The 71,387-nt window shown below is 41.1% G+C and overlaps 3 protein-coding genes across 4 annotated transcripts in view; 2 read left to right on the top strand and 1 right to left on the bottom strand.

The window, feature by feature from the left end:
• Positions 1-15,721: 15,721 nt before the first annotated feature.
• Positions 15,722-32,851, bottom strand: XPNPEP3 (X-prolyl aminopeptidase 3). The gene is made up of 10 exons (XM_030960796.1): positions 32,752-32,851; positions 31,127-31,243; positions 28,255-28,662; positions 26,323-26,525; positions 25,419-25,481; positions 23,957-24,070; positions 21,562-21,647; positions 20,886-21,069; positions 19,286-19,406; positions 15,722-18,468 (listed from the first exon to the last, which is right to left on the bottom strand). The coding sequence occupies exons 1-10, from the start codon at positions 32,810-32,812 to the stop codon at positions 18,302-18,304; spliced, it is 1,524 nt and encodes a 507-aa protein (XP_030816656.1). The 5' UTR covers positions 32,813-32,851; the 3' UTR covers positions 15,722-18,301.
• Positions 32,852-33,273: 422 nt separating this feature from the next.
• ST13 (ST13 Hsp70 interacting protein) lies at positions 33,274-58,499 on the top strand. Of its 2 annotated transcripts, none has more exons than XM_030960112.1 (12): positions 33,274-33,442; positions 38,049-38,106; positions 39,344-39,413; positions 39,518-39,588; positions 40,106-40,172; positions 40,746-40,830; positions 42,875-42,985; positions 44,213-44,315; positions 47,909-48,025; positions 48,709-48,760; positions 49,912-50,006; positions 54,143-58,499. In XM_030960112.1, exons 1-12 carry the CDS (start codon positions 33,333-33,335, stop codon positions 54,269-54,271), a joined length of 1,068 nt encoding a protein of 355 aa, XP_030815972.1. In that variant the 5' UTR covers positions 33,274-33,332; the 3' UTR covers positions 54,272-58,499. The 2 variants fall into 2 exon arrangements, with proteins under 2 accessions (XP_030815972.1, XP_030815971.1); XM_030960111.1 differs by having other exon boundaries at positions 48,709-48,772.
• Positions 58,500-64,229: 5,730 nt separating this feature from the next.
• Positions 64,230-71,387, top strand: part of SLC25A17 (solute carrier family 25 member 17) — a 16,629-nt gene continuing 9,471 nt past the window's right edge. Inside the window, exons 1-4 of the mRNA XM_030960666.1 lie at positions 64,230-64,404; positions 67,790-67,850; positions 68,817-68,883; positions 71,297-71,387. The exon at positions 71,297-71,387 is cut by the window's right edge and continues 61 nt beyond it. Coding sequence (XP_030816526.1) covers positions 64,243-64,404; positions 67,790-67,850; positions 68,817-68,883; positions 71,297-71,387 — 381 coding nt within the window. The 5' untranslated portion in view covers positions 64,230-64,242. The remainder of the gene's footprint in view (positions 64,405-67,789; positions 67,851-68,816; positions 68,884-71,296) is intronic.

The following is a 71,387-nucleotide window of genomic DNA, read 5'->3' as shown; positions in this document are numbered from 1 at the left end:
TTTTGGTGATTTGTTTATTTTTCTACAGTCACCAACATTATCCTATGTGGGATTTATCCCTCAAATGCTTCCCTCTTCCATACATGCACTCTCTGGATGTGTGTTCCTGACTGGACTGCTGTGGGACTGCTCCTCGAGGGGTGGCTGCCTGCAGCCCTGGCTCTGCACCTGCACAGGCAGCAGGCAGAAGGCCTGGTGGGGCCATGCTGACACAACTTGTCCCAGCAGGGCAGAGGGATCCATCCCTCCAGATGGCTGTGGGAGGATCCCCCAGAACTGAGTTAGAAGGAAAATGCAGACAGAAAATGTGATTTGCTTAGTCCTCACTGCCTGAGCTGTTTGCATTCTGTTTCCCAGCCCCAGAGAAGATGAGCAGTTATCATGACTAGTCCTCCAGTGTGACAGGATCTTTCTGGGGCACTTGGGTCACTTAAGAAAAGAACTGGTGTTACGGACATATTTTATGAAAAATCCTTTTGCTACAATTTTTTCTCCTGAGAAGCTGAGAGGCCTCAGAAACGAAATGTAAACAATAATTATCTGCTGCTGTGGAATGCAACAGGTGCCTCTTCGATTGGTCTCATGTGGTTGTTTCTAATTAATGGCCAATCACAGTCCAGCTGTCTCGGACTCTCTGGTCAGTCACAAGATTTTATTATCATTCCTTTCTATTCCTTGCTAGCCTTCTGATGAAATCCTTTCTTCTATTCTTTTAGTATAGTTTTAATATAGCATTTTCTTGTTATATAATATAGATCATAAAATAATAAATCAACCTTCTGAAACATGGAGTCAAGATTCTCATATCTTCCCTCATCCTGGGGCCCCTGCAAACACTGCTACAAACTGGTCTGAAAGAGAATTGCAGCACTTTCCAACACTCTTCAGAGTGAGAGTGTCATGAGAGTAAGAATGGGCCTTCCAAGACTGCCAGGAGCAAAGAGGGGGGAGAAAAGGGAGGTGGTCCTTTTCTAAGTGCTTAAAAACCTCAGGTTTTCTCTTGCCTTTCTCTGCTTCACCCTCTCAGTGCTGCCTGGTTAAGGTGGTTTCAGTGGTACCCTAAACTGCAACAAGCAAGAATTACCTAGTATACGGGACCAGTTGCCAGCCAGTGGTTGCCATCCAAGGAGCAAAAATCAGGTGCACTTTATTACTTTTTAAAGAACTGTAGGGCTGACTGGCTGGCTGCCCTCCAGTTGCTGATGCTAATAAAATTATTTGAGTAGCCTAAGCTGGGATTTCCAGCACCCTTTGCTTTTGCATGCACAAGCCCGCAGACAGCATTCATAAATTACTGTTGGGGCAGTACTGGATCTCTGGTTGCCACAAAACTTTCTGTTCTGTGTTGCCACAAAACTTTCTCAAAATTCAAGAAGTAGGCAAACAGCCTCCCAACAAAGCTGTGTAGAAGGCTCTATAGCATCTCCAGTTGATTCAGTGTGCTTGGCATAGGGAATTGAATTCAAAGAACAGAGCCAGAGGGGTACATTAAGCAATATATCCCATAGATTTTTGGACCAGACTTTGCTTGCTTTCTGTGGAAACCCAAACACCTCACCTCTGTGTATGTTTTCGAGATGATGGTCACATGAAACCCCATATAGTACCCCTGTCTTTATAATCCATTATTAAAACCTCATGAGAGAATGGGAGCCTCCAAACTGGCTAAAAAGAACAGATGAGGTTCTGAGAGAGGAGCAGGTTATAACATTTAATGGGATGGTGACTTGTTATCACTCTTCCTTTCTCTTGGCCTTTTACCTTAAACTGCTTGATAGCTAAAATAACATGCAACAATTGTGGCAGCCTGCAGGAAAGCGGGTGCTTGCAAAACCCACAATAGCTACTGACTGTGCCCAAACTCCTGCAGAGCCCTTCCCCCCACATGGATAAACAAGCGACTGGGGCTGTGCCTGCAGGCTCAGCAAATGACACTGTCCCCACAGTGGGCATCTCGGGCCCCACACCACACCTAACAATCAGCTGCAGCTGATACAGAGGAGCACGGTCAGGACAGAGGGATCCTAGTATGTTACCGTGAGGATGGTAGGCTGGTTCCATTCTGCTTCGAGAAAGGGCTTGGAGCTATCCCTGCTATGCATGAGCACCCTGTGCTCCCCATCTTAATCCTTGCTCCCAGATAAGGAGCTCTACTTCGGAAGGAATCCAACACCAACCCCACCTCCCTGCCCCCTCTTTGCAGTTCTGGGCGTCCAAGCGCATTCCCTGATCGCATCTGGCTGTGCTGCCACCTCCCGAGAGAAAGCAGCATCCCGGCTCCTGCTCAGAGGAAAGGAAACGTTCCACAGCCAGCCAGGCTCGCAGCCTGCACGGAGGGCCCCAGCCAAGCCAGCACTCTGCACGCCTGCAGCCTGGGGAGGCGACACCTGGGCCCAAGGTGAGCTGGAGCCTGGGCACCTCTGTTACTCACAAGGCTGAAAAAGCAGGAGGGTGAGACTGCCTACAGCAACTGGGAAAAAAACCCCATCTCTATACACAGGGAAGGGTGAGAGCTTGGAAGAGAGAAAGAACCTTTAACCGGAGCTGGGATCCCAATGAGATGTCAGAGACATGGTAGGATTGTAATTGAGAGAGAGGACGAGCCTTTCAGAGGGTAACTAACAGGAAAGCAGTAGCAAGGGAGTCACCTGAATATCCCAGAAGAACTGCATGAGGTGACAGGAGGCTATGGGACAGTCCAAGTGCAGGAGGCTGCACTTTCTGAGTATCAGGTCACAATCTGGATGTCTTTCATTTCTCAGATAAGAGTTTTCAAAGTGGCTTTTATCCTTTTAAGAAACATACCAAAAAAAAAAGGGAGAATGTTATAATAACTCAATAGAAGTTATATTCATTTACTATTGCATGTAAGCAACACTGGAAGATCTGCCAGGCTAATTAGCAGTAGCCAGGAAAAAGCACAAGAGTAACCAAAGTAGTAACACAAGCTTGCCTGCATATAAATCAATAAACTCCTACTGATTTGGGAAATCCATGAACCTTCAGAAACACAAGGGGAGGCAGCTCCAGACTGCTGTGTGGGAGACACTAAAAGCACTGTTTACAGATATTCTTATCTACAGCTTTTCCCTGACAGTCTTGAACGTGGGGAGAGAGTCACACAGAGGGAACAAGCACTAAAATCAGACCAAAAAAAATTAAAAAGAGAGAGGTCTGGAAGTTACCCCCACTGAGTCAAAGATTTTGATGATTCTTGAAAAGAAGAATCATTGAGCTGTAGCCTTGAATTTGTCTTCCTATATTAATTCTTTGTTCTTTTCCCAAGAAATATAGTATCCCCCAAATTCCTCCAAAGATCTCTTAATGGAATCAAGTTCCTAACTGCAGGCCCTGCTCAGTAAGACACGATTAATTAGCCTTTGCCATCCTTCTTTGTCACAATAGGAAAGATGCTGCTGTCAGTAAAAGCAGCTTGTTGAAGTCCCTGGTGGTTGTAGCAAGGGCACCATTTGACAATTGAAGATTGTGAAGATCCAAGTTTTTCTGTCACTTTTTCTGTGGGTTTTGTTGTTACTGTTGGTTTTGTTTGGTTTTAGGCAGGGGAGATGTTGAAGAGAGTTCAGATGTGATTTCAGGGCAAAAAAAAAAGACTAATTTTATATCATTTCTTCTTAGAAAGACATAAAGGAATGGAAAAAAAATAGGTGGCCCACAGACATGGCAATTTCTAGTACAAAAACTACATGGATAATACTTCACTCCATATTGATTGGTAATGCAAATCAGATGAAATAAAATGGGTATTTGTAAAAGGGAAAGATTACCTGATAATTTCTACATTTCAACAAACCTGTAACCTGGGTTTTAATGACTGAGTTTAAAAACACAGAAGAAGCCAAGAGTGAGGGAGCCATCAATCCTCTGCTTCCCATTCCAGAAGAAACAAAAAGTTGTGGTACCTAACTCAGATAGTCCTCAGAAGGCAGGATTGAAAATATTTCTGGCATTTAATCACTTTCTGTTATGAATACCTAGATAAAGACAATATACTGATGTTAGCCTTGCTCTGGACTTCACTGGGAAGTTCATGACAGCATCTAGGTCAGCAAATCCCACAAGAGATGATGTCTCTGCCAGTTCTATACTGAACATAACATCCCTTGAATGTATCCTGCTGTGTTAAACACTGTTTCCTTTAATTTCCAAACTCAGCACAACTGGATCTCCAGAACATCAGTTGAGAGAAGGGCCATTTGAAGCAGCAAGCTTTCACTGATCACAACACAGGAGCTCCCAGTTCTGACAGGCACAGGAAATGCAGAAAATAGGAGCAAGCAGAGAAGCAAGTGTAAGTGCAGAGCCTACTGCTTTGGTAATTTTTACTTTTGGTAGTTTTTGCTTTTGGTAATTTACCACTGCACAGTGACATAGTCCCTTCTTCTCTCGCCTCCAGTCATGATGAGGGTTTTGTGGTTTTTTCTTTCCTCTTCTGCTCACCACATTCATAAATGTTATTTCTCAACCCAGTTTAAGGATTCACTGACCTGTGCTAGGAGAAAGAGGAGAGCGCCACATCCAGCACTAGGAACACACTCCCACTCACCTGCAGTCCACAAGACTTTAAAACATAAAAGAATAGAACAAGATGCAACAGTTTTGGGGAGGTTTCAGCAAGATACATAGAAAGTTCTGAGTTTACTCCACTTAGTACCATGGTATTAATTCCTTTACCTGAATATAAAGAAATACTCATGAGTTTATCAGGGAAGATCCTTATGTTCAAGTTCACTCACATCCCCATACCTTTTGAGAGTCTGCAACCATTCAAGATAATCAATTGCTCAAGTTTGAATGGGAATATTGTAAGTAATTTTGAGGAAAGCTGGAAAGAGGCCAGAAGTCTAACCCAAAGTATTAGCAGTCACCACCAGACCCTTTTGAATCCATGGAGGAGTCAAAACAAAGGTCCATTCTTTTACCTGTCTTTGTTCATACAAGAACCTACTTTTGCATTTACTTCTCTCCTGCTGGGGTTTGGGCTGGCAAAGACAGCTCCAAAATGCCTATCAAACAGGCACCTGCTCTTAAAACAGGATGTGAAACTGAGGAAGAGCCCGTAAAACTCCTCTCAAACAGCAAAACTGTCAAATAATTAAAACATTTTGGAGAATATAAGGAAAGCTGTTCACTTTCCTCTGTTCTAGGACAGGGGCAAATGGAGCAGATGATAATTTATCTGGATAAGAGTGGGTGGGAGAGGTTGAGGGATCAATAGCTCCCAGAAGTTCAGGAGTGCATCTTTCATTCCCATGTTATTGTATTAATAATTCAGGTAGTTGCTTATACTAAACCAGTTTTCCCTCACTTTACTGTAGTATTTCGCCCTATTTACTGCTTTCACCCCTGCTTTCTCTCATGGCCCATTTTATTGTATGATTCTATGATGGTTGGTGTTTTCAAACTCAGCCATTAAAACCCAGGTTACAGGTTTGTTGAAAGGTAGAAATTATCGAGTAATCTTTCCCTTTTACAAATACCCATTTTATTCCATCTGATTTGCATTACCAATCAATATGGAGTGAAGTTCATTTTGCCGCTCCCATTTCTTTGCTCTTAGAGCAAAATCTTTGAAATCCCCCTGTAGACTTAAGGACTGTGAAGATCAAGGGGCTTCTCTGCAGTTCTGCAAAGATCTTTAGTGATGTTTAAGGAGAGTGGAATAATCTACACTATGAAAACACCAAAGGCAAACTGAAGGTTGAAAACCTTGGGCATCCCAATCCCTAGCAAACATGAACTAGAGGGGATTTCCTTTAAACTCACTTTGGATCTTTTAAACCTGTGAGATATGGAGGAAGCTTCCTCCTGCCAGAATCTGTGAGTGGTGGGATTTCTGCCTTATTCGCTACAGTTACAGCTGCCAGGAGAAAACAATAAAAAAACAATAGGAAAGAGGTTTACAAACACAGCTTTTGGCTGAACCCTGGATGTTTGTTTGGAAGCTTTTTACAGCTTTCCTGACAGGGATGATCAGCTTTCACTGCATTAACTGTATCTCCCTTAGGTTCTCTGTTTAAGTTAGAAAGAAAGTTCTTGAAGAACTTGGAGGGCACATTTGGGACTCACCTACAACACAACAGAGGTTTGTTTGCAGTTGCTTAATTTAAATTGGATTTCACATCAATTCCTTGAACAGCTGAGGAACCCCTTGTGGACACACTTATTTGCCTTAAGAGTTGTCTAAAATCAGTTCCCCATCGATTTAAGCTCCACTGATCAGATTTAAATATGTACTTAAAAGGTCAACACAACCTTTTGCATTGATTTAATGAAATTATATTGAAAGCAATGCTTGAGTAAACTGGTGCAGCTCTGTGTAAAAGCTGTCTGAATTAATGTAATATGGATTGTCAAAAAATGGAGAAACATTTCTCCCCCTTGAATTTTGCAAATTCAATCTCTTGATTGAATGCTAGCAAGATGGAGGCTAATGGAGCCCTCCTCTGATAGAACCTCATATTGATTTTATCATTAGATATACAAAGCAAGTGCCTAATTCAGTAATAGGCATGTTTTATGCCTACCTTTAATGGTTTTGATCTAAACCCTTCATATATACACTTCAGCTCAAAATCACATATAGTTCTTCTTCAATATGAAATTTCAAAATGTGGATATGTTTTTGAAATCATGATCATTAAAAGTGTCTTGGGGTGAATCTAGGTAGATATGATCTCTTTAAAAATTAGAGAAATAACAGCATGAAAGAATCACTTATGTCAGGAGCCTATTTCACTGTTTAACAGGTGCAGATATCCATCATAAATTAAGGCTCATTTGTGCTGAGTGGTTGAATTGCTGAGGAATCACTTTATTGGTATGTGAAATATTTACTATGTATAGCTGGACAGATTCCCAGGAATTCTGATGAAACACATTAATGCACAAGAGAGAACATCCTTTCCTCATAAGACTTGTGAAATTATAAGCTTCACTCCTCTCAGTATCTTATAAAGCTATCTGAATTATCTATAGAAATGTAATAAGAATAACTATTAAGAAGGTCTTGTTAGATAGAAAATGTTTTCCCTCTTTTCAGAGAGCTGCTGCTATAGACACTAATATCCAAAATAAAACACACTTTTATTTAAATTACATTTTTCTTCACCCTATGTAGAAATTGCCTTTTGCTTACAGAAAAGTGAGAAAGCACATGTTGCTTTAAACAATTTCTGATGCCCAAAAGAGAAGAGTGATACTGGGATCACTTGAAAAAGCACATAAACTTAGAGGTCAATAACTAACATTTGGCTGGGAATTATTTGCATGTGTTCTTTGAATAAGGAGCACTATTTACTAAAATAATTTTAGACAATTCAGCTGTGGATTTCTATATCTGTGGAACAACCAAAATAATGGTACAAGGTAGATTTGTCATCTAAAAATTCCATCTGTAGTATGAGATCTGGGTTTGCTATCTAGAATAATTGACCTTCATGACAAATATAAGCAACTTAAGTTCTTAGAGGGTTACAATAGGCAAGGAAAAAAAAGGACACCAATAGCAGGTTTACACAGACAAGAAAAGTTTCAAACAAATATAGACGACATTCCTTGCAGCTGAGAAGCCACATAAAAAATTCAACCAAAATTGGGCAGCAGTAAGAGCCAGTATGAACTGTGCTATATTAAAGACTAATAATGAGAGCCATGAAAACTCAAGAATTTACATGGGCAGCCTATAAAATGCTAATGTAACTTACACCAGGGAACTCTGTAGAAACCATCCCTCTGCAAATTCAAAAGTATATGAAAAAAACATCAAATTATTTCCAGGAACAGAAATAATACATGCATACAAATTTGCAAAGTTAATTTTTTTCTCTCTTCATGATTCACAGGCATATGCCACTAAGTTACACATGTAATTTTCTAAGATACCTTTCTTGAGATGAAGCAAGTCCTCTGTCTCACCTGATAAAAACTGCCTCTGAATTTAAATTCAGGGAACCTGAACATGAGTAGTACAAATGTCATTCCATCCTTTAAACACTGTGGCTATGCAGTGGACTGCTCACACATCTGAAGGACTTCTATAGAATGACTGTGAACATTCAGATGATAGTGGCAGTATTTTGTATGCTTTATGCATACTACATGGAAAAGAGTAGGTGTGCAAGGCAGAGTACATATCTGTGTGCTGGCTTGGAATTTACATTGGGGACATTTCAAATGCTGAGTGGTCAGGGAAAGAGTATATAAAAAAGTAACAATTTTTTATTATTATTTTTTAATTTACTATGAGGCACAGAAAACAGATGGAAAGCTGTCAAATCTTTCTTTTTTTCCCAAGAAGATACAAACTGCCCATATAAAAAAGGGATGAAGTGTTTCTCCATGACTACTGCAAGCTTAAGGCTAAGCCCATTGCACTAGTTTATTTTAACTAAAATTGCAGAATAAATGAAGAACGTATCTTTTTATTGTAACACTGAGCATTTTAATTAGAAAGGGAATTGTGGCTTCTGCCATTAGCAGTAGTACATTCATAGAGACGTGCAAGAAGGACCTTGCATTCTCACAGAATGGATATTTCCTCCTGCCCCTCATGCAAAAGCTCACAGGGAGCCTGTTGTCCATTACACCCTACCAGCACAGCCACAGCCACCCTCACATGGAGAGTGAGCCTTCCAGTGAAGGGGCAGCCACATCAGCTGGGAGACATTTTTTCCATTATTTGAATGCATCATTAATTCTTAATGTTTCAAATACTCATTGGAGTATGACAGAGAACATCAGTCACTTCCATCAAAACTGGAATTCATGGGAGCAAAAGTCCTTTACTAACAGCTAAAACATTGCTGGGATAACACTGGAAACACTTGTTCCTATTTCCACAGGCTCAGCAATACTTCAGCTGGCCTTTTTATGAAGACCAGCTGAGGGCATGATACATACTAGCAGCCTGTACAGAAATCACACTTCTGGAATATGCCAGTTCAAGACTAGTCTAATCTCAGCCCTTTACTTGAGAGATTTTACACCTGGGAGCAATGAAAAGGATGCTTTTAAATTGTTATATATTAAACAGCTACAAAATTAATTGCAATTCATATTGTTAATTTTTGCTAATCAGTTATCTTCTGCCTAAAATGCTACTCTTTTTAAAAATGTATTTATTGCATTAAAAAAACTAGCAATAATCTACTTCCTTGCTCAGATTTTTATCATTAAAAATGTTTTTGATCTTCTGATTTATGTAACCAAGTCAAAGTTGGTGGAAGAGGATATATCTGCAACAAGTATAAATTTCCAGAATGCTTCTATTTTGCAGTAAAAGAATACTTTATCGAAAAAATAACACACTTAATCAAGAAGCAAAGGGAAATAGTTGTTCCTTGATGCTGATAACCTCTAAAACTTCCTGAAATGGATTAAATATTATCAGCAGTCCAGCCACCTCCAGATAAAATGAAATACTGATTTGTGTGCAAGCAGGTTACAAGAGACTGACTGGAAGAGCCTGAAAAGAGAGTAAAATAATGACATGACTGCCTTGAGAAGATAGAGAAAATAATGAATTCCAAACAAGCAATAGAAATTATCCATCACTGAGTGCTCAGTTTGCAATTGCTCTGTGATTTAGGCACTTCTCTTGAATTAATTACTGAAGAAAGGAATGTAAGGGTGTATCTGCTTCCCCCTGTTTGATTTGAAAAGGGAAGTGTGCAGAAAAGCACATGGTGTACATAGGCTCACAATCCTTCTCCTTCAGGTGTGGAATAATGTTTCCCAGAGACATCCTCCTGGTTAGTGTTTGGGGTTGGGACAAGATGCCCACATCAGACCTTCCCCAAAAATTTTTCCAGGGCAAATCCAGGTTATGGGTCCTGTAAAAGGTCATCCCTCCTTTTAACTACATTCAGTGGCATTCATATCTTCCAGCATACAATCTAGAGCAAGCTTTCCAATGGAAATGTTCTCAAAATACCAGGTGACAGAATGAAAATATCTCTGCCACATTATATCTCCTATCTGTTAAATCTACTGTAGCCAGATCAATGCAGGTATACCAAGTGGCATGGGGAAAAGTTGGAGGTACACAAAGTTTGTATCCTGCCTGTTAGATTCCAAATGTAAATCAAGAGCAACAAACAATGAGGATTTTAAGGAAAGGCCTTTGCCATTGAGGTGGTTAAAGTGATCAAAAGTAGCAGAACACACACAAGGATGGGCCTTTCCTGAAACACCAGATCCTGAATGCAGAATGTCACCCACAAGGCAGCATCAATTCACAGGATTACTTGGTTATCTCCTTTCTGCTTACTCTTCAGGTTTGGAGTTTTCTTTCACTTTGTGTTGGCATGAGTAGTCTGTGATCAAAGCCAGATGATTCAGGGAGTAAAGGGAATACTTAGATAATGTCTGGACAATGTTTGTGTCTTGTACAGTTGTTAATTTTAAGGGAACAAACATGATGGCAAAAAGAGGGGCAGGCAGGGGTGGTCCCAGTGTAGTATGGATCCAGGTCCAGAGTAGTCACTTTGCAGCCGCTTTTGTATCATTACACTTAATTTTTTAGACCCACCAAGATTATTTTCAGTACACAAAGGGAAAAAAATAAAAAGGAGATGACACTATTTACCACAAGACTTGATTTTCTTTTTCATGTTTGTACATATCCAAGGTCTTTTCTACCAGAGGAGAGAATCATGCAACACATATGTCTCTTCACTGCTCATTTTCTTTCTTTCCTCTCTGGTTCTTTGTCCTTCTTGCTAAACTGTGAATGGCCCTGTTGTGCAACTCTGTGGACTCAGAAATGTGAATGAATGTCACAGTTGTAGACATTTTCACAGAAGCACAGTCACAGTTCCACTGTCTAGGCTACACTGAACTCAGAGCAGGTTCATTAAACATATAAAGTTGCTCCTCATCCTCCCTGTAATGCCTATTCAGGCATTATAGGGGGTTGGGGGAAAAAGTGCATAAATTTTTGATGATGGGGTGGTTAACAGCAGGAGCAGACGACTGAAAGAAGCCATTCTCACCTTATCCTTCTCCCTCCACAAGCCTTCTGATCAAGGCTTGGTGCCTTATTGAGAGATCTGTTGCTGTCACACACAAACTACCAGGCTCAGCACTAAATTGAGGAGGTGAAATCCAATGGCTGTAACAAAAAGGTGCTCAAACTACTTGATGAAAGATCCCACTCCTACCCTTTCATTCAGGTTATTAACAGAATATAGGCAATTTTATGGAGGATTTCAACTCAGTCCTCTATTAGCTTATGAATCATTTAAAAATTGAGTCCTTCAGAAATGTGGCATTTGGTGCAATACTTGTCTCAAATGAGCTTAGAGAAACAGTTTATCAGTCTCCTAATTTATTATTAAAGTTTAGTTAAATTTCAAAGAGTTGCACACTAGAGGAAAATAGCTTTTATATCTAATTGCTGAGAGTAATTTACAGTTATCAGTTTATTAGGAATTTAAGTTTGTACTGCAATCCTAATTTCCATTAATTGCTATACTTGTTCAATTTTATATCCCTAAAAACCTAAGTTAGAATGGTACATTTGGGTTCAAAACTCACACAGTTTACAGTTTTAAGCTGCAAGAGTAATAATCACATCTTTCAGATAGCACATTCTCACCTCATTCTCACAAAGGCACTCCTCAGGTGAGAATCACAGAATGCTGTCTCCCAAAAAAGCCTCATACTGCAGGGAAATTATATTATAAAAGTGAAAAAAAACCCCTGAAGATGGAAGCAAAGGTAAGGCTATACAGCAGTGACTTACAGTAAAATACATTAGAGAGATGATGCATTAATTCAAACAGAGAATTATAAACCTTGGAACTCCTAGGGTAAAATTAAATGTAACAAGAAATCCAAACAAAGCACAAAGAAATGAAGAGTCAAATATCTAAACAATCTTAATTATGGTTTAAGAAAACATTTCTTAAATCTCTAACTAACTTGAAGTCACAACATTTGTTTGCCTAATATGTGATGTTTGTGTATAGATATGAATACACTTGTGCATTTGAAGATGAATGATACCTTTCTACTTCATGGTGTGGAACTGAAGTTCATGAGAAACCTCTCTCTGTTCTGCAGAGAAGACCAAAAAAACCACACCAAGCCCTTAAAAATTTCTTATCATCTCCAAGTCCACAAATGTAGAACTATCTCAGTACAAACTGCATGGTTTTGCTTGGTTACAGTCACCACAGTAACACCCATGTAGCTGTTAAATGGCTCATCTTCTGGAAAAAAGAAGAGGAAAAAGCATAAATTAGAAAGCAATATACATACCAGATACTGCAATGCATCACAGGGGCGTCAGTGGCACCATATGGAGCCTGACAATCGGTCAGTGCAACAAGCACACCACAGGCTACAGCTTCTGGCTCCAGACTGGTACCTCTGCAAATCCAGAGGGGGAAGAGTTAGAAGGACATTTGGAGATTAAAGCCTCTGTGACAGGAGCAGGTGCATGGGGATGTGAGGACATTCCTGAGCTATCGGTAGGGCCATCCATGCCTCTCTGTCCTGCTGAGGACAGGGAGACATGAGCAACTGGGCTGATGGACCAAGGGCACAGCTTAAGAGCAACCAGCCAGACCTGGCTCCACAGCACAACTGTGGATGTCCTATCAAACCCTGTCTATCCAAGAAACAAAGTTAAAATTGTTAAGCAGGTCCTGATGACAAAGTAGGACAACAGCACAGAAATGTCACCACAAATTTCGCAGAGGCCACCCAATAGAAATGGTCATTCTGCCAAGAGGTGGTAAGGAAGGATGTTCATAGGTAGTACCAGGAACACCAGATTTTGTAGACTGGAACAAGACTTGTAGAGAAAGCTCAGACCCAACCCCCTGCTGTGCCATTAGCAGCTGTGCTTTCTCTGAATGACTCTAATAATTTGCTGGGTGCTCATGGCAGAGATGTAATAATATTAATTACAGAGGGGCTGGTTGTAGCTCCCGTAGGCAAAACAGATGTTGTATGTTATACTCTCTGTGCACATTAGACTGAAGGAGCAAAGTATATTATCCCCAAACTTAAAGCACTACCTGAGTAAAATATTCACATGATAAGAGTTTACCTGACTTCTGCTAACTATTTCCTGGAACAAGAGTCAGATCATGTAATCTGAACTTGGATCAGTGGCCAATCCTCTTTTGCATTAATATCCTAAAGGCACACAGAGACAAAGCCTTGCTCTGCTGGGAATAAAAAGAAGCTGAGCCTCTTTCCCTCTCACAAAATATTGTTCATATTGGCCTAGTTTACTCACAAAAAAGATTGCAGTGAGCTATTTCCCTGGAAAGAACTGCATTTCTAAAAGTTTTCACTGAAATGCCAACAACTGCTAGTTGAACCATAGGCTGAGAGTTCTCAGCCTGTGCGGTCATTATATTTCTGCCTAAATTATGAAAAATTGAGATTCCTTTAAAAAGCCACAGGCTCTTTATGGTCTTGGGAGGAAAAACCCAATACAGAGCTTTAACCACTGTCAGTTCTGCCCCCCCCAGCATGTCTGAGACTAGCATCTGCAAAAAGCTCCCAAAGGAAGACTGCATGTTGCTCCTGCACTACTATCTGTTTCCCCAGCATCCCTGTGGAAGGAATATATTGAAGCCTATAGCAGACATTCTCACTTCTGGGTCTAGAAACCAGCTTCCTTGTTAACTTTTTCTTTGTTCAAAAGTCTCATTGTTAGACTTACCCAAACAGGATTTTTTTTTCCTTTGCCATTGTTAATGGATAACTCTGTCATGGTTGTTAAAAAGGCATACGTGATACGAGTCAGCAGGTGAAGGTAACACACACATGGAGGAGCTGGAAATTCTTCCTTGTTCCTTTCTGGCCATCTTCTGAACAGCCTGGTTTTGGTTAGCCAAATATTGGGTGGTGCTTCAGAGAAACAACCAGGTAGGCTGAGGCATAAGCTGTCCCAGGAAGATAGGGGTTCATTGCTCCACTTGCTGCTAGGGAAGAAGGCTCAGAGCTGCCAGGCAATTCAGGCAGCAAGACAAACTGAGAAGGAGAAAGGAGCTGAAATTGAGTGTCATTGAGCCCATGGTGCCTCACTGTCCATTTCAATTATAAATACTGCTTTAAAATGTAATTTATTGTTATATCTCTTAAATACAGTGAATTTTATAGACCCAGTCCTAGAGCCAGCACTGTGACAGTGTCCAAAGGATGATTTTTAATTAAGTGGAGGCTGTGCACACATGTAGGGGAGCATATTTAACAGATGTGCTGTAATGATGTCAGAATTATAAACTTAAATGCACTTTAGATCTGCATACGAATAAAGAGATACCTGTACAGGCTTCTGGACAGCTCAGTTTAAAAGAAATTTAAAGCCATCAATGTATGTCAGGGCAGAGTTTTGCTATCCAATTACACAAAGTATTAAATATCACAGTTAAAACATTTTTGTCATTTATCTAATACAGATTTTTTTCTAAGTTTAACCCTAACTCTTTTCACCTTATGGTAATTCTCCTCGGAGTAATTACTCAATTTCCACAGCAATAATTTGGATAGCCTAAGAGCATGTAACCTCAGCCTTGCTCCCTCCATCATTATGGAAGATTTTGCCTAGAAACATACTTTTTTCCCTTCCCATTATTTGAGATATGACACATAATCAATAACTGAAACTGCATAAAAGTTTCTCATATGATAATTCTATTGATTTTTAAAAGAAATAATTAAAGTAACTGTTAAGACCAAGTTCATCAATACAATCTGACTCTTTTGTTCCTCCCTACTGAGTAGGACAAATCAATCAGGGTTATGAAACAGCATAACCAGTTTTCTGGAGCTATTGCACCATTCTGTCAACATACTGAATAGCCAGTTTATGCCCTGTTGTTCTCTCCTTGCTTTTCCATCCCCCTGGCACACATCCCTGCAGCTCCAAATCAAAACCTTCTCCTGATTCTTCTCTTAATGCATTGCATGGTCCCAAAACTCTCCATCTCCATTCTCTTTACTGTGCTACCTCAGTTTGCTACTTCCTCTACCATGTTCCTTCTCAAAATAATGAATGCAATTTTAGGAAAGACATACTGTATTTTTCCACATAGAGGTAGAATGCCAAATCGTGTTAAATGTCAAATTTCTTTCCACTTCAATGACAGAAGCAAATCTGCAAATTGGTGCTTCTGCTCAGACTGTATTTAACAACAGGACTTTACTAGTTCTCTGCAAGGCAAAGCAGTCCCCTGGTAGAAGGTGATGTGGGAAAGCCAAAAGCCTCTCAGGGTTCCTCTGGAAGCAAAGCACTTCTCCATAGGGATGGCTGGCTCTCGTTTTCTCTCATACTCTGATGTCCTTAAGACCTGTGCCACATGAAATCAAATCTCTCCCACATGAACTTGTGTATACCTCAATTTCTCTTTCACCCCCTGTGATCCCAACTAACGCCCTCATCAAGCAGCTGTCGACTTGTGCCACCACTGAGAGCTGCTCCTGCACCCAAGTGGCTGCAGTGAGGAATCTCTCCTGTGGCAGGAGCAGACAGGCTGGCAGGATGGGGTCAGTGCCAGGGGAGAAACACCACAGGTATGTGCCATGCCGGCAGCCAGAGAACCGAGCTCTTTAGGGTTTCTTGATGAAGGTTGTATAAGATGTTCAAGGATTTGGTTGTTTAAAAGGGACACTGCAGCATGTGTGCAGGTCACAGATTATTCACCTCTGCAACAAGTGAGAAAAAGCCTTCAAAAATTGAGGTTCATAGGATGCAGATTTAATACCTTCTGTGAAATGCACCCTTTACATGGAACAAGAGAGTCAAACCAGCAGCAGTTTATGCTGAAAAAATGGCTGAACACAGTGGAAGAATTACAGAATGTGCATGGCCTAAATCAGACACAGTCAGCAGCCATAGCAGATCCATTACTTTCCACTCAGCAGTCACAGACACTTCTTTACTAACAGTAACATTCATCTGCAGCATTCCTAAGATCTATTGGTGTTTACAGGTTGCAGGATTTTCCTGAGAGAAGTAGGAATTAGCATGTGCCTACATTTGACAATGTTATTTCAAGTCCAAGACATGTCACACACAATTAATAAATCTCCCTGAAAAATAATGCTGTTTTTGGAGGTGCAGGTATCTATTCAACAGCATGCAACTTGATGGCCTGAGAAATTACTTTCTACAAATTGTTTTATTTTAAAAATAATTTGTATATGCATTTTAAAGGCTTATTTACATTAAGTACTATTATTAACTCTGTTAGATGTGTGGGTGGATGTGCAGATCAGCTCACACATGTATCTCTCAGATTAATGTTATTTTAAGCTGCCTACATAGTTCCAAATCCCCAAGATTTGGCCCAGTTGATTTGGCTCTAACAGGTGTAATTGGAACAAATGTATCAGAGATCAGAACAATGTCAAAAGTACTCATCAGGTCTGTGTTCATACTTAGGAAGCCTCCCTTCTAACATTTTAGGCTGTAGCTATCACTGCAACACAGGAGTATTTTAACAAGCACTGCCGTCAGAGATTAGCAGATTCCCTTAAATAGGTGAAACTTGATACACTAAACCTGCAAAAGCTTTTTTTTTGGTCATGTTTAGAAAATAAAAATATAGCATGCCTAGACTGCCTTTCAGGTGCCAAAATTCAAACCCCAGTGCATGCACCCAGCTCACATAGAATGCAATGAGAGATGCAAGACACTGCCCACTTTCACTAAGTGAAACACAGAAGAAAACAAAAAGAGGGGGGGGGGAAGAGAAAAAAGTGCAGATTTTGCTAGAGATTACACAGCAAGACAGGCAGAGGTCAAACTCCAGAACTCTGACCACCTTCCTCACATGCTTCTGGCTACATTCACTGTGGGGAATTAGGCCAAACTGGGGACAAGGCAGTGATGTTGATAAGAAAGTAAAATGGATTAGGAAGCAGTGACATAGTGGAAATAGATAATCCAGGTAGAGAAGAGAAAGAAAATTTAAGAGTAACAGGTGAAGAGCACTGAAAGCTACCATAAGAAAGGAAGTAAGGTGATGCAACAGCAAGTGTAAATAACAGGAGATGCTGTGATGAGAGGCATTTTTCACACATGTTAAATAGCTGATTGTCTAAGTATTTTCAGTAAATACATAGATGCTTGCCTCTAGTGGGTGTATTTACTATGGCCTGGATGGTAGGCTCATGGTCAGGGTAGAAAACTCTTCCTTTTCCTCCTCATCCAGCCCCAGTAATATTTGCAGCTGCTTCAAAAATATTATCAGAGCACTTTGGGAAAAAACCAAAAATCAGCTCTCATCATGCCCTCAGAGTTCAGAAAAGAAGAATTATTTTAATTCAAATTAATTCCATATAAAAGCCACATAAAGCCTTGACACTTGCCAAAGGGCAGACTCTTCAAAACCACACTGCTGAAGTTGCTGGCACTTGCAGCACACAGCAAGCAGAGGCCAGAAGGGTGCTGTGACTGTCCCAGAACTGGACACCTCACATCTGGGAGACAACCAACAGCTCACCAGTGCAGTCCAGCATAATCAACATAGCCCTGCTTCCTAGGGTAGAGGGAGGCTCAGAGCAGGAAAAAGGAATGGACCTTTGGGACAAAAGGAAGGGAATGTGGAAGACAGCAAGAATAGGTATGTCTAACCTTCTGAGCCCTATTTGTACTTTTTGAAATTACCAAACACTCCAAAAAGCTGAAAGACAAGGTGTTTTTCCCCACTGCGGGCCTATTTTGCATGTGCCTGAACAAGGCCTAAACACATCCTTATCTTTAAAATACTAAAAGAATTCTCCACTGGCTTCAGATACAACCATCTCTCCACCAAACCCACCTCCCCGATTACCAGACTCTCTCCTTACATGGTTCTATAAAATTCAAGCTGACACCTTTTCATCCAAAACCAGCATTTATAAAAGCCTCATTTTAAAAATCTGACTGCTGTGAAACTGCTGCTAAAGGGGAAAAAAGGGGTCCTTGGTCTCAGCTGTTGTACCTATGCATCTGGTGGCACTGACAAAATTCAACCCCCCCAAGGGCCCCAGAACACACGGATCCACACAGCAGCAGAGGGATGAATCCACTTCCACATCATACAACAGTTCCACATCAGCACAAATCAGAAGAAAACTGCACACAGAGAAGGTTACTTTGTTTTTTCATCCCTCAGTACCCAAGCCTTTTGCATTCCACTGCCCAGTCCCAGTCCTGGAAACAGCCATCAACTGTCCATGCCTTCCATCACGTGGCAACTACTGCCAGCTGAGGGATCTGCATCCCTGTGGGGCTGTGTCTCCCAAGGAGGACGAAAGGGGCAGAGAAGGGGCATCATGAGCTGCGGCCACAGATCTGCTCAAGGTGGTAGATGTCCTTGGGACAGTCAGCAGACAGGACAAGAGGTGCATCCTCTGTTATCACCACATCATCCTCAATGCGCACACCAATGCCACGAAACCTCTCCGGAGCACTCACATCATCCTCAGGGATATAAATGCCTGAAAGAAGAAAGTGAATTAAAACACACAACACTCTCCAGAACACCACCTTTCCCTTACTGCACCATCAGGAGAGTGAGGTTGGACTTATAGCAACATAACGTATTTGATCCTGAGAATTTTTAATATGGCAAGTTACTCTCTTTCCTCTCACCAACTCACTGTTGGTGGGCAAAGAAAAGAAAGTGTCCCTCTGTACCTAAAGATATCAGCACATTAATAAAAACTTCCATAGCTACACCTGGCCTTTTCACACTTCTTGCTCTCAGTGTTACATTCACAATGCTGACTTTAACAATGTTCTGAATAGAGAGAGAGAAGAGACAAGCATTAAATATAAGTTTCCAGCTGACAGCTCCAAATCTAGTGACAAGGAGAAAGAAAGATTCCTCACAGTATGCCTAATTTGCAAAGCTAAGTTGTGAATCCCTGTAAATTGCAGACTGCAATGCCTGAGACACTACCAGTGACTGGTAGAAGTTCAGTGGCAGGAACACAGAACGCAGCACAAGTGAATTGACCCTGATTTCTGCACTGCAGTTCACCTATGCTGCACAGCCTGAGCTCTACACTACTCTGCTTCCTGAGTTTACCTACCCTATGTGTTACTTTGGCTATGTTTGGGAAGGAAATAGGGTTTTCTAATACTGTAATGACTTTGGGAGGGGAATAACTTAAGGCTTTCCAATATCGCTATAGTTTCCAGCTTCACCAGAAAGGATGTGAATGCTTTGGTCTACAGGGCCAGCTAATTATTGAAAGGCAATACTGTTACTCTCAGTGTTGCATGTTTTTGTCCACCACTGACTGCTTTTACCTGGTTCAATGGTTATCACCATGCCTGGCTGGAATGGGATTGATCGGGATATATCTGGGGTGTCGTGAACATCCATGCCCAAGTAATGGCCCACATGATGAGGGCAGTACTTTCGAACAGCCTAAGAGAAGACAGAACAAGTGTCACAGAGGCAGTTAAACACAGCCCAACGTGTTCCAATACAAAAGATAGGGAAAAGAGACACAATAGTTATTTGCTTAATTAGCTGTCTTACTGCCATGCCTAGGCCACCAGGGCCTGCCTTCCATTTAGTAGAACTGGATGGCCCTTAAAACCCACCAGTACCAGGTGCCTATTATGAGCACATTGCAGATTGCCTTTCCCCTGCACTGAAAAGAGCAGCCCAAACCCACCACCATCTCAGCATGGTGTCAGCTTACAAATCGCTGAGCTTTGCTGCCCAACCCTTCCCATCCCTTAAACATCCAAAACTCCCATCAGCAGACCTTCACAACTGACAGCAGTGGGTACAGCTGCTCTGGGCTGTGAAAGTGGTGTCCTATGCACAACAGAGTGAATGCTGTGCTGATTTCATTCAGTAGATACAGCATGATTTTAATCCGCCTCTACAAGGCATGGACACCGCCTAACCCCCCTCCCCGCCCCCATCCTGATCTCCCTTCCTCTAAAGCAGGAATCAGCGAGAGCTCCTCCCTGCTCCACGCTCCTCATTCCCAGGGACCGGGCTGCAGGCGCTGCTCCCGTCTGGCTGTGCTTCCACCTGCCGGGAGAACCCGGCACGACACCCTCCGTCCGCCGGGGCTGCCATGGCACCGGCACCCGCACAACTAAATCCGGCAGGAACCTGTCCGGCTGCCAAAAGCCGTAGTGCCGTCACCTGGCTCCGCCATCTTTGCAGTACTGGCACCAGCACTCGCGCAGCTCTGCAGTGAGAGTGAGCGGATAAACTTCTCCAACTGAAACCCAATCCTATTTATCTGCAGGTTCAGCTCTAAGGCAGACCAGTTTCCCAGTCTTGTTCACCAGGTAGCTCTGTGAGTCGCAGTACTGATACAAAATGGTGCAGAAGGGGCAGCAGGTGGAATAACTGAGAATAGGCTGCACCTTCTGCACCTTTTGGTAGCACTGCAGATTTATGTGCTGTTAAACAGACCACAAAAGTACAAATAACTGCCTGCAGTCAAGCCTGGACCCAGAATCTTGTGTTAGTGCCAATGTGCCCATAGCTCCCTTCAGACTGTGCTCTAAAGCTGTTTCTGTGCTGGGAAGTAATGCAGAGCAATGGGAATGGATCTGCAGAGTGAAACAGCAAGAGCCAAGGAACAAATATTCACACTATGTGCATATAAGACTGGGGATTACTTCACAACAAATTGTGCACCAAATGGTTGAACCACATCTTGGAGTTTAGCCCTGTCTCAGAGAAATATATTCTTGTGCTGAGACCAGCCCACAACATGAATTAAAGCACCATGTAGCAGCAAATAGAAGAGACATCCTGAAACCACATTCCTGACCCAAATTAAAGCCCTAAAACTACCCAAGGATAAAACAATCAGGATTAATAGGAGTAGACTAGAGTAAACAGGGGTAAACTAGAGTAAAAAAATTGAAGTACCTTGAAGAAATGGCTGTCAGTGATGCTGCTCTCCAGGACACCCAAGTCTTTCAGTTTCTGTCCAATAAGGCTCAGCATGAGGCTGTAGATATTTTCCAGACTCATGCCAGGGGAGCAGAGGCTCAAGCAGGACTTCTGGATATCCAGGACAGCCTGATACAGTTCAGCTTGGGGCTTGGTGAACCTGAAGGCCATTGAGTAAAGGAATATCTCACAACTAAATCTCTGTTTCCAAGAGAAAAGAGGTTTTGTCCCCAGAACCTATTCTGGGTACAGATTCAGTTCAAGGATGGAGCAGGGGAAAACCAGAAAGCAGAGCAACTGTCTCCTTGTATGAAAGGCTACACCAGGAAATTCACAACTGGCAGAGCTATGTACACATCAACTGAAACTCCTGTTTTCTTACACACAAGTAGAGTCAGCTACAGCTGAATGTACAAAAGCCCTCTCTGCACATTAAGCATGCTGTAATAGCTGAAAATAGCAATAATCACATATATTCATGGAGTAATTAATGAGGCAGTGGGGAATACAGCTGAACGATTACTTTATATAATTTGATTACTCTGAAGCAGCACAGAATGGGACATAGTAAAACTATGATTAAACACACATTAAATCCATCAATTATTTAAGAACTTATCAAAATTCTTCAAAAAAACTTACTGCAGCATACCTTCCATTGACAGGCCAGGTACGTGTGATGTCACTCACATAGCAGGAAAATTCACATCCACCATCTAGCAAGACCAGTTCACCATCCTGGAGAATAACAGGAAAGAATGCTCTGTGGGTCAGTCCAGCTATTAATTGATTTTTCTGTGTGACAGCAGGAAAGGAGGTTATGCTTCTGTTTTCACAATGCAGCTGCAGAAAAGTGAATTCCTTTTGCAGAGTAATACCCCAGGTACTACTGTTTATAAATTCTATAAACAGTATTCCAGTTGGATTGTTGCTCTGTAAGGTAGTCTCTGACTGTTATGCTTATTTACTGTCTGAACTTTTAAGATGAAGATTTTGGAGTAAAAAATAGGCATTTGCCTTGAACTATTCTGCTCTCTGAGACAAGTCCTGTTCACACCTGGATCACTTATTCCAGCAAATTCTGCCCATGACTCCTTTCACTAGAAGTTCTCAGCTATAGTGACTGAGACAGAGGGGCCTTGCAACCAAAGCATAGGAATTCTGAGCTCCCCACAGGATCACCAACAGCTACAAATTTACCCTTGTCATAGGATATGAGAACCCAGCAAAATCACTTTGTATCACAAAATCTGAGCGCGTATCACTGCTGTAAATGCACGGGTGAATAGTTTGTACAACCTTCCCTTCCTCTTCTAGGACTTTCTTGACTGTTTTAACATATCTTTCTGGATCTATCTGGTGATGAAGAAAAATTTTTTGGAGATGTGAATATCCAATTCAATTCAGCAAAGCTGTTCCATATCAATGACTACATATCTTCCAAAAAGTCACACAGAAGAAAGACAAAGGACCAGGAACAAAACCACTGCCTTGCTTTCCCTCCTTAGAAGGGCTAACAACAAATAGAGCAGGAAGAGGTTAAAAAAGTTTGGAGTAAATTCTCTACAGATTTACACAGGTAGAGATTCGTTCCACAGATCCATGACTGTGCCAGCAGACATGATGTGGAACGATCAGGCATAACTGCAGCATGTTAAGGAAAAGATTAAAGCAGCAAAATTTCACTGCTAGTGCTACTTCCAGTGCTAGCTGCTATCATTGTGTACAGTTAAGTGACACAGACACAGCAGATAAACCAGCAGTGAGCAGACCTCCCTATCCCACTGAATAGACAGGCCATTAACTATCCTTTTATATTATACTTTTAAAATTTTTCAGAATAGCTGGTTGAATTCTTTAAGGCAAATCTGAAATTACAGCACCTGCCATCTTCCAAGCAATTAAACAAGCTAAGTAACAATTTACTGACTAAGGGAATTCAGCCTGTGGTTTGATTGTCCAGTAAATGCCTTATGCTGTGCTTGTCCTCTTTCTTTAAAGCAGAGCCCTCTGAGTAAAAGACTGAATGAAACATTCAGATACCTCCCAAATTAGACACTTTGTTAGCCTATTTGGAAACAAAATCTGTAAGAAGCAGCACACAAATAAAGTGTCAAGTTCATGGGTATAATATTCTACTTAATAGTTTTGGAAAAAAAAAAGAGACAGTCATTTAACTGAACAACTTTAACAGAAGCAACTGGAGTTACAGCAGCAGCCTGACCTTGGATGACAGAACAACAAAGGAAGCTTCTTCCTGCCAAAAGCAGCCTGTCATATCTTTTGTACATTTGTCTCTGCAGATCATTTCAAGGTCTGCTAGCATCCCAGCTTCAAGAAAAGACAATGCTAGTGGGAAAGTTTCATTCTGCATTAAGACAGAGGAAAAATATGCTCCTCTGAAAAGTAAATAGTGAGCAGAGCAGTGAGGGAATACTGCCCCTGAAAATACTTATCTGAATCTAAAGAACTATTGTGAGGAAAGCTGGAGAGAGTTCAATTCAATGAGAATCTTCAAAATAAGACAAAACACATTACTCTTCCACCTCTTGACATTTAATGCTGATCCGTTCCCTACTTGTTCCCCTTTCCTGCTTTGCTGGGCTACACGGAACCAAAATGCTTTTCAGCTTCAGCAGAGCAGGAATGCACTTTGCCCTTATACTGCAAAGCAAGGCCAAGGAATGCAAGTGACAGCAGAAGATCCCCTGGGGCCTTTGCCCTGCCTGCAACAGTGGCTCCCCTATTTTGTGAGGCCCCCAGCGCTGCAAGCTGCTGTGAGAGCAGACATGTTCACTAAATTATCTGCAATCCTGTTTGCAAGTCCTTGCACTGTTCAGAAAATACTGCAGCAAGAACTGAAAGAAAGACAAGCTGAATCTGCCATTGACAGTAAAATTAACCAAGGCAGGATTCCTTTCTCTCGCTCACTTAAAAAATATGTATTTATGTGCTTTGATCTGTTCAGTCAAAACAAGCAGCAGCTAGGAAACGTAGATTTGTATCACAGCACTGCATTTCAAGTTACTGGACAGTACAAGGGTTACCTTGATGAGCTGATTATTCTTCACATAGTGCAAAGTGTTTGATCTGTTGCCACCAGCAACAACAGGGGGGTATGCCAAGATGTCAGCACCATGAGCCCGGCACTCAAATTCAAACTGGAGGAACGATACAGAGAAGAGGAAACCATTAGTGCTGATTCAGGTGATTAACTGCCCTAGAACCATAATAATTCTTGTCCTACAACTGTTTTCTTAATTTGAACAATACAAAGTGAAACTGGAAAGTGAGTTGACTAAATGAAAGCAGTCTTAAATATTTTTCAAGGACTCTAAAGAAAAAAATACAGAACTATCCACTTTTTCAAGAATTTTTCAAGCCTTTACTGGATCTCCAGGATGCTCTTTCTGGTACAAGCCATTCAATACTGTCTCAAACATTCACTACATTGGCATATATCCAGGTGAGGATTTGTTCTTACATAAAGTAATGCTCCTATTTGCCATACAACTTTGTGAATTTTGAAAGATCCTATATGCCAGCATGACAACAGTCATGGTTTGCTTCTGTCTTTTAAAATTGCAAAGTACCAGTATATTTACAGCAGTATCTATTTTTCATGACTGTTAAACTAAGAAGGTTTGAAAGCATGCACTACCTTGATGTCTGAGGGGATAGAAGAAAAAAGCACCATAAGCCTCAAGATCTTTACCTGTCTTGAATGATGAAGCTGATGAAAGCATGGAAATGAATAAATTTACATCTAAAAAGACCCTCAACATGTTAACAGCATGTCTTTTCTATGGTTACCAAAATCACATGGGACAGAACACTCCAGGATGCCTACATGGAGCAAACCTTTTACGATCCTGGTCTGGATTGAAAAACTGACCTGTAAAATACACTTTAATTAAAGTAGTTTTTTCAACTCAGTACTGCCAGTGCCATGTCAGCACAGGCCCATCTATGTAGTAACAGAGGGTTAAATCCTGCTGATGCTTCTCAAACAGACGTCTCACTGCAATTCCTTACCAAGTTCCTTACCAAATGTGCAGGCCAATTAGTCCTTATTTTGTAACTGAGAAGCATCTAAACTGCTTCAAGATGGCTGTGGCAATCTGATGTAGTAAGGCGCTAGAGGCAAGAGAAGCAGGCTTTACAAACAGGTGTTGTAACAAAAATTTTGTACAACAGACTTGTATTATAGAATAAGGTGAAAACTTTACCTCCAATTGTTTAGCAGGTTTTGCATTTCAATATAGTACAAAAAAGACATCAACAGAGGGAAACTTAGACAAAAGCAACAGTCCTTAAATAAGGGTACAGGAGTACAGCTGAAGAATTCCTTACACTGACTCTTCTGTATGTCCAAGGAACCACAAGGGCTGAGTGAATAAATGTGCTACAGTAGGAGACATGTGATAAAGAGATCTGACATTTCTGGTTTCCTGGAAGGATAACCAACATCCAGCCCTTCTATCTCACTTCCAGCTACAAAATACTCACCTTTGCATACAGAAAGGCTTCATCCACGGGGGATTTGCTGGCAAACATAGTCTCTGTGAAAGCCTGTGAAAAAGAAGGGACTTTCAGTTAGCAAAGGAGCCTGAACTGATTTTTTTTCACCTGTTGTCTCTTGAGGAAGGCCCAAAATCAGCTGGCCCAGAACCAGAGGGTTTCACCATTTTCTTTGGTGAAAATGCTGTCAAAACTAGAACCAGTTAAGATGTATTCCCCATGAAACTGTATTTAGGGGATCACTGACTCTAGTTTTTGGAAAAAAAACCAAGATTAGACAATTGAGGCTGATCCCATGGTTTGGCATTTTAGAAGTTGTCTCACCTGTGGATTTCCTCAGGTATAATAGGATTGCCTTATGCAGCTTTTCTTTCACAGAAGGACAACCTGCACCTCTCTTTTCTATTTGGCTATCTATTTTAATAACATTTACAAAAACATAACTGCATTTGAGGTATCGGTCACATTTGTTTAAAAGTGGCCAATGAGTTCAAAAGGTATTTGAGGGTGAAGGGGGAATGCAGACACATCCATAGGAAACATCTTCATAAAAATCCTGTTTTCCTCAAAATAAAAATAATAGATGGGAAAGAAAATTATTTTGGAAAGCAGAGAGGAAGCTGGGAAGGCAGTGAAAAGGCTGGCCTTTGCTTTTAAACAAAGTCTAACAGCTGCTGGCTTTTCTTCACTAGAGTTATGCTAATTGCGAGAATTAGTCCAAGTAGTCCAAGCAGCCTTCCAGCTTCCCCTTGTCCTGCGGAGGAAGCCAAGCCCAGCCAGTGGCTGAGACACAGCAGTTCAGTAACAGATTAGACCAAAGCTCTCCTTCCAGCTCATGTCACCTCACCCAGGGAATGCACTGGCTCATGAGGAGAGGACACAGCCCCATTACCTCTGCTGTCACCCGGCCAGCTATCTTCATCCTCTCAATCTCTGCTGGGGATTTGATCAGCCGAAGGTTCTGCACAAGATGTCGAACGGCCTGGATGCGGTTTTTGCTCCGAGCTTTTGCCTCAGCCAGGGGCTGCATGTAGTCAGAGTGCAGCTCTGCATGCCCTGGTTTTCTCAAGTCATACCAAACCACGTTGGACTCACCTGGAATGCAAAACAAAAGTCGACACAGACTCAAATAAATGCAGACATGTTCTCCACACAATAAACTAACTCATTCCTCCTAAACGAGATCTATTGCTGTATTTGAGAAAAATAATTTTCTCTGAATCTACATTGACAGACTATATAGACACTTTCACTGTCACAGAATACCAGCAATCTCTTCTAAATTTGGAAGATTACCAGCTCATAGCATATAGACTGGACAAATCCCCACTTCTGGGCAAATAATGGGGCTTACAACCATCACTGAATATATGCATCTGGCTCAGATCCACTCAGAGTTCACTTGTCAAAGTTGCACTTGTGTAAGCCAAGCAGCCATCACATCACATCACAGTGCACCTTCTGAATCGTTCTCCCATTCAGCCTGTCCACACTGACCATGGAAAGCAATTCACCGTTTTGCATGGAATCAAGATCTTTATCACCAACACCTCAAGACACGTGGGGAAACAACTGCTTATTTCAGCCATTCAAAGAAAATTAGCTTACTGAGAACAGACACACACATAGTGGAATTTTATTCAGAACATCAGTTAACATCAACATTCTCCTCATGGAACATTTTAGATGAAAACGAGTAGAAAAGCCATGGCGAGTCACTGTTGATGTCCACCATGGCCCTCCTTCTTTGGTGAAAGTAACCATGAGCAGTTGCTTACAGAAAGTGTCTAAAAAACTGGGCATTCATTAAAGAGTATTGCCCTTAGCTGATTTACTGCTTTTCATGGGCCTCTCCCCCAGAATTACAAACTTCTGACTCCATTTTAATTTTGATATTCCAAACTTCCATGAATGATCTACAACTTAAGAGGTGCCAAACCACGCCATGTGATAATTTAATTCAGCGTTCCCTTTGTTTTTAAATTAAGAAAACCAGCAATTAATGATCATAGTCATTCTCTGTGCTTTCCCCAACTATACATCTCATACCTTGCCTTGTCTTCTCTTTTTCAAGCTGAGTAGGTTTGTTCAGCCTGTATCTCACACACATTTCATGCTTTCTTTGATCATCCTTTGCCCTGTGACTTACCCATTTTCAAGACATCCTTTTTTGAATCAAAATAACTGATTCCAAGATGGTATTTAATACTCCAGAATTCTCTCCCTCTAGTTGTGTGACCCCTCCAAAGTCACATTTACCCTTATTAACATTGCCATGAGCCTTCTTCAGCTTTATTTTATGGTACATTTAAGTTCCTCCTGGATTATAGGTATTGAGGCTACATGGTGATGGGAGATGCAAAAGAATATTTCTAAAGGACAGCAATGTTTGTATTTCATGGGCAAGTCATCACCTAGCTAAATGTGAGTGGACTAACGAGCTCCCTGTGTGGATTGTTTTCCAAGTCTACTATGAATAAAAAGTGTTCAAGTTTCTTGTATGTCATCTGGTCCTGACTCTGTCAGCAAACAGATATGACTAAAACAGAAACATGGTCTTGCTAATTATGTTCCTAAATATTTCAGAGATATGCAGACTGGTATTCACATTTCATGCAGTCAGAAATTTTCAAAACTACATATCCATTGGTGGGCCTCAAAGAGCTAACATAAACTTCCAACTGCCTTTGCCACAGCCATACTCCTTGCCCCTCCCCAAGTTCATTTAAGTTTCAAACTGATGTCACAGACCACCTCCCAAACCTGACCCATTCAGACTCTGCAAACCACATCCTCATCTCATTCCCTTTCTATTTTTTCTTACCTTTCAGCTTGGCCACCAAGTGCCTGAACTCCTCAATGGTGTAAGCTTCATCTACTCCTGTGAGAGCAATTGCTCCATCTGGGCCTGATCTGGGCCCATCCCACAGCTCTCGATTTGGATCTCTCCGGGGCACAAAAAGTATGGATTTGTGAGATGGCAACGCTTTGCCAGGAATGCTCTGCAGCACCAGGATGCTGTCAGGCTCCTGAAACCCACAGAGGTACAGGAAATTAGTGTCCTGGTGGAAAATATAGGGGATGTCATTGCTCATGTAGTATGTGGGGTTGGACAGCAGAATCACTGTGTGGTCCAAACCATCACAGCCTTGGGCTTCCTTCTGGATCAACACCATCAGTTTGTGTCGGCGAAGAGCATATTCCACCTGTGACAATCCTGGGGTTACCTCTCCTGTGAACACAAAACAAATCAGATGCAGAAATTCAAGGCACTAAGGGTATTTTACTAGTCACATGCCTGATTCCTGCCTACTCCCTGATGCCTCACATGTGCATGGCTTCTTTGTAACCCTTCACAAGCCTTTCCCTTGCTCCTCTTCAGCTTCCCTCCCTACAGCACATCCTCATTCAAGCGGCTTCTCCATCATGCAAAGACAGACATTGGTTTTAACCAACTGGATGCTGTGTTACATATTTCTGTGCAAAGGTAGAAATCACAAAACCTGGTAGATTTAAACAAACATCCAAATGTTTGCAGAGAATATGTAAAAAAAAAAAAGAGGAAGGGGCAAGGCAAACTGAACTTTGACTGATAAAAACGGATGGGTTTTACAGCATGGACATTGAACAGAAGTTTGCCTCCTGAGGTTGAGCATTAATTTCCTCAGATAAAGCTAGAATGTTTGTTCAAATACACACTAAGTCAACTCATAAAGTGACTGTTTCTAAACCACAAGGGGCAGATTGGGTGTCAGACATTCTGGGAAATCAGGCAAGCACAGAGGTTGCAGAGTCTAACCAGTCACAAGATTCCAGGCAGAAACAAACCACAGACGACTGCAGGCTGCCATCAGACTCCTGTTAAGGGAAGGGATCTTCTTCAGGGCATATGTAGCTTTTGTCAATATTTAACAATTCAGATTTTTCCAAAGTTAAATACTGTGTTTCTAATAACACTAACTAAGCAAATGATCTCTCAGATGAAGGCGCTCTTTCAGCTGCTCCAGTCGCAAAAGACATGAAGTACAGCAATCAAGATACTCACCAAAACAGGACTGAAGTTCAAAGGACAACCAGCAACAATTGAAGTATGTAATTTTAAAATTGTAAGACTCTCTAATTATGATATAAATTAATATAAGAGCCTTAATCAGTATCTTTGACTAATACCCTACCTTAATGTAGGTTGAATTTTGATACCATTTGTTAACTTTCCACTTTCATAATCTTTTCTTCCTCTTTCATGTATTACACAGTGGCAATTCTAGAACAAAAATTGACATTTGACTTGTACTGCAAGTAGATTCTTGCATGAGTGCAGTGGGAGGGGGAAGTTCTATTTGCATTAATTTTTACCCTTTTTCGATTATATGCTCAATACTTATTAGATGTAATAGTCTTTAAAAAGAACCAAACAAACCCAAAAGCCCCACCACATTTATTTTACTCTGTGAACGTAGAAATAAAAGAGAACATAGAAACTGTTTTAATGCAATCTGGTCTCACAATTCCACAATGTTATACTGCAAATTTCCTGTGTTCCACTGCATTCCAGTCAGCTTTTTAACTGCCACAGTCCAGTGAATTTCAGAAGCTGCAATGGGGTGAAACATGGGGATCCCAGCTGTCTTCCAACTTTGAGGCCTGGAAATTCTCTTTGCAACAAAGGCATTTGCTTTTTAAAACAATAATTGCAATAAAACAATGTCATATTATTTTAAGGACACCACCTCTACTTTATTAAATGGAAAAGTACTTTGGATACCTAGAATTCACTTCCAGTGCTTTGGCTGCACTTTAAGGAATCCATTTATTGTGAGGTGTCAATGAGTGCCCTAAGCAACCTGATCTAATGCTGAAGTTAGCCCAGCTTTGAGCACAGGGGGAACCTGTTAACTATGTGAGGCTCCTTCTGACCTGAATTATTCTACAATTAAATACAGGGGTGTATACACACACACACACACACACAAATATTCATCTGTTCTCCCTTCATACCCACCTATGGAAGAACACAGAATGTAATGTTTTCCTAGACATATTCCTGAATAATTTTTTCTGCAATTTTTTGTTTGTTTTTTAGATTTCATTGTGGTGATCTTATGCTTACGTGCTCATTTGCATGAATCTCAGATAAATGCACAACCTCAGCTTCTATCTCTATTGTCTAACTTCATAGTCACAAGCTTCTTTTTGTCCTTCTCCTTATATTGAATACTCCTGTGAACAGGGCACATTCTTTAGACAAGTGGTGTCCATCTATCAATGTCCCTCCCCATTCAACTTTGCCAAAATGTACCTTTGTTTTGTGACTCACAAGACACGGAATATGAACCATTCTGACAGTTCAGCTTGCACAAAAGACTCCCTCTTAATAAAAACCATATTTATTTGCAGGACAAAGAGTCCACAGAATGCCACTGCCACAAAAGGTCTGCAGCACCCAAGTAAACAACCCTGAGTACATCATGAGAAAAAAGAAAGAAGCTATCAAAGCCATCACATGTGAAGCCTATTTTTGGAATCAGTATCATCTCAGACAGGGAAATTAGGCACTAAATATAATTACTGGCTAATGAAGGTAGTCATAAACACCTGAAACCACAGACAACTCTATGATGCAGCAAATCAAGATACTCAGAAAAACAGAGACAAGAAAATATCAATGACCAGCTCATGCAGGGCCCAAACCTCACCTGGTTTGAGCAGATGTGGGTGTGTCAAGGGGCTGGGCTGCCCCAAATACCGGTTTGGAATCTTCTTCTGCTGGGCAGGCTGGATGGAAAATCTTCGGAGAGCACATGACTTGCAAACTAGAGGAAAAGAAATGCACCATGTCAAGGTAAAAAAAACCCCCAAAACTTTCCAGTTAGGAAACTGCAGAACTGTGGGCTAGTCATCAGACTCTCAGCAGCATTTCTTCACTTATATGACATAAATATCCCTCCTTAACTTCTCCATTTGCTGTGCATCACAATAGTTTATGAAACAAGGTGCACACAACTCAACTGACAATCAAATATTCATGGAACAGACAGAAATAAACAAATATATAATAAACCTGACAACCCAGCAACAAAACCCAGGAAGCTCTGCTGGTTTGCACATCCCAATTCATACACATGGTGTTCACAAGGCACTCAGCACTCTCCTTCCCTTACTTCCCTCAAACACCACAGGGCTCCAAGCACGACACCTCTATATTGTCTCTTCTCAATCATGTCTTTAAAAAATTTCTCTCACTTGGAACAATTATACAGTTTTCAAGGCTTTTCCAGTTGTTTTTTACTAACAATGCTGCAAAGAAACTATCAAATAACAGAGGTTTACACAGGAATGTGATTTTCTTTTCCTGTGTGGAGGATACCTGAGGGTCCCTGTTTGTGTATTGACCTTCCATGGCAGCAGCATTGGCCAAACTGAATAGTTACGAATCCCACTTCCAAACCACACACAGCCAAAGCAGGTGAGTTTTAAAGACAACTACAAGTATGCATTTGTTAGCTGGGAACGGGCATGGTAAGACAAAATCTAAAATTAAAAAGGAATTGTCAGAAACTTTAGAATTCTCAAACACAGCCTTTTGCAGCTGAAGAAGTGCTTGTGCCTGAATACAAATCATCCAGACCTGCAGGAAGGAGAGGGTAGCCAAAACGTAAATTCTATTTGATGGTTTGGAAAGTGGTTGCTCTTTATGTCACTTACCATATGCCTACTAGAAAAACAGTTTGTGCTGCCATTCTTAAAACAAATACTTTTAACCCTTCACCAGCATCAGCAAGGATAACACAAGAAAACATCTGCCTTTCAGGTAGCTGAGACTCCGAGGCTTAGAGCAAAACACACAGACCGTGGATTTGCTGTGGGAGCCGGTATGATTAGTCTCTAATTGAAGATCATTTATGCATAACAACCAAGTCATAACACGAAGCGTTCACTATGTGATGTCTGACTGGAAACCCGGGCGGTGAAATGTAACTGCAGTATTCTGTGCAGCCTAGCTTAAAATTGGTGTTTCTACTGTTATTCTCCACATACACAGCAGACAAACAGGACAGCTGGCAACCAGACGGACACAGCGGGCATTAAATAAAGCAACACCTTGAAGGCAGCGAGGAGCTTTCTACCGTTGCTTTATTATTCAAGTTACTGCCTGTTCTTCCCTAGGATTCAGCCCTGACCGGGGCTGCCACTGCGCCGCCGGCCAGAGCCTCTTTCCCGCGACCCGAGAAGCGCAAGCGGGGCTGTAAGCTGCGATAGCCGGGTGTCGGTACCGGAGCCGCGGGCGGTGTTGGGGTGCGGGGGAGGAGGGGTGTCTGACCTGCGGCGCCGCGCCAACCCCGGGCCGCCAGGACAAGGCCCCACTGCGGGAGGCGCGACATGGCCGGGTCGCACAGCGCATGGCGGGGCCTCCCTGCGCCGCGGCGCCGCGCGCTGACACCATCACGGCGCGCGGCCCGCCGCCAATGAGCGGCGCCCGCCGGCTCGGGAGCGCCCGGGGCCGCCTGCCTCGGCCGCGAGGGGGAGCCCGCGGCAACGGCAACAGGGGAGAGGCGCCGCACGGGGCGGACCAAAACTGCCAGGCCACAGCTGCCGCTTCCAGAACGTTTTCCCCGCCACGCCGGGGAGCAATGACTGGCGTGGGCGGGGCCTCGGAATGGCGTGGGCGGGGTGGGCTGGAAGGTTCCACGGCGCCGCGCAACGCTTGTGGGCGCATTCATGGAGCTTATGGGCGGGACACCGTTTGGCACGGGCGGGGTCACTGGTGGTGGGCGGGACCAGATCGGTTGTGGGCGGGACCAGATAGGTTGTGGGCGGGGCCTCTGTCGGGCGGGGCGGGCTGGAAGGTTCCGCGGCTGGTGGGCGGGGGAACGAGCGCGTCTGGGCCGCTGCCGTGCCGCCATGGACTCGCGCAAGCTGAGTGAGCTGCGGGCCTTCGTCCGGCTGTGCAAGCAGAACCCCGGCCTGCTGCACAGCCCGGAGCTCGCCTTCCTCCGCGAGTGGGTGGAGAGGTCGGTCCCGGGCCGCGGAAGGAGGCGGCCGTGAGGGGCGAGGGGGGAGGGGTGTTGTGGCGCGCGACGCGGTGAGGGGAGGGGGCGTGTCTCCTGAGCGCGTGCCGGCGCGCGGGCGCGCCGCGTGGCCGGGCCGGGGGCGCGCAGCGTCCCCCTCGCGGGTCCGCTCCGGTCCGTCCGCCCTGCGGCCTTTCCCGCCCTCTCCTCTTCCCGCTGGGGTTACTCCTGGCGCCTTAAAAAGACTTGTTCATTTTTTGTTTTGTTTCGTTAACTCTGGCTATTCCCATTGCAAAAAGCCTGCCCCCCGGCCATCTCAGTGGCTCAGCTTTCCAGGCTGGAAAGCCCCAGAGTGATACTTACTGAGCTAATTCTCGCATTACGCAGCAGAGTTGGCTAGCCTGTCTTAAAAAGGAGCCGAGTTTGTGGGGAGCTGAGTGACGTTGGTTTACATCGTGGTACCCAAAAGCACGAAATACCTGGCAGCTACAGTTCCTGTCCGAAACGTGGTTTGCTCTATGAAGTTTAATGTCTCAAGGTAGTCGAATTCTCCGCTCCCTGTGAGCCATTTAGGTGCCTGCTGTTAGCGCTGCTCATATTCTGTGTGAGCGGGGCCTGCCGTAACAGATGCTTCCCAAATAAAAATTCTCTTTGGGTTCCACCCTGAGAGCCCTGAAGCACGAGGCTGGAAGGGTTGGGATTCTTTGCTGCTGGCAGAGAGCCCACAGAACCCCTGTGTTCAGCTACGGTGCCTCTGCTTGGCTTTTATGGCTGCTGGGCTGAAGAACTCTTGAGAAGTGAGGGATATACTTTCAGGTGCATATGTTAAGCAAAGAGAATTTAAAAGATTTATATCGAGTGACAAGCTGGGATTTGTTTTAGAAAATTCGTGTTCATCTTAAACAGCAGAGTTTTGTGTGTATAGATGTATATATATCTACATATATGTAGAGAAGTAGACACTGGCATTTCACAATGCGTCCTATAATGAAAATGGCTACAATTAAGTGTTTTTTTGTGGATTTTTTTCAGTGATATATAAATTTTTTTATGCATCTGAATAGTATTGTGCTTGTAAAACCACTGGTATTTAACTGAGCTTGGCTTTGCAGTACTGACAGTAGATATACCTCTGCCTAGGAAGGAGGTGGATGTCTGTCTCATCCTACTGCAGGTCTTTTATTCCTTTGCTATTGCATAAAATACTTCAGTGCCTTACCCTAGGCTTCTTCCAGTGCTTCTGTTGGGTAAAGGTGTGGACAGGCTGCTTGAAGAGGGAGAGGAAAGAGGAAGAGCACTGACTTCTTTTTTTTTACCTAAGAAAGTATTAGAGAATGGAAAGATGACCATCTGACTTTCTCCATGTTAATGGGAAGGGCTTTAATTTCCAAATTAATTTTTAGAAATTGTATTTGGTGCTTGTCTTATAAATACAGTAATTACATTTAGAGCCATGGAATTTTTTTACATGTAAAATGTCCACTGAATGTCTTGATCTCAAAAGTTAAAAAATACTTCAGAGCAGAGCCTCCTACAGCTCTCTCAAGTTTTCTGGTTTTCTTAATATATTTAAGTTAAATATTTGCCTAAGTATCACACTTGGATGGCTGGTAGTGGTACCCAAATTATTTACCATGCAGAACTGTCTGGAATTCTGGTGGGGTTCCCTCTGCCTTTACATAATTGTTTTGTTTACAAAACCGTTAAGTGCAGAAAAACTGTACAGAACTGTTAAGTGCATTATAAGGCCTGATCATTCTTTGGAAACTGCTTTAAACAGCATGGCCTGCCTTCAGGTGGGAATAAACTCAATAATTCTTATATCTCTGTCTGGTTTACCTGTCTTAATCTGAAAGACATAATTTTGTTTACTTAGGTAGTGTTAAGAGTGATTAGAATAATGACTATATTATACTAAAATCCATCATTAAATTTTTTACTAAAATTCTGCTAATTGCTTTGATTTATTTTTCCTTAAACCTAGTGATTCTAATTTAAATTTTGCTAACTACTCATGAAGCCAGAATGGGATGCTTTATTTCTTATTAGCTGTTAATTTTGCATCAGTAACCTTAAGTCTTACTTGTTGTTTTCTAACCCTTATTCTGCCTAGCTGTTGTATTTAACTTCTGTATTGATCTTCTTTGTAGAGAAAGCATAGGGTAATGCATGAGTGTGTTTGGAAAGTGTTTTGACATTCCTTTGATCAAGCCCATTTTTCATAATTGCATAAAAATACAAATGTTTTACTTGAATTATTATGAAATGAGTCATTAAAGGAAACACATTTCAAAACCATGCAATTGAACAAAGAAACAATAGCAATCTTTAAAAATGAAGCATAGAATCCCTAATTGATGAATAAGGCTTTTTGCCTTTTTTTTGTTGTCTTGTTCAAATAGGTTTTTACCCTTTTGAATTCACGGTAATCCAATTTCTCTCTGAAGATAATTTTGCTGTCAATAATAAAAGTGGTTGCAGAAATCACACTTGCATTTCTTCCAACAAGTCATAAATGTGACACTTTTCATGGCCCCGATGAGTGGAAATGTGCAGTCACTGTTGCAATGGAGTCCTGACAACTCCCAGTTGTTACTGGCATCAGACACTAAACTCTTTGTGTGCCTTGTGTGTGTCTGTGCTTTTTCTACAGCTCAGTACCTGCCTTTTCCTACAAGAGTGTCTTGTGTTTCCATGTACTGCTGAGGTTTAATATATTCCAAACTTTGCATCTATGCCTGCTGTGTATTCAGTCATTGTTATCAAATACTGCATTAAGAGACTTTAGAGTAACTTGCTTTTGAGTTATTTGAGTTATTATTTAAACTGTAGTTTAAATAGAGATCACCAGGATAGCAAGAATATTCTCGCGTACTGTGAGTGAAACTGTTTAGCCTTGGCAGTTCATGAAATAGCATATTATAAAAGATGCATGTATATTTGTAAACATTTCTCAAACTGAACTAAATTTGGGTATTTTTGGAGGGATATGAAGAGAGCAGAGGAGACTGACTCAATTGTTTCAGTCTTGAGGTGATTTAAGTTTTCAGACTTAAAACCAGCTAATACCATGGATGCTAGCTATTAACTCGGTTAAAATGCTTTGTAATTTGTAGTTTTCTTTATGCAGAAGAAGAGTTCCAAAACTTCACTAGATGGTCCCTGTAGTCCTCTCCTTGGTTTCTAGAGACTGTGGGAGTTATGTGTTCTATTGTCAGCCTGGGCAAAAATGTAGGAGGAACTTTGGAATTTAGTTAGTCCATGTTTTTTGTTATCTGCCTGGCTGGATAACGATTTCTCAGACTGCAGTTGTTTAGTCCTTGCAGTGTAACTTTGATTAGTCACTTTAATGTCAACATCCCAGGGACACAGAGATTGTTGCAATAGCTTCAGAACATGCTGGTGTTTGTCACTTGTTGGGGTTTTGTTGGTTGGATGGTTGGTTGGTTGGTTTTGGGTTTTTTTGACAGTTTTTTTGTGTAAATGAGAAGCAGTTTTATGCTGTTTGCTTGCCTTTCGGTGTAGGGCCTTGTGCCAGGACCTGTCAATCCTGCCAACTCCTTCTCCAACTCCTTTTACCCTTTCTCCCCCATTCATTCCTATCCCTGTCCTATTCTGCCTCATTCAGGTTTGTTTTCAGCCAGTTTGAGGCCTGACTCTGAGGTGCTGCTGAGAGGAGGGAGGAAAGAGGGGAGAATGAACTGCGGTAGCTTAAGAAGTTATAACTTTTCATCCTTGGGATACAGTTTTTTGTTGCACTAATTCCTGAAAGCAGATAGTCCTACATCCTTCCAATTCCTCCTGCCCAACCCTGTTTAGTCACCTCCTCCTCTCCCTTCTATCCCATCTAAGCAGTTGTGTGGGGCTCCAAGGAGTTGGTTGTTGAGTTCATGGAAACATTTTTATTGAAAACTATCAGTAGGTGGAAATGTGGGGCAGGGGATGGCTTGGAATGCTATTCCTTGTGGTGTGCTGTCATAGGTATGATTAGATGTTCTATCTAAGAGCTGTAGAATCCAGCATCTGCTTATTCCTGGCTGCTAATCAAAGTCAATAGCATGTGGAAGTTTATTCTATATTGACAGGATGCTATCTCCACCAAGATTGCTCCTTAACTGTGGCACAGGAGAGGCAGGAATATTGCAATGTGTAAGAGAAATGATTTTTTTTTCTAGGCAACAGGGTTTTATTAAATTGCATAGGCATTTTAGGCTGTTCTCTTTAATTGTTTGACCTCTGTTGAAAAATCTAATTTTAATAATATCTATAATCATAATATCTAGTTTTGATTCAAACACAAGTTGCATTTAAAGGAGAAAGTCCATTTGAGCCAAGAGGCAGCTTTTCCTTGTGAGAAGGGGTGGGTGGGTGAAGGGTGATGCAAGTGAGCACAAGTTTCAAAGCAGTTGTACAACAGTGTGCATTGCACTACACTGAGAAAAGTGTGGGGGATGTGTACTCTGCTTACTGCTTTGATAGTGAAATGAATCATCATGTTTTGTGTTACAACAAAAAGCTGACATTATCAGGATTTGAATCAATAAAATACATGCCACTATTTTGATAATCTTGCTGTTTTCTTTTGTCTTTTCTCTGTTTTGCTGAAAAGTATGGGAGGCACAATACCACCTGCTCCAGCCAATGCCTCCACAGAGGACACAAGTAAGGTGAGATATGAAGAATTTATCACTGAAAAATGATGCTGGCAAAATTACTGAGAAGCAGAAGGGGGAAATTTGCTGTCAGTTTTCACTCAGATAGGGGGGGTGAATGTGAGAGTTCAGTCTGAAGCCTGCCCATTGTGTGTTTTAGATTACTTGTTACAGATGGCTTCGTAGTTAATTTCAAGTGTTATCATGCTCCATTTCCCTAATCCTGAATGCCTGATGTTCTCTGTAATGCAAATGTTATACAGAGTCTTGTCTCTTTTTTTTTTTGGTTTGTTCTCTCTTGTCTGTTTAGAAACCATTTCTCTAGTCATTAGTGGATTATATTATAATCTTTTCATGAGAAGAAGTATTAACAAGCATGATAAGTAATGAAGTGATCAGTAGAACTATCAAATTTTTAAGGCACTATTGTGGAAGATCTTGGCTTTTGTTGATTCATTTTAAGGGAGAAAATAGATTTGCCTTGTACATATTTATATCAGGATTTTTTCAAGTTTGAAAAACTTTTGGAAAAAAGATGTTTTTTAATTTTATTAACGAGACAGTGGATGCTGGAATTACTGGCCAGTTAGAGCAATATGGAGGGATTGTGTGTATGTACTGAATATAGTCTGTGACAAGAGAAGTATAAAGACAAGCAGCTTGTATCTGTGAAAATAGACAGGTTGTGCTAAGTTATGGAATTCAGATGAAATTTAGTTAGAAGTCAATTAAAGATTTCAAATTTTTGAAAAAATATTCTGTGTAAAATCATGCTATATTCTATGGCAATAATCTCAGACCTTGGCAAATGAAAGCAATATTTAAATCACTGTCATCAGCTTATTGTTCCCTGCTAAAGGACATTAGCTTAATGGTATTAAATTGAGAGAATTTTTGATCCAGAGAATGTGTGAGGGAAGGCAGGAAAATTGGAAGGGTTGGTTAGTAATCACTGCAAATCTGAATTTGAATTGGATGTTATTTGGATTATTTGGTTTTGGTTTTTGAATTACAAAATTTGAAGGACCAGCTTTACCAATAATAGAAGTTCATGAGTCCAGATTTGGACTCTGAAATATTTGCATACATGATAGGTTTAATCTGAGAGGAGGGAAAAGGAGATTAGTATCTTAAAAATAAAATAGTTCAGCTGTACCACAATCTGATTTTTCTAAGACATTGTTATTTATGAGAGTGGAAATAGAGCATTGGTCAGAAATAATGTGTGCTTACAAATCTGTGTCTCTCTCAGGGCAAAGCAGAGGAACACCCAGAGGAGCCTGTTAAACCACCTGAACCAGAAAGTGAAGAGAGTGACTTAGGTGGGGAAAATAGTGACTTGATTGCATTTTGCCAATCTGAAAATGATTCTGAAAATCCTGTCTCTATAGATGGAACTTAGTCTTGCTTTTTGTTCTTCCCCCAGAAATTGATAATGAGGGAGTGATTGAACCAGACAACGATGACCCTCAAGAAATGGGAGATGAAAATATGGAGGTAAGCAAATTTTCAATGTAGCAGTAGGAAAGATAGGAGGGTTTGAGTGTAATCAAGGATAGCAGCTGAGCGGGGATGAATACTCTATTATCTGTGTAACCAGGTGTTGTTTTGCCTCATTTTCTTCTAAACAGAAAACTTTCTGGCTTAAAATCACATTCTTTTCCTTTTCAAGGTTAGAGTCAATCAAAAAGTTCCATGTGGATGATCAGGTCAGAAAATGCCAAAGAAGTTTATCAAAACACCCGTCCAAACTAGATATGTAGAATTCTACCATTACTCAACTTAGCTTTCAAGTGTTTTATAGCTAAAAATAATGTTGACTAATGTCTTCAGACTGAAAGCAAAGGTTTTGTGGGGTTTTTTGACCTATGATTTCAATGCAAATTAAAATTAAGGTTCTGGAATTGAACAACTGGAGCACTTTCTCCATTGGCGAGGTCTTAGTGAGGTAATTTTGGCCTGGACTCTACAGCTTTTGGGGTTTGTGTGTATGTTTTTCATTTTATTTTGTTAGGTAACTGAAGAGATGGCAGATCAAGCTAATGAAAAGAAGATGGAAGCAATAAATGCTCTCGGTGAAGGTGATAAATTGTTTTTTAGTACTTATTCAGGCACATTTGTTTTGGTTTTCCTCTTACAAAAAAGAAGGTGAATATCTTGGACCATTGTGAATGCTTTTGAGGAGGAGGGAACATGCTTCTTGTTGGATACCCAAAATTATCTAGAACTTGAAAGCTTCTTCAAGTACTGTTTTTCCAATGTAGCCATAGTTTAGGGAAAGGTGGAAGGGGGAAGGAGGTACTACAGCATCTTAATTACAAATTGATCATGAAAGTAATTCCCTCCATATTATGTTTAGTGTCTCTAGTGGTTTGTCTTAATGCAGTGAAAAGGTATAGAGTAAAGATGTGACATTCTGTTTGATTGCATTCAAAGTTAAATATACAAATTTAACTGGGAAAATATCTGTTCTCTTCAGGCATTAATTTTGGCGTTTGTACTTCAGTAACCTAGCAAGATGGAGAAAGTGATTTTTCTTTGTTGCTAATCTTCTAAGAAGTGTTTAGGCACATAACGCTGTGTAAGGCAGGTTTGGGAATTCAGATGTAATTTCATTACATAATCATTGAAACTTCACCGGTATTTGTATTTAGGGGACCTTCAGAAGGCTGTTGACTTGTTCACAGAAGCTATCAAGCTGAATCCTTGTTTGGCCATCTTGTATGCCAAGAGGGCAAGGTGAGTCATAACCTAGTGATTTATGTTTCTGCCTCTTCTGTTATTCTCCTTAAGGAGCCTAAGTATAAGGCAACTTGAGGATCTGTGTAAACTTCAACCACAGGAAGGAAAGGGAAGTGTTCATTTAATGCAGTTTCTCTTCTATTTGACTCACCAGATTTGCTGTAGCAGCCTTATAAAGGATCTTGGTAAGAGAGTAAATAACAGAATGGTGTTCCAAAATGCATTGTGGTAACATTAAGGACACTTTGCAGGAGGCACCCTGGCAGTCATGCTCGCACTGCCTGAGCTGGGACTGAAGCACCTTTGCAGCTACACCCCCCGCACTCACACAGTCACATCAGGTTTCCTTACTGTCTTGACCCTGGGTTTCCCACAGCAGACTCTCAGACATCTGGATCCTTCAAATACTTGAATCATGGTGCAATAACAAATTAACAGCTTGAGCTGGTGCCTCTGAGGAGGGATTCCTCCTCAGGAAAGCTTTGGGCTTTTATACCTTTGCAGTCTGTGCTTGTGAAAGTCTGAGGTCATGGGCTCCTGCTGTGTGTGAGTGTCCAGTCACCTGGCTGGGCCACAGGTCCAGGTGCAAAGGTTGACACCAGTTCTTGCCTGGGGCTCTCACCACCTGGAGTCCAGTCTTCAGCTGACACTGCAGCTGCACATGGAGTATTCCTGCACTGAAAGTATTCCTCAGCAATAGTGCTTTTGGTATGTTGAGGTAGAATAATGCTGGGTTACAAACACTTGTAAACTCTGAAGTGTATTGTAGGATTAAGATGATGATTGAAGTGACACTGTTTAGATGCAAACTTAGTTAAGAATCCTGTGAATTCTCTCCCTGTTGTACCTGCTAAATGAATTTGTTAGTGGACCAGGTTCTGTTCAACAGCTGTATGTTTGAACAGGGCACATCTGTATCTCAGCCTATTCTCCACCCACCTTACTGCTACTTACATCTACCAGACTGCAGATGATGCTTTGGGAACTTTCTAAATTCATAATGAACAAACATCTTTATCTTCCTGATTCTTCAGGAAGGCTTGCCAAGTATGCGTTGCAGAAGGAGATTTTTTTTTCTGTTCTTACACAAAGGACCACTAATTATGGATGATATGATAATTTAGTGGATCTTTCCCATAGCAATTTTATTCAAAGAGAACATAAACTTTAATAAGATTAATTAGTGTCCTTTGTAATACAAAATACTGTTCCATTGTAATCTATCTTGACCGGTACTTGCCTTGCTGTTTTTTTCCTTTCCATATCAAAGTTTTTGCATGTAACTGTTTTCAAATACATGTAAAAGGAAGATGTAGAATTAGATGTAGATGTAGAAGTTCTGGCATGGAATATATTGGATATTGAATACTTTTGTCAATTCAGGAATGTTTTTTAGTGTTTCCTTGAGATTTTTAATTTTAATTAATTGAACCCCCTAAAGTGCTACTCTACTAATTAGTCTGATATGCTTGTGTGGTGTAAAATTTTCAATTTTTACATTTCACTGACAAGGGGTTGGGGCTTCTTGCTGAGTTTGTGTATGTTTTGATGCTTTTGATTTTGATGATTCATGTCCTACCTCCTTTTCCTCATGACTCTAGCTGTTGATCATTGTAGCCTGTGTAACTCCTCATATCCTCATGCTTTCTTTGTGTTACTGTGTTAAGGACTGTGCAATATGGTATGCAGAATATTGTTTTGTTCAAATTGCTGGCCGCCATTGGCCATAGACCCCAAGCACCATGGGGCTGTCCTTTGCATTTCTGTATCCTCTCATCTGCACTGAAGTTACTCTTGCTGGTGAGACTTGAGTCTGAACAACTAATGCTTTCAGTTCTTGCTCATGAGTCACCTATAGTGCTGGGAGGGTGAGACTAAATTTTAGTGACTTTGTTATCTATGTTACTATGAAATCTTTTTGAGCTCAGCTCTTCAAATGCGTTATCTCACTAGCTTGCCTGTTAGTCATCCGAAATTGTTTCCAGCTTAAGTTAGTAACTTGGTATTTCAATATGTATGATAAATGTTCTTGTTCCCACAGTGTTTTTGTGAAACTACAGAAGCCAAATGCTGCCATTAGAGATTGTGACAGAGCCATCAAGATTAATCCTGACTCGGCACAGACCTATAAATGGAGGGGGAAAGCACATAGGTAATGAACTGCACCTGTACTTGATATTATCTTTACTTGGGGGGAATAGTTTTGTTCACACATTCTCTCCTTCTCTGTGCCTCTGAACTGTTTGTCTTGTACCTTGTAGCTGTGAGCCAAGAAACCATTCTGCTGAGTATGTGGCTTAGAGAATAGAAAGGATGGTGATTTATTGATGGCAATTTATGAGTAGCTCTCCTGGTGCTGTTTCCCCTCCACTCACCCTTCCTCTCTCATCTTCTAATGGCTTACTGCTTTTCTGAATAACATTTTGTAATTATTTGGTAAAGATAGTGAGATCTAGGACTGCTTGTTTTATTTGTTTGGAGGTCTTTTGTTTTCACTTGTTTGGGTTTTTTACTGACCTATAATTCTTGAACATTTCTCTGCTGTCCTTTTCCCTTAGACCCTGAAGCTCTTTTACATAGTAAATTGAAGTGCCTGGTTATTAGGGAACCATTTGTTGCAAACAATATAATTATTTTAAGTGGTGTTAGGCATCCCATCAACTATAGTTAAATTTTTTTCTTTTTAATAACAATAAATCAAGAAAAAAGGTGACAATTCTTGTGGCTTATATAAAAGTGGAAGAAGTAAGTGCTAATATAACTTGGAAAAAAGCATCTTAGACAGTGTTTGGAGAATAGTTTGTTAGTGTCTGCAGTTTTAATTTACAGTATGAAGCCTAAGAGTGGGAATACTGGGGAATTGTTTGAATTAATACCTCTGTGAGCAGAAGTGCTTTCACCATTTAGTAATACCACCATTTGCTTAAATTTTTGATTGTCAAGAGTATGTATAAATTAATAGTAAAGAAGTGTGCACAGAGGCTAACATGACTGCTTTAATTAAGATGCGGTGCATCCAGTCATGAGGTTTGAGTGCTGAATAAGAGGGTTCACTTAAGCCTGAGGTTGTAGTAGTGCTTCATGTGTTTAGCTAGGGTACCCTACTCCCTGTTAGATCATTCTTTATAGCAGACAATGATGACATGATCTCATGGAGAGTTTTTTACTTATTGTTACTTCAAAAAAAAGTTACCATAAGGATATGAAGCAAATAAGTGTCCTCTAACAGTATTGTAGTGTGCAGCTTAGAGGAATCACCATGGATCTTAAACTCCTTGTAGCTCTAGGTAAAATTTCTGACTGATGCACGGTTAAATGCTTTGAAGAGCTGCAAGTGTTCAGTTTTCCCTTCTGACTGTTGGTGTCTTCTGAATTCCAGACTTCTTGGTCACTGGGAGGAGGCTGCTCATGATCTTGCATTAGCTTGTAAACTGGATTATGATGAAGATGCAAGTGCCATGCTGAAGGAGGTGCAGCCAAGGGTAAGTGGGGAGGAATGTTGGAGGTCTTTCCTGGATTTGTCTGAATGACACAGCTGCCTTCATATTCGACAACAGGCATTGTCTGGAAGAAATGTGTTTGTATGTGTTCCAACACTTCAGACTGAGTTTATAAGTACTTCTGTCTTTAGTAATAGCTGTTTATGGCAGTGTGTAGAGAAGTTGAATGTGTGGGGCTGGGCATGTAACAGAAATATGAAATATGTTCATTTTTCAAATTTTAACAGAAGAATCTGAAGCAGTTGAAGTTTGCCAGGTAATTTAGAATCTAGACTAAAAACCTTCTGAAAATCCAGAGATATCTGATAATTGATTTTTTTCCCCAGGATATTTGTGAGTTGATCAAAGCTTTGACCTTAAGCACGTTTTCCAAAGGAAGCATTTTGCTGTGGTTTGTACTTTTATTAGTCAGCCCCATGAGGGCAGCCTCAGCTCTGCACAGCTGGTTTTCAGCTGTTCTCCCCTGGCTGACCCCAGCAATCTTCTAAGGAGAAGCTTCTGTAACGCCATTGATAGCAGGCTTTCTTTTTCATGTTTTTGCTGTTCCTTTGAACTGATTGACACACCACAGATGGCAGCTGTTGCATTGTATTGGATTTACGTAGGAAGTTTGGGGGAAGGTGGAGGCTGCAGGGCTGACCTCTTGTAAGGAGAGACCTGAGGCTGCCCATCTGTCAGAGGGGGCCAATTCCAGCTGGTGCCAAAGCCCAGCGAGTCAGTGATGCCAGTGGTGCTTCTGTGATATTTAAGAAAGGGTTGAAAAATACAGTGTAACAGCTGTGAGAGGGAAGCAGTAAAGAAGAAAAATAAGAGAGAAGCAACCCCTCAGACACACCCAGATCAGTGAAGAAGGAAGTGGGAGGAGGTGTGCTAGGCGTGGGAACAGAGATTTCCCTTCAGCCACTGGAGAAGGTCATGGTTAAGCAGGTTGTCCTTCTTGAGCCCATGGAGATCCACAGTGGGGCAGATCCACCCTGCAGCCCATGGAGGATCCTATGAGAGAGGAGGTGGATCTGCCTTGAGGAAAGCTGCAGCTCATGGAGAGTTCCCTGGAGCAGGCTCCTGGCAGAAGCTGCAGCCTGTGGAGAGAAGCCTACACAGAAGCTGGTTTTGTGGCAGGAGCTGCAGCTCATGGGAGACCCATGGTGGATCAGTCTGTTGTTTAAGCGCTGTACCTTGTGGGGACAGCCACACTGGAGCAGTTTGTGAAGAACTGTATCCTGTGGGGCAGGAAAAAGGTGTGAAAAGGGAGGAGTGGCAGAAAATCAGTGTTATGAACTGATGGTGGCCCCCATCCCACTGTGCTCTTCAGGGTGGAAGAGAGGGGAATGAAGCAGTAAAGCTGAGCTTTGGGAAGAAGGTTGCTTTAGTTTTATCTTTGTTTCTCATCATCCTGCTCCATTGTAATGGGCAATAAATTAAATTAATCCTCCCCAGGTTGAGTCTATTTTGCCCATGGTGGTAGTGGGTGAGTGATCTTGTCTTCCTCTCAAGCCAAGAGCTTCTCCATCTTGTTTTTCTCTTCCTGTCCTCTTGAGGAGGGGGGAGTGAGAGAGTGGCTTAGTGAGCATCTGGCAGCCAGTCAAGCTTAAACCCCCACATGCATAAACATTCCTGTGTCTAAGAATTCAGCTTTCAGCTTTTCTACCATGTCTTTGCTGTCTCCAGCAAAATGACAATGGAAACCATTTTACAACCTATTAGGCTTCTGTTTTGGAGACTATTGATCTGTGGTTAATTTAATTAGGTCTTAGGTCTCAACTGGTTTTCATAAAAAGTAATACTTAATGCTTGGCTGAGGAGGAGCCTTTTCTTTTCCAGTTAATCTGCCTGAGCACAGAAACAGCAGAGTGAGTACATGTGATACATTGATGTGCAGTTGCTAACTGCATGGGAATTTGTGTATGTAGCTCTAGGAAAAACATAGGATCTTTCCATGATCCTATTTTCAAAATCTTTAGTAAGTGAAAATGATGTGTTCATCTAATTCATTCACTTCAAGCTTCCCTAGAATTTTTTACTTTGTAGCACTTTCACCTAAAAGTCTAAGTCAAATTCTAAAAACCTTTAGTTCATTTTGAGATATACTTAGAAATCACAAAAATCTAAGATTTGGAAAACAACACTTACCTCTCTCTTAATGAGCCATTAAATGTCAGTGACATCAGCATCTGATAGCAGGTACTGCATTCACTCCCTATCATTCTTGCTGCCCCTGTCGTGTTTGTGAGGGTTCCCAGGACAAGGTGAGAGATGAGAATTTGACTCCATGTTCTCAGAATGCTGATTTATTATGATATGATATGATATTATACTAAAACTATACTAAAAGAAAGGATACATCAGATGGCTTAGCAAGAATGATAATGAAAGTTCGTGACTGACTCAGAGTGTGACACAGCTGGATGTGATTGGCCATTAAGAAAAACAATTCACATGGAACCAATCAAAATTCACCTGTTGGTAAACAATGTCCAGACCACATTCCAAAGCAGCAAACACAGGAGCAGTAATCAGATAATTATTGTTTTCATTCCTCTCTGAGGCTTCTCAGCTTTCCAGGAGAAAATCCTGGGCAAAGAGGATTTTTCAGAAAATATCATGATGACACTGCCTCCACTGTGCTTTCTCTGGCAGATGCACTCCAGGAATAATGTAGTGTGGAATGAGTATCTCCTAACTAAAATAAGTTGTATCAAATTTCTTCTATTTAAAAAGCAATTTTTTCCTTTAAAGAATAAGAGTATTTCTCCAAAAGAATACAAGAGTATCCATTGTCTAAGTAGTATCTTTGTTCTTGCACCCGGATTTTGCTGTGTGTTTTTCACTTACAGGAATGTTACAGAGTAACCATCATACACTATTTTTGAAATCATGAAACATTTTTGCAATTATTTATAAGGATATCTTCTGTTTTGGGAAACCAGTGCTGCCATTAATTCTGTTGTTATAAGGAGCCCTGAGTGAGGAGCCTTGGGAAGTTCATTGTGAATTCTTCTTTCACTGGGACTATAGATTTAATACATTTGGGGAAAAAGTTAGTAAAAGGAAGCAAACTTCCTCCCCGCCAGCCTTTTCTTGGGTTGATTGAGGAATTATTTGCTCTGCTTGTTTTGGTCTGTACATGCTGTAGAGGCATCTGAAAGAGCAATAACACTACCTAGAAAGAGTGTGTGTGCAGTGGGACTTATACTTCCTATTGTGCCTTTTTCCAGGACAGTTGCTGGTTTTAGCCCCAGAGAAATCAATATTTCAGCATAAAAGCATAGAGGGACATGGGATAATAACATGTTCAAGTTCTAACAATAATGCAAGTCCCAAAACTGCTACCAAAAAAAAATGTTAGAGTGCATGTTCTGGTGAATCCAGTCAGGGTTGAGTAGACATGGATGACTGACTGCCATGGGAAGGAAGTAGTAAATGGCTTCTAAAACAAAGAGGCTTTTAGGATGTGAAATCAGATCTTAGTTTTAACAACTGGTAGAATGGATTGGTTATACTTACATGTGTTTCGTACTGAAATGCATGGTGTGAAATGCTAGAAATGTATAGAAACTCCTATTCCATTGTGACAGGCTCAGAAAATTGCAGAGCATCGACGGAAGTATGAGCGGAAGCGTGAAGAAAAGGAAATCAAGGAAAGACTGGAAAGAGTGAAGAAGGCACGGGAGGAACATGAGAAAGCACAAAGGGTGAATATTCAGGCTTTAATATTTCTTAATAATTTGGACAGTGTTAATTTTGGTTACAATTAATTACAGAGGAAAGAAAATCTTTAAATGCAAGTTTTAAATTTTGGCGAGTTGGTTTCTGTCTTGGTTACTTAACCAATAATGAAGTCTGGAGAAGAAGCCATTTGAGTTCATCTGGTTTTATTGCTTGTGACAAAAGCAGTCTCTGGAATCTCTACTAGTCCTGTATTTCAAGAAGTCAATTATTGTGTGACTATTCCAGAATAGGTTTCACTGGGAGGTTTTAAATTCAGAATAATACTTTGCTTCTCTTCCTCAGTTCCTGGCACAGCTTCCTTGCCTTTTTTTTTTTTTTTTGTGCTTTAATGATGTATTTTAATATGTGGGGGGTGGGAGTTCTAAAAATACAGTTGGGGAGCTAAAACAAATCATACAGTATTAAGTATTTGTATTCAATAGAAGCATACCTTGCATAACTAACCTGCAGTCATGTACAAAATTAAGAATAGACAGAGCAATTTCTTGTCAGTGGCTTTGAAGATAGTAGAGTGCTTTGTTTCTTGTGATGGCAGATCTGCCTGAAACAGTCTCGGCTGTTTATGTTTCTCCTAAACCCAGTTGAGCAGTAGAAAACAGGCTGCATTTCCATTGTTTTGTGTGGAATGATGTGCTTTCATCTGCAGGAGGAAGAAGCAAGACGACAGGCAGGAGGAGCTCAGTTTGGTGGCTTCCCAGGTGGCTTCCCAGGTATTTTATTTTTAAGCGCAAATACTTGAGGCTGTTGTTTCCATATGGAGTACTATAACTGCAGTTTTTATAGCATTTGTTCTCAAGACAGAGAGAAAAATCCTATGTGAAGTTTAGAACTCATATACAAATAACTCTTGGAGCGCTAGTGGTAAGAGGGATGGGATTCTTTCTCTTGAAGAGGATTGATGCTGTGTAGCAAGTAGAGGGAAGACAGAAATCAATAACTGAATAACAGAATGAAAGGATTTAGGTCTGGGAAAACAAAAGAAGCAGAATTTGCTTGATAATATGTTTAAAAATTAGTATAAAAATGTTTTCTAAATTACTCAGGGTGCCTTGAATCCATTTAAGAGCAATAGTTTTAAAGTTGAAAATTTGGATTGAACACGAGGGAAATCTTGTGCTGGTTGCAAGCTGTTGTTAACAGAATAGTTTTTTTAAGAAGGTAGTCCAGATTACCTTATAGAAAAGTTATCCTTGACAACTTCACAAAAACTAGGCTTTCTATGTTGTACAATGAACTGGAGAGAAACAAAAGTACTGATGCTCTTGAAGATTGAGATGTAGGTGAGAGTTGAGATGGGCTGTGTGTGTTCCAACTGGATCAGCAGCCAGATGGAGACCAGATATGTGTCACGCTCAGCACAGCTGGGGAAGCTGCAGAATGAGGATTCTATAAGAGAGCCTCAAGCATTTTGCTTCAGGGATGTTTTTCTCTTGGGGTTTTGTTGGAGTTTTTTCCCATTGGTGGCACAATTTTTCAAAACCTAAAGTTCCTGCCAAATGTGGAATGTGCCTGGGGCATAATACTGAGCTGCTTCTGCCCTGAATTGTTCACCCCAGGCATTCAAATTCCTTGTGTTCCTGAGCTTGAGCCCTACCTCATTTTAGTTAACCAGGAAAAGAACTGTACGTACTACAAGCTTCCTATTCAGCTGGGTTAAAAACATGGATGAAATGAGATGTAGGTCTTAACAGAAAGAGAAGGTGAAGACCCTGTTTTCCATCGAGTGGGGAAGCTGTAGCCATATGGAGGACATGGCTTTAGAGATGTGGCAAGGGCAGTAGGTCTTGGTTTCAGTGAGCATAATTACAGTACGGCTGAGTTGAACATTTTTCTTGTGTTGGATTTTCAGGTGGCTTTCCTGGGGCTGCAGGCATGCCAGGAATGGCAGGTGCGCCAGGTCTCAATGAGATCCTCAGTGATCCAGAAGTTCTTGCAGCCATGCAGGTGAGTATTTGTTAAAGTCAAAGCTACACCTTCTGAATGAGCATAAGGGGAGGAAGGAAGATGTGACCTTTTGGATGGCAATGGGGTGCTTGCTTATTTCTGTTGTAAAATTCTTTCCACATGTGTGACAGCAGACTGTCTGGATTAAATGTTAGCTGTTTTGCAGACTAATGGAAGCTTAATTAAAGATGACACACAAACCCTGCCTCCCGTCTATGGTAGGCAAAACTGTGTGTTATATGCAGTTGTCATCTCTTTTGAGGAAGTCTCTGAAATGGTCCTTTTCCACACATTATAATTCACTTGCTCATTTTGTGAATGCACACACTTTGCAGGGGGATAATTATGCACAAACAAAAAATTTGATGATATTTTTCTTATATTATATATTATAATAATATTGTGATGAGAATTGCTTTTCTCTTAGGAGATTAAATGTTTGAGGTTTTGCCAGAGACAAAGTATTTTTAGAATAGTTCTTCATCTGGCATTTTCTGAAATCATATTCAGAAAGCTTACTTCCCTGGTGGGATTGATTAATTGCTCAGTGTCAAAACTACTTCTACTCAAGAGAAGTATTTCAACAGATTAAAGGGAACATGTCTGACAACACCATTTTAAGGGCAGGTGGGCTAGAAAAAGTCAGAGCTATGTGGTTACATTTGCATTCTAATATGATCAAGTACAAAACTGTCTTTTTTTCTTTTTTCTGGATTGCTGTGAGTAGAGTTACATATTGTCCTCAGCTCATTGAAATAAAGGCATCACAAAGGAAGCTTATTCAGTATGCCCTGGAATCACAAAAAAACATCACTTTCCATGCAAAAGTTCATGGGTTTGTTCCCTTAATGGTTGATGATATCGAAAAACACACCTTGACTTAGGCTGCCGCAGTCACCAGTGTTGGCTTACATGCAAACCATGCAGAAAGGGCCCTTGATTGTAGCTGTCTTCCTTACCTGGCTACTTCCTGCTCTAACACTGCAGTTTGTGGTGAGAGGTTGCTGAAAACAGTGTGTAGGTGCAGCTAAATATGAAGTGCTTGTCACATGCCTTTAAGAAAACTCCATTACATGCTGATTACATATGCCCCACCATAGGGCAGGCCTCTTGCAAGAATGTGTGTTGACAGTGTTTTCTGATAATGCAGACAGGCTTTAGCATGTACAGCTATCTAAATATGATTTATTAGAACTTGATCTATGTCTACACTGCCACTTTTTCCTAAAATGTCCAACTCTGCTTTCTGGTCTTTTCTGAATTGGCCCTGTGAGCTCTAGTTTTAAAAGACAGTAGTTTCTACTGCTTGACATCTGCCCAGTGCAGCTATGGAATATGTTGATGGATAATGTAAGCTGGCAGCTATTATGTCTGTTATCTGAGGTAACAAAACAGTCTGAACATACTGGATCACACAAGTCACTCCAAAATTGCTTTGTAACTGTTAGTCTGTAGAGGCTTTTCACAGTGAGGAGTTGGTGCCAAAATGGGAGTATTTTAAGAGTAAAGGCCACTACCTCAGTCTCTTTAGATTTGCTATGATTTCATCATTTTGGAGACTATTCTCCTTAAGTTAACACTGAAATGTGCCTGAGTCTTGTAACATCTCAGTAAACCTGACAACTGTGAGTGCCTGAAGACAAGCCAGATTAAACTGATTTTACTGTTAACTTCATCTTGTCATCCACAGAAGCAACCAAGGAACCAGATATGGCTGCCTGTGGACATGTTTAGGGGAGATATTGCTTGTCATTGGCATAAATCTTACCTGGTGTACGTGACCCTGCCTGGGCAGGGGTGTTGGCCTAGTTGATCTCCAGAGGTCCCTTCCAACCCTAACAATTCTCCGATTTTGTGATCTCTGCAAACCACTGTAAAAACTTCTTTCTTGCGGAAGATTTCTGGTTCCATTACCTGAAGATTTATTTTTTCAGAATTTCTTTTTCTCAAAGCAGCAAAACTTCTCTTGCATTTCTTTTCACAGATTCTTAATGGTAGCAAGTTGAGACTTTTTGCAGTGACTTCTAATGCATGCTTTTTTAGCTCATTTGCCCCTAAGCTTTCTAGTCTCCAGAAAAATTGACTGAAATTTTAGTGTTTTATTTTACTGTTTTGTCTGTCTGGAGGGTTGTCTAGTACTTCATGTCTTGCATATACAACTGCTTTCTCTAGACACATGACATTTGCCTTTTGGAGTCAAATAGAAGTTTTTTCTATAAGAAGTTATGTGTAATATGAACCTATGGATTCCTTATTTGACATGTAGCATATGTTAGACACAGACTTCCAACAAAATGTGTTAAGTTTGAAAAAAAAATAATACTCTTTCTTGGAAGTGATATTTTTCCTTCTGCAACTAAAGACCAGAGCAGTAGAAAACGAAATGTCTCCCTAGCACCCTTAATAGAATGGCTAACATTCCACACCTTACGCACTCAACATTTCTCTCCAGAAATGCTGATATCCTCAGTCTTACACTTTTTTTGATAATATTGCACATCACTGTCGAACCTTGGATGTTATAAGCACTCTCTAAGGTTGAGAGCTTCCAGGGAGTCACAAAAGTACAGAATCACTTACTTGCTGTGAATTTATAGGAAAGTGAAACACATAGCATAAAACTGGATATTTAACATTCATTTAGGAGTGCTTTGACACAAACTAGTGACTAAGATTACTCTGCTTTTTGTTCCAGATTCATATATAACTGAAACCACAGACTTAACAACATGACAATCTTTATAATTATCTGCCCTATTTTGGAATCAATTCAAGATGTCTGAGGTTGTGAAAGTCTGCCTTTTTTCTTTGCATGGGAATCCTGTAAAGTAGAGAGAATGTATCTAATCTCTCCTTTCTGGACTTCAGCATTCTATTTTCCATATACTTTGCAGATTATCTTTTGTGAGGGAGACAACACATTTGTAAATCCTCCCATGAGACTGGACTCTTGGTTCCCAACATGTATAAAATATGACTGAGGTGTGTGGGTGCTTTCAGTAGAGTCCACACCTACCAAATGCAGTTTAGGATCAGACTTGTTGAACAGCTTTGGACTGAGTCTGATGCTAGAATAGATACAGGATGGTGTTATTGTAGCACAGACAGCTCTGAGCACACTGCTTGTGTTGTGATGGTTTCCGAAGAACATGCCTGTAGCAGTGGGTTGGAAGTTTGGAAGCAGTGTGTCTTTTAGTAAAAATACTTAAATATCCTAGAAAGAACAGCAGATGAAATTACAGCTAACATCTGTGATTTGTATTGAACATAATAAACTGCTTACACTTTTGTTGAATTTTAAAAAATTGGAATTTTTTGTAGATACTGTTTATAATGGAAACATTTTTTCAGGCTGACATGTAAAATTGTTACATGCAGAGTCATTATGTTGAAAACATGCGCAGGTAAAACAAGTAAAACCAGTTCAAGTTTGGTGGAGGCCACAGGTATACTAGAAGTATGGGAAAAAGGTATTAATGCTTCTCATACTAAATAGAGAAGATGGAGTTATTTTTTTGGGCACTGACTTTGTTGAACATGTGGATCAACTGCAACACAGTAGTGTGATGAGAGATAACAAGGTTCTTTTCCAAGTGTGAATTCTCTGTGGAGATGAGGAATGACTGAGAATTAGATGCATTTTAAAAGCCAAACATTGCCACATTGTCTGCTCACAACCCAACAGTTTCAGGCTCCTGCTGCTAGAATGAAAAAATGAGAAAAGGATGAGAATCAGCTGTTGCTCAGAGTAGAGTTATCCTATCATGCATGCTACACACATCAAACTCCTACCTCCTTCAAAATGCATTTGAAAGATGCCTGAACAGAAATAATACAGTAGGTGTGGCTGTGTTTGATAGCTCCTGTTCTGGGAAAACAGAAGTCTTATCTGATCCCCCTTCTCATACACTGAACTTGTAGTGTAACAAGTTCAATAATGACTCTGGTGTTTAGTGACACAGCTTTAACAGCATGCACTGTATTATTGGGTTGTCTTCAGAGAATTCTTGCCAGAAGTCTAATGTAGTCTTGTCCTGTAAAAGCTGATTCATATGGAACTACATAATCACTTTTGTAGAGTAGTTTTACAAATGCCCTAATTTTTTTTCTTTTTTTTTCTTCTTTTTGTCCTGCAGGATCCAGAAGTTATGGTTGCATTCCAAGATGTTGCCCAGAATCCAGCAAATATGTCAAAGTACCAGAGCAATCCTAAGGTCATGAATCTCATCAGTAAATTGTCTGCCAAATTTGGCAGTAAACCATAAAATCCCTGGTTCTTAAAAATCATACCTGAATGGCAAGGATTGGATTTGGCTAACCAGTGTTGCAATAAAATAAACCATTTTACCTCTGATCTTCTTAAGAAGAGAAATGGGGTGTTCTGAGGAGAACTGCTCTCTAGCCCCAGGTATTGACTTTATTCAATTATTGGTTTCTAGAACTCAAATTATATTCAGATGACCTAGTTTTCAACCATCCCTTCTTGTCCAACAGTTGCAACCTTTCATTGTAAGTGTTACAGACAGTTTTCTCTGAATTAACGTTTTCATAATAAATTGTAGTATTCCAGGAGTATAAGATAAAAACATGCTATTTTTTTTTTGATTGCTCTCACTGAGCAAAGGGGAAAGAATTTTAACAACTGAAGTCTGTCTTAATCCCCTTAGGACAGAAAAATAGCAAAGGTGGGACAAGTCTGAAGAATTAACTGGATAAAGGAATTGTCCACAAATACAACTTTTTTTTTTAATGGGTGATAGACTTTTTAAAGCTGTTATCAGTATAATCAGGCTAGCTAGTTACACACTGGAACTTCTGGCAGTACTGCAAATACTATATCATTTTGATCACCACAACTGTGCAGCAAAGGTACAGTTCTACCCTTTGCACAACCTGGCATGAAGTACATATTGCTGAGGCCACAGACATTTTGTTAGTTGTTCAGTTCTTGTCCAGCACCTTTAGGTAACATTTCATTTATCAGTCTGGGTATGGGAGAGCAGCTTCCTGTCTGTGCTTGTACTCTTGTCCTTTCCCAGCTGGCAGGCCCTCTGCTGGTTGCACTCACCCTTCCTTGGGGCCATGCTTACCAGGTTGCATCTATTTGGAAACTTTAGGGAAGGAATCTTGTTCCCATCACTACCTCTGTCCCACTGAATGCAAGCCATCCAGAACATGTACATGCAGAGTTACACATTGGTGGAGGGGAGAACACCCAACAAAATTGCAGCTCTGGGTTCTGAGTCGGTTTGGGTTCTTACGTGCTCACTGATTAAAATTTCTTGGTCAAAGTCCTGCTGTCTCTGTAGAGGCTATGACTCTTTCTTCACCACATTCTGTAGTCTTCCATCTTTTCTTGTAGCCTCTTGTTTAAAAAAAAAATCTGTTGTTGTGGTTTCATACCTCCATGGTTTTGAGGCTTGTGATAGAGAGGAAAAGGTGAAGTAATTGGAACAGACAGAACGTTCTTCAAACACATGCATTTATCAGCATGGGTATCTTTGATGCACTGTCTGTCCTCATGATGTTCAGTGGATTTGGCTACCAATAAAGACAATAGTTGCTTCTGTTTGTCTTGGCTAAAACACCTTTATGTGGAAAAAGTGACCATAGTTACCTGTTCACTCCTTGAATTTCAAGGTTTGTGTTACTCTTTTGTAATTCTGTATCTTGAGCCATAACTGATGTTACCATTTTTAAACAAATCTGGTTTGATGTAGGAACTCTACAGCAGTTGCAAAAAAGTAAATCCCCAAATGCTTTTTCTCCTACTAATGACCCTGCACAATGAAATGTGAATCTTTTTGCTTAAGAAATACAGTTCTGAATACTTCTCTTAGCCTTTAAAAATAAAGTATGGTTTTGAAAAACACAGCTTTTTGGGTTTGTGTAACTTTCTGATAAAAACTATTTTGCTTAAATTAAATGTGGAAATGCTTTATTCAAACTGTATGTATAACTTGTGTTTTAAATTGGAACAAAATGCCTAAGGGCTCGTCTTCATGACCGAATGAACTCAAATTACAATTGTGTGTTGCTGTGTGCATGGCTTTTGGTCATAGTCTTCATCTCCCATTCCCAAAAAGAGGTATTTGAAGTAGGTTACCCCTCAATATTGGGTAAATCTTGACTTCTGCATTCAGGCTAGTGCATGTGTTGTGCACAAATTAGAGTATCTTGAATATAGATTTATTCCCTACAGTTTCCTGTTATTCCAACTTGTCTGTTTGTGTCTGTCTTCCCATGAGTAGTCAAAAGTAGGAGGTTACTCCTACCTAATAGAAATGGTCATATCTGTGTCTGCCTGTTTGCTTACACATCAGTTGCCCTTACTGAGAGTTAATTGATACTATAAAAGCATTCTCTTTCATTTTGGTGTTGGCTTTAGGAGTTTAGCTGAATTCTTGTTCTTTGGGAATACACATTCTATGACTCCCTTGGTGTGTGAGCTTTTTTGGTTTTAGTGTTACTCAGCAAGTAAATTGTTGAGCTGTCTGGATTTCGTCTCAGTTCCCTGAGTTGGTGTGTGGACATCTGAGCAGCTGAACTGGTTTGAACTGAAGTGCAAGTGCAGAAAGCTAACTGCACAAGAGATGAGCAAAGACAGGAAGTTCAAATGTGGGATGTAAGTAGCTAAATGAGGAAGTTGTTATTTTCATTGGTTGCTCCTGTATTTACTGGCAGATTCTTCAGGTTATTTGTTCTGTTGAAGCATTGATTGGGGATGGTTGTTGTAAGTGCAGTGGCAATAATCAGCTCTGCTGGCAGTTTGTCTTTGAAAGCTGCAAGAGCATATCCATGTCAGCTGGGACAGAGTGCTGCCAGTCCTACCCCTGGCTCAGGTGTGCCTTCCTGCCTTGTGCACAAGTCCTGCACTGAGCTGTTTGGCTGATCCCATGCCCAGATTCAATGAGCCAGGCTGCCCAGGAGTGCAGTGGGGCACCTGCAGCTGACTGGTAGCAGAGGCTCACAGCCTTGTTCCTATGTGAGTCCTGGTGACTTGAGTGTCCTCTCTGGTTCAGCTGCTGCCCCAAGGGAAAGCAAGTGTCAGCTCAGTTGCCACATCCAGGCTGCTCTAGTTCACAGGGAGTCCTTTTGCATAGTAATGTGGAAAATGCTAAGCTTGGTGCCTTTACCAGAAATTTTTGGAAATTTTATCTCCCTTCATTGTTGGTACTTGTTGAGGTGGCTTGGTTTGTCTTTGTGGGAAGTCAGTGACTGGATGAGTCTCAAAGTTGGATGGAGGCAGGTGGGACAAAGCCAGGTAGAGCAGTGATAGGCCAGAGGAGAATGGGTCAATGAGTATTAAAAAGCCACATAAAGGTAAAGCCTTGTTACAGAAACTGCTTTTTGCAAGTACTATATGTAGTTTAAAATATCTGTCTTTAAATGCCACCTTGTTTTTCTTGTGTGTGACTTTCAGGGCTTTTGTATAAAGCTCATACAAGCCATACTCTTGCATATGCCTGTACATCCCTCTTCTGTGGAATGGAAGGGGAAATAAGATTGTTATGGGAGCTCATGGCACCTGCTGTGCAAGCAGAATCCTTCACCCCTTGGGATGGGAGACTCTGGACATAGCCAGGGGGAGCAGGAGCCAGGTTAGTCTTGGCTGTACCTTCCCATGGATCATGGTGTGCTGCTGACTGGAAGTGTTTGGAGCCTCTTTGAAATCCCCCAGGGCAGGGGGATGCCAGGGCTCGTGGCAGAGGCTGGAGGGTTGTTTCCTCTTTGATCCAGGGTAGTCTGACCTGGCAGCTACTGGTGCTTACAATGGTTGGTAACCTAGAGCTGGAGGGTGGCTCACTAGGAAAACAGTAGCAGTGTTTTCTTCTGATGCCTAGAGAAAGGTGTCCTGTGAAACATATTCAGAGCTCTGCAGAGGTGGGCCTCGACCTTGCTTCACACATGATGGAGTGAGGGCAGCATTGTAAGAAAGTAATTCTGGATTACCAAAGAGCTGGAGTAAAAAATGGTGGTGTCCAATTGAATGCAGGCACCTCCATGTTCAGTACCACAAGACAAATCATAGGAGGTCAGTAGTGATATAAAAAAATGCAAATACAGAGGAAGCAGGAACATTTTAATGTGGCAAATAAATGAAGCAGATCAGGTGGTTGCTGGTAGATCTGAACTATGGAGCAAGAAAAAAACAAGCAACCAGGCAACAAGTCACTGATCACTTTGGGAATCAAAGCTTGGGTGCATCATACCCACTTGATGTGACCCTCACAAACAGGAATTTAAGTAAGACAAACCTTTCCTTGTCCCTGCTGACTGGAGGTCCCAAGGTCCCAGAGAATATAAATACTGAGGACTCTCCTGTAAATCTGAATCTTGATGAATAACCAAATCCAGATGTTCATTTGTAAATTTGCTAACAAAGTGTTACTACTGTATATGTCTGCTTACAAACACACTTTTGAAAGCTGTATCCTAGATGTATGGTCTCAGACAAGCCTGAGATCTTACCAATAAATAAATGTATTTGCAGAATGTGTTACATCTCTTTTTGTTAAGTGGGTTACAACTTTGGCACCTTTGTTGCACAAGATTTTTTTAAATGTATAAACATTTATTTCAGAGGCTACAAGGAATGTGAGTTGCTACTGTATGTAAAGAAATGTGAAGGATTACAGGGTTTAGGTTAGCAGTTTATCTTACAATTTCTTCCTGAAGTATGGCAGCTGCATCAGTCCAGATGGTACACATAATTTTAATGTAACAAAGGTATTCAGAAAAACAAGGTAATTAAAGTAACAAGGAGGTGAGGTCTGAAGCAGGTAGTAGTAAATTGAATTCCATTATTGAAACATTTAGTTTTCTAACAATCTCAGTGGTGGGTAAAGAGTTCTAGAAATGAGTTGAATTTGCATTTCATATTTCAGAAGGAAAAATATTGTAGCTGAAATCATGTAATAACCAGCACAGTGTTCAATAAAATTAACTTTTAAATGGGCTGAAGGTACAAAGTGTTAAGAAATCATCAAAAATAGACGGAAAAATATCAAAGTACTATATTGAGAGAAATATCTGAGCTGCTGCCAGTTGCACTGCTTCTCATTAGAGAAAATTCATTCTGATGTTTAGCCACTAGTGTCTAGCTCTTATTTGGAAGAGAAAACCAACTGTGCTTTCTTATTTCAGATTTTTTTAAAATTTATCTAAAATATGGCTTGTTGCTAAGAGTGTATAAGGAAAAATTAACACAACTGTTCTACAAGATGATTTGCCCTCACACTTTCTTATGTGTTATCCTACAATGAGGACAAGTTCTTGAAAAAGAAAAGGTTTTCCAGAAGCCACTTTATAGTCTGGCACATTTTTTCTCTAGTCTCGTGTCAAAACTTTTCAAACTACATAAAGCAAGATTCTGAACTGGAATTAATTAGTAGCCTTTACCAAAAAAAAAAAAAAAAGGACCAGAAAGATGTACATTTAGAACAAATGTTAGACATTTATCAAGTGTATCAACTGTCAGAGGGAAAAAGCAACATCAAGACATCAAGGCAACAAAAAATTTTGTTTGACAATTACTCAGTCTATGTAAAACTAAGGGTGGCTGAGGGACATTTGGTGTAGTTAGGTTGAGCAAGTACCATTATAGGAGATTAAATGTAATAATGGCAAATGCAAGTAGCTTTTAAAAAAAAGAATTTCAACTTTTCTGATATCCCTGGACCTAGATGAAGTGCATAGGGAACATTCTGCATCATTGCAGAGGCTCAGTCAAAATTGGTTCATGCAAAGTTCACACACACATGTGCTTTTTAATCTGTGTGTGATTACAGTACTCTTGCTTCTGGAAGAGGCTGCTTTTACCTTGGCCTTAATACCTAAGCCTGATCTTGACAAGTTGGTGTGATCAAATTGCTCTATTTAATGAACTCAAATTGTCAGTACATGCAATCTCATTTGTTAATTTCCAGTTGCTTTTATCTATGACATACTGGGAGTATGATCCAGTTTGTCCACCTTTTCGGAGAGATAAAGTTTTGCAACAGATTCAGAAAGTAATTTTGAAAGTAGTAATTAAATTCTGTCATTCTGTCTTGACATGTTTGGACTCTAATGAATTGAATTTCTGGGCAAAAATAAAGGAGATATTTATTTCTAATTTTTTTAATTGATATTAGGATAAGGAGAGTACTAGGGTAGAAATAGTTTAAGTCCAGAGTTCATTCTTTACTTGCAAAGGTAGGACATAGTGCAGAGGCAGTAAGTTTGACCTCTAGAGTCACCAACAGTATCCTCATTCCTTGTCATGAATCAGAAACAAAGTTTGGGTCAGCCAAAGAAAATCCATCAAGAGTAAAGTTTCTCAAGATTGATTAATTTCCTGTACAGGAACCTACAGAATTTCACAAGCAAGAAATGACAAAGATGAAGTTCACGTACAGAGAGTATGTTTGTACTTGTAGTTGCCTGATTTAGTTCACTTCTTCCAAGCTTTCCAGTAGAGATGACAGATTTGAGAAAAGGTAAGTGGTTTGGGCTGTCTGTCCTTCCTTAAACCCCACTTGTGCATGTTATGTGTTTGCCTGGAAACCTGGTGGATTTGTGGCACTTATGTGAAGACCTTAAGGTCATGTCTTCAGGAAACCTTTTTTGTAGATAACAGGTTTAGCTTTATGCAGGTTTTTAGGTACCTGCCTTTTGTTTTCCCTTGGTAGAATACAAGGCATTAAGTTTAACTTAATCTGTAGTGTGCCCTCATATTTCTGGGACAGCTTCACTAGGTCTGCATGTTCCAACAATAAAGTTGCTTTTAGAATATTGCAGGTGTTGTGTTACCTGTTAATACTCTGTTTTGCAATATCTACAGGGCATAGTGTTGTATTAAGAATATTGCTAAATACAGTAGTAATAGCGTAGAGTTATTTGGTGCACGTTTATGATGGAATTCCAGTCTGCAGAACAAACTGACTCTTTGGTGAAAGCTTCCCTTCACACAAGGGGGACAAAACCCCAAAGAACAGCAGTAATGGGGGTCTGTGTCCTGTTTGAGGCATTCCTCCCAAAAGCTCATGGACCTGATTGTGCAGTCACTTTTTGCATAATTGTTCCCTGGATTTGTAAAGCTGCTCCTGCCTGCTTCAGTGACAGGAGATAGCCAGTGACCTGTTTACACTTTAATTCTAAATTAAGGCCTGAGTCTTTTGTACGTAGGAGTGTGTCACAGGTGAGTTATTAAGAGTGTATCAATGTGGGTGTAACTAAAAACGTTTTATTAATGATTAAATGATGATCAAAGATAATTAATTGACACCTGAATGAAAAGTGAATGATGATAAAGCAATAGTTTTTAAGCAATAGTTGAACAGTAATTAAACAGTGATTTAACAATGTTTTAAATTACTGTTTAAACAATAATTTACACTGGTCAAACTACAACTTACTGTACATCTAATAATTAAGCTATAGTTGGATTTATAAAAGCTGCAGCAAGAATACAATATACTTTAAGGCTTATGTAAAATGTCACTTTCCTCATTATAGATCTCAGATGTTTGGTAAGGGGCTCTTTCAACCTTGAGCATTAACCTTGAGAGCCATCCCTGTCTGAGGGGGACATCATTGCTGAGCAGCCTGCTGCTGTACAGGAGAGCCCAGTGGGCTCATGGGGGCTGCAGATATTTATTTTGAGGTTAAAATGACTGACTCCTAGTCAGAGTCCCTTTTGGTGTACGTGCAGGTGTGCAGCTGTGGCAGTTTCAGTTCTGTCTAGTTCCAGCTCAGGCTGGTACTGATCTCCTGATAAGAGAGGCCTGAACTCTTTGTTCCTGGATAAGAAATGGCTTGGGATGATTCTCAGGGTTTGCACTGCAGGGGTGATTTCAGTCAGGTCTCCTTTTTGGTGATGCCTGAACCAAAGTACTGTCACTCAGTCAGAAGGGGTGCATCCAGCACAGGGATCTTACATTATTTAAAAAAAAAAAAAAAAAGAACTATCAGTGCTATCAGCATTGTATAAAAGAACTGTGGTCTCTTAGGTTGCTGTTATCAGCATCTAAAGTCTGAGTGCAGGAATGTGCTGGAGAACTGCACTGGAAAATTATTTTTCTCCAACTGAAACACTTGCATTAGGTAGAGTAGCCTGTGTTCCTTATACCTGCCCTCCCTCACAGAAAATAATGGGATTTTCCTCACAGAAGGGTAGAGACAAGAGGTCTATTAACAGCCACCTGATGAAGGAACATCTCAAAAGGGAATGGCTTACCCCAATTGTGTGATAGAAGCTCTTGGGAAGAGTGTAATGTTACAACAGCCCTGTCCTTGTTTAAGTAATGGATGGTATGGTGATTCCTACCACAGATGTAAGCACTAGGAGCTCTTGCCCTTCGAACAAGAGGCAGCTGGGGAGTTGAGCCTGAAGGACTAGGAAAAAGTTATGAAGTTATTCTTTCTTTCAGAAAGAGAGAACAAGATATGATTCTAACAATAGAAACCAAAGAGCCCAAGAGTAACATGATACAAAGCTAAAATTCATTCCTATCTTTAATTATAGTCTTTTTCTGAAGTATAGGTGCAACTAACAAAAGGGTAGTGATTATTAATACAGACAAAACCTAGAAGCAATCTGGAAACCAGTATAAGACATTAGAATGGCAAAAAACCCAGCAGGATATGAACAGACATGGGGATCATCTCCCAAGTGCTCTTCTGAATTGGGACATGTCCAAACTAATTTAATTTCCTCAGCTCCTTCATACTTGTGGAACCTCTCCTACATAAAAATTTAAAAGGAAGCTGTAGGATGATTGATATTTTCCCAAACTGTGTGTCTGATAGCCTTGTCTCTGTGTGCCTAACTGAATTAGCCACAGCTCCCCTGTGCTTTGGCCAGCTACCTGTGTCTAGTGCTAGTCTTGCCAGGACTTCTCACTCACCCTCAGCTACCACAGGAGATGTTCTGTTTGTAGTGCTGTGCTTCAGCTGCAGGCTCTCAGCATGACAGCAAAGGAGGAGCAAGGGCTTGCAGACTGGGAAAAGGAGTAAACAAAATAGAATAATAGAATTGTTTAGTTTGGAAAAGACCTCTTAGTTTGAGTCCAACCACAAACCCAGCACTGCCACATCCACTACTAAACCATGTCCCCAAGTGCAAAATCTACATGTCTTGTAAATACCTCTGGGGATAGTGACTCAACCACTTCCCTGGACAGCCTGTTCCAGTGCTGGCTAACGCCTTCATTAAAAAATTTCTTCCTAATATCCAGTATAAACTTCCCCTGGTGAACTTGAGGCTGTTTTTTCCTGTAGCTTTTTTTTTTTTCTGGGAGAAGAGGCTGATCCCCACCTTGCTACAACATCCTTTAACATGTAGAGTGCAAGAACATCCCCCCGGGGATCGTTTTCTGCAGGTATTTGAAAATGCATCAGACTCAATTGGTCCACATGGAATAAGAAGAAACTATTGTCTTGAAAAAGTGATACTTTGAAGATACCAGACTTTAGGTAGGTAGAAGAGACTGCAGTTAGCAAAAAGCAAAATCAGAATGTGAAGTTCAGTATTGCTTCCTCGTTGTAATTAAATGCTTATGTTAAATGTTTGGGAAAGGGAATCAGGGAAAGGGAATCACAGAATCACAAAAGGAGTCATGTTGAAAAGGCACCATAGTGGTCATCTGGTCCAGCCTCCCTGTTTGAACAGGGTCATCCCAGAGCACATGATGGTGCTTCTGGGTCCTTTTCAACTCAGACTGTTCTGTGACTCTCAAGTGAAATTGCTAAAAATAAAAAAAAGAGTAAATAATGGCACTATTGCTATTAAATATGGCACGGGATTGTGTCCCGAGGGTTCTTGATCTTCAGTGAGGGAGATTCCACAACTTCTCTGGGCAATCTGTTCCAGTGTGTGGTCACTTCATAATAAAGAAATTCTTCCTCATATTCAGGTGGAACTTCATGTGCATCAGCTTCTGCCCGCTGTCCTATTGCTTGGCGCCACCGAGAAGCGCCGGGATCCCTCCTCTCCCCGCCCTCCCTTCAGATGCAGACAGCCACTGATGGGGTCCCTTCTCGGTGGCCTCGTCTCGAAGAGAAGCGAAGCTGCTGGTGCAAAGAAAAGGCGCTATCGTAGTCACAGAGGAAGGAACAGGAGCGCATTTCCCGGATGCCCCGATGCTGTATTTTCCTGAAAATCCCCACGAACGATCCCGGTCTCCCCCGCCGCTCTCCCGGCCCGGGGCGGGCACGGGGCGGGGCCGCGGGCGCACGTGACAGGGCGGGTGCCATGGCGGGCGCGGGGGCGGCGCGCGGCAGTCCAGAGCTGGCCGGGGCCGCGGGGCTGCCGGGCCGGGCGGAGCAGCAGCGCCCGGAGCCACAGCCGAGAGCCGCCGCGATGCCGTCCGTGGCCTCCTACGAGAGCCTGGTGCACGCCGTGTCCGGCGCCGTGGTGAGCGAGCGGGCGGGGGGCGCGGGGCTCGGCGGGCGGAGCGGCCGTGCCGGCCTGGCGGGGGGCGCGGGCCGCCCGCAGCCTTTGTTCGGCCGGGACGGGCCAGGGAACCGGCCGGGGCTTGGCCAGGCTGGAGGCCGGGCCTGAGCAGCCGGAGCCGCCTCTGAGGCAGCGGGAGCTGCAGGGAGCTGCCCCTCAGAAAGCCGGAGCGGGGCATCCCTTCAGTAAGCTGAGGCAGAGGGGCAGCAGCTCAGCGGTGCGATCCCAGAGCCGCGCCAAGCATCGCCCTCCTGCCGCGGCCCCGTACGTGCTCGGGAGCTGCGGAGGGTGAGGCAGCTCTCGGCTGCTGATCGAAATGTAAAGCGGGCACAGAGCAGCAGGAGGAGGTTTGTGTCGGTCACTGAATTTAATTTTTCATGTGGCGCTTGTAAATTAAAAAGTCGCATTTAATTTATGTAGATTTCCTCGTGTGCCCAGCCCTTGAATTATTCTTTTCAGAATGCTAGCTCTAAAAAGTAAATCAGACTTCTGCTTCCAAGAGGTTAAGAATTTTAGTGCATGTAGTATGTTGGATTGGGCATACTGATGGCTAGAAAGAACTCCTCGTGTCTCCTGTAGGATGAAAGTTGCTAAATGTTATTGAACGATAAACATTGGAACAGGCTGCCCAGGGAGGTCATGGAGTCTCCCTCTCTGGGGACATTCAGAACCCACCTGGATGCATTCCTATGTCACCTGCTCTGGGTGACACTGCTTTGCTGTGGGGGGGTTAGACTGGGTCATCTCCAGGGGCTCCTTCCAACCGTGACAATTCAGTGATTCTGTTATAAAGGCTGATTCTAAAAAGAAAAACAAGGCTTTAAGGGATGTTTTGGTTTTATTATAAATAAACACAAGATTTTTGTGTGCTCTTTAAATTGTTTTAAGTCTGCTTACTTAAACATCAAAGGCAGTGGGGATTTTGTTTCCACTTTCAAAAACTGGAGCTTTCTCAAATGACCTCATTATTGAAATACTACCCATTTCCCTCTTGCTGGCTTCTGCAGAACTCAGTGATACTTTCTAGACCTTGCTGTTAACTTCTCCCTTCAAATACAGATTGCTGTAATCAGGCTGTGCCCCTGAACAAAGTTTGTGGTGTGAACCAAGCTTATAAATCCAGCCATAGACTCAGAACTGTGTTGAGCTAACGCATCAGAAGCACATGTCAGACCACAACATGGTAACTTTTGTTTGTATTCTGATATACCTTCTAGGCAACCTAGTCAAATTTGAGATGAAGGAATAGTTTTGTGAACAGTAAAAAAATAACCAACACAAAACAGTGCTTGATTTCCTGTGAACTTTAATTGAATTACATAAGTATTCTTTAACGCTGCATATAGCTACAACATAATCTTCCTGTTGCAAAAGCTGTAGGGGTGAGAATTTTATGGGAGTATTATAGAGCAGTCAGGCTGCTTCATTGGGTGAATGGTGGCTGAAAAATAGCAGTTAAACTTTTTTATATGTTTCACATTTTTTGTTATTGCTATTTTTTACAAATCCAAGCTTCAGGCTGTGGTCCTGCATGCATCTTTTTGGCAGCAGTCACCTCAGGCCATTTATTCTGGCCACCTCTTGGCTACTGCAGAGTTGTTTATTGGGTGCTGTGACTGGTCAGTGAACTGATGTGACTGAAGCAGTAGCCCAGTGGAAAAAGTAGTTTTTCAGCCAGATTAGTTTCTGTGTCTGCATCGTTGTGTAGTGCCCAGAAAGTTATGCCACCAGATTGGAGGAGGCAGGGGTGCAAATACAGTTGACCAAGAGCCTGGGATTACACGGACCGGCCTGTACCTGTCCCTGTGATTATTCAGTGGTAATGTGACTTGGCAAGCTACCGAGATCCAGTGCTGACAGGGTGTGGGGGGAAGGCTGACAGTGAGGCCTCACCCTTCCAGCAGTGCAGGGTAATACATGGCAGCATGTGCTCTGCACTCACTAGTATAATTTTACCTGCTGGTCTCAATGCAGTTTAGCAAGGAATATCTGAGTCCCTCTTGAGAGCTTTTGTTATTGGGGAAAGGACTGGTCCTGCTTATCCCTCTTTTCCTTTCTTCTAGCCATGAAATCCTGTCTCTTCCCTATGATGCTTCTGGCAGCCTCCTCATCATGTAGTTGAGTTGTTCCAAACCTAGGAGAAAAGTAACTTGGCTTTTCTATTTCCCTCAATTTAGCAAAAGAAGGGGAGAGGGTACAAATTGTTTTATATGTGCAATGATCTGTTAAGTCAGTTTAGTTGTCTCATTACATTCCCTTGAACAATAGTTCCATATAAGTTTTACCCCAGTTTGCCAGTCAAGCACTGGAACAGGCTGCTGAGAGAGTTGGTCAGTGCCCCACGCCTCTCAGTGTTTGAGGCATTTGGGAAGTGCACTTAAGGTGCTTTAGCTGTTGGTCAGCCTTGAAGTGGGGTGAGGGCAGCAGGACTGGGTGATCATTGCAGATCCTTTCCAGCTGAAACAGACTGTTCTGTGTCTTGTGGCCACACATCCATTGTGTCCAGTGTGACACTACCTGACTAGGGTGCATTAATCCACTTGCTGTCCAGCTGGGTACATGGTAGGTGAGAATGATACAACACAGGACAAGTACATGGGAGAGCAGAATGAACTGTTTTGGCAAGAGCCCAAATGAAATGGGTTAAAATAACCAGGTAATTGTGGCCAAGTCTTACATATGCTACCTAGTGTTACAAAAACTGGAGAAACTTCAACCCAGAATTGTTTTAGTGTGGAAACGCCACCAGAAAATGAATCCTCTGTTGCTGGTTGTAGAGCTAGGTCCAAGCAGCCTGCTGAGGAGCTGGGGTATTTCCAGAGGCAAAGCTCACTTAAATGTATGGCGTAAGACGGCTGTAGAAGAGCTCAAGTCACACTGTGCACTGTAGTTTAAACACAGCATTGAGTGACTTTGCTGTATCCCAGACCTTCCCACCATCTAAACAGTTTGCATGGCTGCTAATAGAAGAGGTTCCACAGCTTTAGCAGCCACCTGATGCATGGGAAACAGGTTTACACCAAGCCAGGGCCTTTTTGAGGCTAACAGGAGGTAGAGGAAGTTCAATGTTTATTTTCTGATGCCGCTAGATCAACTTTCAGGCTTCAAAAACTTTCTCTTTTGGCAAAAAGCTTTTAATGGTTTTAATTTTAGCTTGATCTAATGCAAGAGAAAAATAACCCTCTTTTGTAAGTATGGGACAAAAATGTGTTATGTGTGGAGTTTATCCCCTTTTTAAACTTACTCAGCAGACTATTTGTGGGCAAGAAGCAAAGAGTTACAAAAGTCTAGTAGGCACTGTATAAGCAACTGATACACTATGCAGCCAGTTTATTTTGTTTTTCAGGGCAGTATGACTGCAATGACTGTATTTTTTCCTTTGGATACAGCTAGACTTAGACTTCAGGGTAAGTGTCAAAATCTAGTTTCTTTGTACAATGGCATTTCTGTTCATCCTGGCCTGGGCACTTGGAAGGGTGGTTGTAGAGGGGGTGTTCTACATGAACAGGAGTCTTACTTGTGTCACAGTAACACTGTTTTTCTAGCTAAAGGTAATACTTCCTTTTGAAAGTTGGGCAACCATTTAATTAGCTGAAAAGTCTATGTGCTCTGTGGCTTTTAAATTATTATCTAAGACCAAAGACAAAAACAAAGATGCAAGATTGCATAGGATAATGTTTGTGTGTTGTTTTTGGCTGCTGAGAACACTTCGAAATGCAGGGGCAATATAATGAAAAACAAAATTATTCTGAGGATGGTTTAAAGGGAAAATCCAGGGTGAGAATTGGGATTAGGAATATCTAATGTTTACAGAAATGCATCTGGAATATGAACTGTGTTCTGAAACTCTATCTTCTAAAGTCTCAGACTCAGCAAGCATTTTAGAACTATGGCTAAAGCTCTGTTAAGAACTGGAGGCAGATTATCAGCCAGGTTGTCAGAAGAATGTGGTTGAGAAATGAATAGCTTTCAGTGCAGGAAGAGACTGCTTTGCTAAGGTTTAGCTGTTCACAGATGAGCTGTAGGAGATTGCTCTGCTACTGGTGCTAATCTGATGTCCAAGGAATGATTTTGAGAGCAGTTAGGCAGGCCCAATTCTAGCCCTCTGCCTAAGGGGAACCTACTTTCAGTTCATGTTGCAACTATTAGGAACTGGTGACTATAGATACTCTGGAGCACAACAGAACCTGTCAGTCTGAGGAAGAGTGAAAAAAGGAAGTAGTCTTACCTAGCAAATGAAAATAAGGAGAAATAGGGTATTTCTATCCTTTATGAGGAAGAAGAAACGTATATTCAGAATTGCAAGGATAAGGACTTGAAAAAGAGTGCTAAAATGTTGAATAATCTAAAAGTTTGATTGTTTTGCTTTCCAGTTGATGAGAAACGGAAGTCAAAGACAACACCAGCTGTCCTTTTGGAAATAATCAAAGAGGAAGGCCTGTGAGTAGATACTGATTTTCTGTTTGTCTTCATGGAGATAAGCTCTAAAACTAATTTGAATATGCTTTTGAAGTGGAACACGTAGCCTGTATCTGTGTGGACAGATTTTTATTCCAAATTGAAATGTCTCCACACAAGTGTGATATGACTTGCATAATCTTATGTGTTCATCTTTAGCTAACTAGGATTAACTTTCTTGAGCACCTTATGCAATTGATCTGTTCAGTGATGTAACTGTGCCTTCATTAGTGAGGTAGCTGTGCCCCCTCAGAAATGCAAATGTACCTTCATATACCTGATCAACCAGCTTTGTCTGTCTGGATTCTTGGGTGTGTCAATTTCTCAATAACCAAGATGAAACTCCTGGATAACTGAGCCACTTTCAAGAGAACTCAGACATGTTTCCCAGTTGGAAGGTTTTTATTTTCTCCTAAGCATGTGGAAGTAAACAACACATGACACTTTATGCTGGTGGGATTCAACATCTGTCTAAAAACAGTTAACTTTCAGCTGTGCTGTGCTTTAGTATTTGTCATAGGCTGAGCTGAGTTGGCTGGGAAAAACAGTTTTATGCCTGTCCTTGTTAGAAGTATGTTCCTAACAGAATCCCTGGAACTCCTAAGTAGACTGGTGCTTCCAAGACATTAAAGCTGATGAAAGTTTAACTTGGCCCATAATGCTGTGTCACCTTTGAACTTGGGCAGATGTATGCATGAGGAGTTCTCTGCCAGCTGATCTCTCTTGTTCACATTCCCACATTACCTCTGTAACATGAGGGTGGCAAGTAAACTTCAATTAAAAAAAAAAAGAAAGAAAAAAGTAAAAAAGAAAAATGAAGTAATTAACCAAGGTGGAAAGACTGCAAAAGTGATCATCCTACTTTGCTTGTGAAAGAGAAAAATCAGGAGCTCTGGCAAAAGAGGAACATTGCTTCTTCCAAAGGTATTGGGAAGGCCTGGCACAGCAATGGTTCTAATTTAGAGAAGTGTCTGAAGTAACAAAAAAAAAGTCCAAACAGCAACAAATCTGAAACATAATGTGAGATCATAAACATCTTGTTCACATTAGCTTGTAGAGTCTTGTCTCATTACTATACTTTTGTGAGACTGCTTTTCTCATCTAGATAAAGCAAATAGGCTGAGCTAAAGGACTTGCTGCAGAAGTTTATCAGACAGCTTCTTCCCTGCGCTTCCATCCTTTTCTAAGTGATCTGAAAGGTGTTCACTAGTGTACACCAAGCTTTTCTCAAGGTTGCAGTGAATCGTGGATGCTACTACTGACAACTTAAGTAATTAAAATAAACTCATGGGGTTTGTTTTAGTTTCATATTTTGTACTACAAGATGTTTCATTTGAAAATCATCAGAAGTCATTCTTAATAAATCAGTCAAGCCCAAACTAACACTCAGTTAGAGGACATAAACCTTAGAGGATGTTTCTCTCTTTCTTTTCCAGCACAGAAGAGATAGGTAATGTAAGAATTGTTGTAATTTAGCTTATGAATAACTGTATAGTCAGTTAATTTGTAACTGTATTGTTAGCTAAGCCTGTAACTTCAGAAGCAGTTGTAACAATAAGATGTATTCCCAACTATGTGTGAGGGAGGAGCACTCGATGGATTTGAGATGAAAAAGAAGCATTTACATTTTAAGCAAAGTCAGATGTGGTGTTTACCAGGCTTGCATCTTTTACAGTCTAATTGGAGATCATTAAATTCTACATACTCCCAGTATTTAATGAATTCTTAAGAGCCTCTATAGTTACTGCTGTTGGGGTAATTTTTTATGCTTTTAACATGATACCAGCTCTCTGCCTGTTCTGTGCAACTCCAGGTGTGTATCCATATCTTTTTTTGGATGTGTTGTAGAACATGTTGGGAATGTAGGACAGCTGTTGAAGTGTCCCTGTTTTACAGGATCATCAGGCCTGTCAGAGAAGGGAGCTTTGTTAGGCAGATGTTACGAAATCATTCCTAAATCAAGACAGGTTTAGATGATAATTCAGTTTTTTGTCTGTGATTAATCTAGTTAAATTTAACTAGGTAGTGTCTTTTTCTTACTTACCTGACTGATTTGCCCTAGATTTTACAGTAAGGCATTTGTTAGAAATTCTTCCCACCTGTGTATCTTCTGTCCCCAGGTTGCATCCTTTGCCAAACTCTCCTAGGAGGAGTATATGAATTTCAGTAACTAGTCTTCAGTTTTTAAATTTTATGTGAGAATCCAGATACTTTTTTTCCTTACTCAGGAGTTAAGTATGGTTTTTTACCATTGCTGATAAAGACATATCTAGGTAGTAATTCCTGTAGTACACAGCATTGTATCTCTGGGATCCTCCACCGCAGCATAAAATCAGCCAGATCAGCCACATAAATACTTCACTGATTCTTACTGTGACTTTTTGTTCTCCATTAGGTTGGCACCATATCGAGGATGGTTTCCTGTTATCTCCAGCCTTTGCTGCTCCAATTTTGTTTATTTTTATACGTTTAATAGTCTTAAAGCC

This window comes from Camarhynchus parvulus, chromosome 1A (assembly GCF_901933205.1).
Source record: "Camarhynchus parvulus chromosome 1A, STF_HiC, whole genome shotgun sequence".
NCBI classification, from domain to species: Eukaryota; Metazoa; Chordata; class Aves; order Passeriformes; family Thraupidae; genus Camarhynchus; species Camarhynchus parvulus.
This window is presented reverse-complemented; position numbering and strand designations above follow the sequence as displayed.

Coding starts and splice junctions, on each gene's coding strand:
- XPNPEP3 (XM_030960796.1), bottom strand. CDS start 32,812: ATGTCGCGCCTCCCGCAGTGGGGCCTTGTCCTGGCGGCCCGGGGTTGG. Junction 25,482..26,322: donor CTGGCCGGGTGACAGCAGAG/GTAATGGGGCTG, acceptor TCTTTTTCACAG/GCTTTCACAGAGACTATGTT. Junction 21,070..21,561: donor ACCTGGCCTGTCAATGGAAG/GTATGCTGCAGT, acceptor AATGGCCTTCAG/GTTCACCAAGCCCCAAGCTG.
- ST13 (XM_030960111.1), top strand. CDS start 33,333: ATGGACTCGCGCAAGCTGAGTGAGCTGCGGGCCTTCGTCCGGCTGTGC. Junction 33,443..38,048: donor CTCCGCGAGTGGGTGGAGAG/GTCGGTCCCGGG, acceptor TTTGCTGAAAAG/TATGGGAGGCACAATACCAC. Junction 40,173..40,745: donor AATAAATGCTCTCGGTGAAG/GTGATAAATTGT, acceptor ATTTGTATTTAG/GGGACCTTCAGAAGGCTGTT.